The 72,089-nt window shown below is 39.8% G+C and overlaps 3 protein-coding genes across 3 annotated transcripts; 1 reads left to right on the top strand and 2 right to left on the bottom strand.

Annotated features, from left to right (window-relative positions):
- Window positions 1–23,885: 23,885 nt before the first annotated feature.
- Window positions 23,886–24,472, top strand: LOC138901560 (uncharacterized). The gene is made up of 2 exons (XM_070189331.1): window positions 23,886–24,196; window positions 24,292–24,472. Exons 1-2 carry the CDS (start codon window positions 23,886–23,888, stop codon window positions 24,470–24,472), a joined length of 492 nt encoding a protein of 163 aa, XP_070045432.1.
- A 10,847-nt stretch (window positions 24,473–35,319) lies between these two features.
- On the bottom strand, window positions 35,320–35,667 carry LOC138901558 (uncharacterized). The gene has a single exon (XM_070189330.1). It carries the CDS (start codon window positions 35,665–35,667, stop codon window positions 35,320–35,322), a length of 348 nt encoding a protein of 115 aa, XP_070045431.1.
- A 978-nt stretch (window positions 35,668–36,645) lies between these two features.
- Window positions 36,646–47,457, bottom strand: LOC138901557 (uncharacterized). Its single transcript, XM_070189329.1, has 2 exons — window positions 47,185–47,457; window positions 36,646–37,080 (listed from the first exon to the last, which is right to left on the bottom strand). The coding sequence occupies exons 1-2, from the start codon at window positions 47,455–47,457 to the stop codon at window positions 36,646–36,648; spliced, it is 708 nt and encodes a 235-aa protein (XP_070045430.1).
- Window positions 47,458–72,089: the final 24,632 nt, after the last annotated feature.

Below are 72,089 nucleotides of genomic sequence, written 5' to 3'. Positions count from 1 at the left end.
TGGGCAGAAGAGGACTGTATTTTCAAAAGGTTGGATTGATGTCTAGCTAATGTTGAATTCCAGGAAACTTATACAGGAATAGAAGTCACTCATTTGTCAAATATCGGTTCAGACCATAGTCCTATGCTACTAAAGTGTGATCTGGAGACTGTTCCAGTTAAAAAACCTTTTAGGTTTCTTAATTTTTGGATCAAACATGAGTCATTCAAATAGGTGATAAGAGAGAATTGGCAAGCTAATTTCAGTGCAAATCCATTTTCTATCTTCCACTACAAGCTGAAACAAGTGAAGAAAGCTTTGTCTAGTTGGAGTAAAGTCACTTATGAAGATATATTTCAAAAAATTGTAAGTTTGGAAGAAGTTGTAATGGTGCATGAATCCCAATTCGAGGCTAATCCTACACAGCAGAATCGGGAAAGATTACAAAAGGTACAGGTTGCTATTATTAGATATCTTGCACTGGAGGAAGAGTTTTGGCAACAAAAATCTAGTATGGCATGGTTTAAAGATGGCGATAGGAACACAAAATTTATTCACGCACAGTTCAATGGTCGAAGGAAGAAATTGCAACTCAACAAGATTCAAAAAAGTTATGGCAATTGGCTTGATGAGAATTCAAAAATAGCTGAAGAAGCTGTCCAATTTTTCAGAGAACAGTTGCGAGAAGATTTTATTCCTTCAACATTTGGCATCATAGACCATGTTCCTCACATGGTTAATATGGAACAGAATTCAAACTTAATAAGACAGACCACAAAGGAGGAGGTAAAGCAAGCAGTTCATGGACTAAATGGTACGAGTGCAGGAGGACCAGATGGATTCACGGGAAACTTTTATCATTCATGCTGGGATATCGTAGGTGATGATATTTTTGATATGGTAAAGGCTTTCTTTAGTGGTCATGAGTTACCAAAATATATCACACATACAAATTTGGTACTTTTACCTAAGAAAAATGAGGTGATAACATTTTCAGATATGTGGCCTATAAGCCTTAGTAAGTTCATAAATAATTTTTTTTCTAAAGTGATTCATGGAAGAATGGTGGAGTTACTGCCGAGCCTAATTTCGGATGAATAGGCTGGCTTTGTAAAAGGGAGAAATATTGTCGAAAATGTACTTCTAACTCAAGAGATCATCACAGACATTAGGCTAAGAACAAAGGCAGGACCTAATGTAGTCATTAAGCTTGATATGATAAAAGCTTATGATAGGCTATTGTGGTTATTCTTGACTAAGGTACTAAGGAAGATGGGGTTTTGTGAGCGGTTCATTGGTTTTGTGTTTGGAATTGTATCTAACAATTGGTACTCAGTGCTCGTCAATGGCCAACCTCAAGGTTTTTTCAAATCAACAAGAGGGGTTAAACAAGGAGATCCAGTGTCACCTACCCTCTTCATTCTTGCTAATGAGGTATTATCTAGAGGCTTGAATGCTTTGCATTTGAATCTACATGTCTGTGGGTTTGGACTGCCTAAGTGGAGTCCTAAAATAAATCATCTAGCCTACGCAGATGATACCATTATCTTCTCATCCTCAGATACAACCTCTTTACAACTGGTAATAGAGGTTCTAAATGCATATGAGGTAGCATCTGGGAAATTGGTGAACAAAGCAAAGTCTGCTGTGTACACATATCACACTACTAGCATGGAGGTGATTACTAAGGTTGAAAGAATTACTGGAATTTCCAAGTACGACTTCCCCTTCACGTATCTTGGGTGCCCAATATTTATCTCCAGAAGGAGGATTGATTTATATAATGGTTTGTTCAATAAGGTGCTGGACAAATTACAAGCTTGGAAAGGAAAATTGTTATCCGTTGGGGGTAGGGCAGTTTTGATATCACATGTACTAAAAAGTATGCCTATTCACTTATTGACAGTGATGAATCCTCCTGCCTCCGTTATAAATAAACTTCACAAGATCTTCGTGCAATTCTTTTAGAGCAGTTCAATTGGGGGAAAGAATCAGCATTGGGCATCTTGGAAGACTTTGCGTTTGCCGTTTGAAGAAGGTGGTGTGGGATTTAGATCACTACATGATGTCTCTAAATTATTATTTTGTAAATTGTGGTGGAACTTTAGAACAAAACCTAGCCTTTGAATCTTCTTTATGAGCCAGAAATATTGCAAGAAGTTCAATCCTATATTAGTTCCTTGGAAAGAAGGATCACACGTATGGAGAAAAATGTTAGAGTGTAGGGATATAATCTAACCTCAAATATTGTGGAGTCCAAAAATGGGATCATCATTATTCTGGTATGAAAACTGGACGAGGCTAGGAGCTTTATTCTTTGTCACACCTCTTGATTTTGTGATTGATGACACAATTCAAAATATTTATGATGTCGTTGAGGATGGTAGTTAGAATGAGGAAAAGCTACTGAAGATACTTCCTCAAGACTTGGCTATGCACATTATTGACAAAATTAAACCTCCAGTAATGCAACAGGTCATAGATGTGCCTTATTAGATGCTTGAAACTCAAGGAAATTTTAGTGAAAAATCTTCTTGGGAATATGTGAGACGGAGGAATGAAATGAGTTTGGCATACCAGATGATATGGGTAAAGGGTCTTCCTTTCAAAATTTCATTTTTCATGTGGAAGGTCTGGAAAGCTAAGCTGCCGCTAGATGATTTCATGAAAAGAATAGGTTATTGTATGCCATCGAAGTGTTGGTGTTGCACTCATCCACATGAAGAATCACTGAATCATCTGTTCTTCAACTCTATAACTGCTGCTTCTGTTTGGAAATCTTTCATTGGACATGCAGGAATAAGATTGGAGGGATTAACAATGCACCAAACTATTGTCAAATGCTGGAATGCACAAGTAATTCCAAGGCTAAATCCAATCATGCGAAGTGTGCCTTCTACGATACTATGGGAATTATGGAAGAGAAGGAATACCTACAGGTACGGGGAGGCAGTATCAATTAGCAGGGTCATAAACCAAGTCTCTTCAACAATTCAAGTAATTGTAAAGTTTAGGAAGCCAGGACTGCAATGTGTTCCTCAAAAATGACCAGACCTCTTAGGAATGATGGAGAGTTACACTCCTAGATTGTAGGTGGAAAAAGTCATATGGGAGCTACCAATGGAGGGATGGATCAAGGTAAATACAGATGGCGCATCAAGGGGAAATCCAGGGAGAAGCGCAATTGATTTTTGTCTTAGAAATGAGGATGGAGATGTGTTATACGATGTTGGTAAGGAGATCCATGAAACAACAAACAATGAAGTAGAGGCAGTGCAATCGTCGAGGCTCTGAAGTACTGTATGTTGAATCAATACACTCACAATTGGCTATAAACTAACTCAATGCTCCTCAAAAATATACTGGTTGGAATTTGGAAACCTCTGTGGATTATTGTTGACTACACAGACGAGATATTAAAATTACTAGGAGAATGTAATAACAAGGTGACTCATATTTATAGAGAAGGTAACAAGCTAGCCGACCATCTTGCTAATTATGCACTGGACTAATCTAATATTGAGTGTTATGGTTATTTGCATCTTGACACACAAGGGAAGAGATTTGTGAATGATAATAAGTTGCAATGTCCATACTTGAGGGTAAAGGTTGCGAGGAGATAGGAGGGGAGGAGGAAAATCGTATAATAAAATGGGAAGTGACTCAAGGAGACATAGCCCATCACCACTCTCAAATCCTTAGGGACGAGGAGATGGTGATTGTATTAACTAATCATTTTTTTGGTTTTGTAGGGAAACAAATTGTAAGAATGCCTTATCTTTTGGATCGACCTCAACAACGGATATCGATTAGAGAGGAAGAATCAGATATCAGCAAAAACATGAATGACAATGAGGAGAAAATATAATTTGCAGAGGAAAACTGGAAAGGAATTAGTGGTACGCACAGGCATGAAAGCGAGGATGGTATTGACCATTGCATTCTGGACCTTCATGTATTATCATCGCATAACAACACACACACTGGTGGTGAATACCAGTAGCTTTCACAAAAAAGGGACAAACAAGAATGGAAATACAAGATGAGGCTGCCCAAAAATTTCATGCGAGCATTATTCCTTAAACTATACTGCATCAACTACATGCGACGCTGCTGCTTAGTAGAAAATACAGAGGATGAGTGTGATATGGCTACTAAGTTGTCCAGTATAGGTGACTTACTGCACAATACATGATACAATGAAAGAATTCTGAAAAGGAAATGGATTGGTACATACGAGAGAGCATTTCACAGATTCTTGGGATAAGAAGCACAACAAATCGCAGGGCAAGGAAGCAAGAAAATCTATTACTACCTATGATAGGATATTTATTTATACAATGTTGACATACTGTATACGGTCGAAATAGATTTCGGCCCTCGTACGTTTGATCGGGTTCGAATGGTAAGCGACCGAAGTGAGACTTCGAGATGAGTTCCGAATATAGTACAAACAAGCTTCGAGCTCCAAGACCGATCGAGGAGTCGGCTCGATATCATTATCGAGCCCATGACCAAATCGAACTGCAAGGCAACGTGAAGGTAGTCGGAGACGTACAGACCAATTGACACTCACCCCGAATGTCGAACTCGAACCAAGGCCGAATGCTCGACCCAATAATGAGCTCGAGCCAATATCGAGTTCGCAGACAAGAGCCGTTGCAACCGTACTAGGGGAGAGAATCTTGGCGGGAATCGAGGAAGAGACAATTTATCATGGGTTTTTCACTTTATATTTTTTATTGTAAATAAAGTAAGATTCCTCTAATATAAAAGGGGGAATCCCTGTAAGCACAGGGCAAATTCACACATTGTAAGAAAAGACTACTACTATTTATTGAAGAATAAATCTCTTGAGCTTGTTTCACTAAGCATACTCATTCTCCTCATTCAATAATTCATATCCCATTTTTATAGCCAGGAATATAAACATTTCCACTTCTAGTATGATATATGTCAAGCTATATCACATATCCTTAGAACTACTAATAAATTCAACTATATCCGATTTTCAGGATAAACAGTTTGGCGCCCACCGTGGGGCTAAGTGTAACAGTGGTTGTTTGATACAAATCTACAATACACACCAGTTTACAACTTAAAATCAACAATGGCAAACCCTCGATTGATGGCTTTACCTATCGACCACGAAGTCGACCTTCAAGATGAAACCAACAACTTGGCATCCAGGGCCGGAAGGCGAATTAACGATGTTACCGAAGCTCGACTCGAAGTACCGCTAGATGTCAATTCACAAGTGGCTCTTGAGGTGAACCAACATTCCGAATCGAAAAAAAGCATTCAGGGCAGTACTCGATCCGTAGCTCGAGACACCCATAACGTGGAGGAGATCAGAGTCAGCTTATGGATGATCTTCGAGATGTTACAAGCCCAGCAAATAGCGATAGCTCAATTGCAGAGCCAAACTCAGGTACAAAGTAGGCCGAAGCCCAATCCGCTTCGAGAAATCACCCATAGGACGGAACTAGCCATAGTGAAGTCAAACGAGCAAGAATCGGGGACTACTCCCGAAATTACTAAATTGCTCTAGGAACTCACAAAACGAGTCGAAGCCAAGGATAAAAAAATAGAAACATATAATTCTAGGGTCGATCAAATCCCGGGAGCTCCACCAAGGTTAAAAGGGCTGGACTCGAAAAAATTCGTACAAAAGCCTTTTCCCTCAAGCGCAGCCCCAAAACCAATCCCCACATAATTTCGCATGCCCGAAATTCCCAAGTATAACGGCATGACCGATCCTAACGAACACATCACCTCTTACTCGTGTGCCATCAAGGGTAATGATTTGGAAGACGATGAGATCGAATCCGTGTTATTGAAAATGTTCGGAGAAACCCTCTCGAAGGGAGCGATGATTTGGTATCATAATTTGCCACCAAATTCCATCGATTCTTTTGCCATGTTAGCAGACTCGTTTGTAAAGGCACATACTGGTGCCATAAAGGTTGCAAGAAGGAAATTAGACCCCTTCACATTTGGATTTGATAAATATGCCGATCTTATAGAAGCACCTCGGCTATCGGAGTACAATTTTAGCGTCGACGCATCAGGCATTGTATCGGCGATCGGGAGAATCAAATACACTAGGTGGCCCAGACCCATGCAAACTGACCCTTCCCAAAGGAACCCGAATTCGATGTGCAAGTATCATGGTACGCATGGCTACAGGACCGAGGATTGCAGACAATTGAGAGAAGAGGTAGCCCGTCTATTCAATGAGGGCCACCTTTGAGAGTTCCTCAGTGACCGAGCCAAGAATCACTTCAGAGAAAGGGATGCCAGAAAAAAAGATAAACAAGAGGAATCTCTGCATATCATTCATATGATCATCGGTGGGGTCGATACTCCACAGGGACTCGTGCTCAAATACGACAAGATACCGGCCGCAGGGGAAAAACGAACTCGAGGCTATGTACCCGAGGGCACTTTATCATTCAGAATTGAAGAAGCCGAGGGCATCTCTCAACCTCACAACGACGCTCTGGTAATTTCTATCCTATTAAATAAAGTTCAAGTTAAGCGTGTCTTAGTGGATCCAGGTAGCTCTGCGAATATCATCCGATCTTGGGTAGTGGAGAAGCTCGGTTTATAGAATCAAGTCGTGCCCGCAGCTCGGGTCTTAAACAACTTCAATATGGCCAGTGAAACAACTAAAGGGGAAATTATTCTGCCCGTAAATGTAGCTGGAACCATCCAAAACACCAAGTTCCACGTAATCGAAGGCGATATGAGGCACAATGCCCTACTCGGAAGACCATGGATCCACAATATGAGGGCAGTGCCTTCGACTTTACACCAAGTGATGAAATTCCCTACGTCGGACGGCATGAAGAAAATGTAAGGGAGCAACAAGCTGCGAAGGAAATGTTTGCGGTCGATGAGATAACACCAATACTAACGTTATCGGCCTCAGAAAAGGCAAGCACAAAAGATAGGCGGGAAACCAAGTAGCTATCACATCAACCTGTCTCGAACGAATCGGTGAAGCAGGAAACAAAAGATGACGAGGAAGAGTTTCTGACACCTCGAGCTCTCATCGTCCTTGACGACTCCGACACCACCAAGTCAACGATCGAAGAACTGGAGAAGGTTATATTAATCGAACGTCTACCCGAGAGAAAGGTATACCTGGGAATGGGGCTAACCCCCGATCTCAAGCAAAAACTTGTTCAATTTCTTATTGATAACATAGATTGTTTTGCTTGGTCCCATTTAGACATGACAGGGATCCCACCATCGATAACAACGTACCAGCTAAGCTTGGACCCTAGGTTCAAACCGGTGAAGCAAAAAAGAAGACCTCGGTCCGAGGTAAAACATGCATTTGTAAAGGATGAGGTAACTAAACCTCTCAAAATAGGGTCAATTCGGGAAGTAAAATATCCCGAGTGGTTAGCCAACGTAGTTGTAGTCCCTAAAAAGGGGAACAAACTTAGAATGTGCATAGATTATAAAGCTTTAAACAAAGCATGCCCCAAAGATTCTTTTCCACTGCCTAGCATCGATCGCATGATCGATACCACAGCCGGCCACGAGATCCTTACTTTTCTGGACGCCTACTCCGGGTACAATCAAATTCGAATGAATCCGGAGGACCAGGAAAAGACTTCATTTATCACCAAGTATGGAACCTATTGCTATAATGTAATGCCATTCGGGCTAAAAAATGCAAGAGCTACTTACCAACTCCTAGTGAATAAAATGTTTGAAGAACAAATAGGTAAGTCGATAGAAGTTTATATTGATGACATGCTAGTAAAGTCCCTGCGCGCAGAGGACCATTTGACTCATTTGCAGGAAACGTTCAAGATCTTAAGGAAATACAACATGAAGCTCAACCCCGAGAAATGTGCTTTCGGGGTTGGATCGGGCAAGTTCCTTGGTTTCATGGTATCGAATCGGGGAATCGAGATCAACCCCGACAAAATAAAGGCCATCAAAGACATCACCGTCGGGGATAACATGAAAGCAGTGCAAAGGCTAACCGGGCGGATAGCTGCCTTAGGCCGATTCATTTCGAGGTCATCAGATCGAAGCCACAAATTCTTCTCTCTACTCAAAAGGAAGAAAGATTTTGCCTGGACCCCGAAATGCCAACATGCACTAGAACAATTGAAGCGGTACCTATCGAGCCCACCACTACTTCACACTCCGAGGACAGATGAGAAGCTTTACTTATACTTGGAGGTATCGAAAATCGCGCTAAGTGGTGTCCTAATTCGAGAACAGCAAGGTACACAGTTTCCTGTTTATTATGTAAGTCGGACCTTAGGAGAAGCAGAGACTAGATACCCTCACTTAGAGATATTAGCACTTGCACTAATAAGCGCCTTTAGAAAGTTAAGACCATACTTTCAATGTCACCCCATATGCGTTTTAACCACTTACCCACTTCGTAATATTTTGCAAAAGCCCAAATTATCGGGTCGATTGGACAAATGGGCCGTTGAACTCTGTGGGTACAATATTGAATATCAACCCCATACGACCATCAAGTCCCAAATTTTAGCGGACTTCGTGGCCGATTTCACGCCAACCCTCGTACCCGAAGTTAAAAAGGAACTCTTGTTAAAATTGGGTACGTCGTCGGGGGTTTGGACCCTCTACACAAATGGTTCTTCAAATGTGAAGGGGTCCGGGCTTGGCATCGTATTGAAACCTCCCACAGGTGGAATTATTAGGCAATCCATCAAAACCACTAGATTAACTAACAATGGGGACGAGTACGAGGCCATGATTGCAGGTCTCGAGCTTGCTAAAAGCCTGGGAGCAGAAGTCATCGAAGCCAAATGTGACTCTTTACTAGTGGTGAACCAAGTAAACAAAACTTTCGAGGTTCGAGAAGATAGGATGCAAAGGTATCTGGACAAATTACAGGTAACTCTACACCGTTTCAAAGAATGGACCCTACAACATGTGCCTCGAGAACAAAACTGTGAGGCTGACGCACTCGCAAATTTGGGGTCATCGGCCGAGGAAGATAAGATCAACTCGGGGACTATCATTCAACCCTCGAGATCTGTAATCGAGGAGGGAAATGCCAAAATAAATTCCACGAGCTTAACCTAGGATTGGAGGAATAAGTATATTGAATACTTAAAGAACGTAAAACTCCCATCGAACCCTAAAGAATCGAGGGTTCTACGAACCAAGGCTGCTCGATTCACAATGGTTGAAGATGGAACATTACACAGAAGGACGTTCGACGGACCACTGGCAGTATGTTTGGGATCAGGAGACACCGATTATGTTTTAAGAAAGGTCCATGAAGGCACTTGTGGAAACCACTCCGGCGCCGAACCATTAATTCGCAAAATCATCAGAGCAGGGTACTACTGGGATAGTATGGAGAAGGACACTAAGGAGTTCATTCGAAAAGGTGATAAATGTCAAAGGTTTGCACCGATGATCCATCAACCTGGAGAGCAGCTTCATTCGGTCATTTCTCCATGGCTATTCATGAAATGGGGAATGGATATCGTCGGCCCTCTACCATTGGCCCAAGATAAAGCTAATTTCATTTTGTTTATGACTGACTATTTCTTTAAATGGGTTGACGCACAGGCGTTCGAAAAAGTGAGAGAAAAAGAGTTTATAGATTTCATCTGGGACCACATCGTGGGTCGATTTGGGATACCCGCAGAAATAACATGCGACAATGGTAGATAGTTTATCGGCGGTAAAGTGACAAAATTCCTTGAAGACCATAAAATAAAAAGAATACTATCTACACCATATCATCCTAGCGGGAACGAGCAGGCCAAATCAACAAACAAGATTATCATCCAAAACATAAAGAAAAGATTGAACGAAGCTAAAGGAAAGTGGAGAGAAATTTGCCTGAAGTCCTTTGGGCATATCGGACATCATCTAAATCCAGTACAGGAGCGACCCCATTTTCCTTAGTGTATGGCTCCGAAGCTTTAATTTCGGTCCAAGTCGGGGAACCAATCGCAAGGTTCCGACATACATCGGAAGAATCAAACTTCGAGGCAATGAATACTAGCCTCGAATTATTAGATGAAAAACGAGAAGTGGCACTGGTTCGAATGGCTGCATAAAAACAATGAATCGAAAGGTACTACAACAAAAGAACCAACCTCTTCCATTTCAAGACCGGGGACTTGGTCCTAAGGAACGTCACCATCAACACTCGAGATCCTAATGAAGGGAAGATCGGCCCAAATTGGGAAGGACCCTATCAAGTCCTCGACATAGTCGGGAAAAGGGTCTTATAAACTTGGAGCAATGGATGGAAAACCATTACCAAACAATTGGAACATATCGCTTCTCAAACGATATTACTGTTAAGGTATGATTTTCTCTTCTCTATCATCTATATACGTATATTCGACACTAACTCATTGCAAGAATTCGACGAACAACATCAAGACCTCTGGTTTCAAAGCACGCGTGGTACTCTTTTTCCCTTAAGTTCGGCTTTTATCCCAAATGGGTTTTTCGGCAAGAATGTTAATGAGACAACAACTATGTGCTACCCGAGGACAAATCAATAGTATTCGAGGCTCCTTCATAATCATCTTCGAATACTGGGGGGCTACCAATCGGAATAAATCAAGTTCGGCACAAGAAAGTTATTTCATATCAAATTCATGTCGAATAGGGTCTCGATAGAGAAAAGTGTAAGGGCCAAATGGTCAAGACGAACCATGCCCACGTAGTTTGGCTCGAACTCTGGCACAAGATACAAACACATGTGCAATGACTTATAAAGGAGAACTTTTATTTTTCTCGGATATCTCACACTTTGAAAAGATCTTCCTGCTTCATGATTCAAACAGGAGCCTACGGTCTAAGATACTTTCAGTTTGACTTCGAAAACAATCACTCACTCAATTATTAAAGCCTAAGGGCTATCTTACTTCGAGTTCGAAACAATTACTCACTCAATTATTAAAGCCTAAGGGCTATCTTACTTCGAGTTCGAGCAATCGCTCACTCGGTCATAAAAGGCCTACGGGCTAAGATACTTTGAGTTCGAGTTCGAAAACAATCACTCACTCAATTATTAAAGCCTAAGGGCTATCTTACTTCGAGTTCGAGCAATCGCTCACTTGGTCATAAAAAGCCTACGGGCTAAGATATTTTGAGTTCGAGTTCGAAACAATCACCCACTCAATTATTAAAGCCTAAGGTCTATCTTACTTTGAGTTCGAGCAATCACTCACTCGATCATAAAAAGCCTACGGGCTAAGAAACTTTGAGTTCGAGTTCGAAACAATCACTCACTCAATTATTAAAGCCTAAGGGCTATCTTACTTCGAGTTTGATCAATCACTCACTCGATCATAAAAGTCTACGGGCTAATATACTTTGAGTTCAAGTTCGAAACAATTACATACTCAATTGTCAAAGCCTAACGGCTATCTTACTTCGAGCTCGAAATGTTCACTCAACTACTAAGCATGTGGGCTACTTTTATTTTTTGAGTTCGGGCAAGCACCCACTCAACCGCTAAGCCTGTGGGCTACTTTTATTTTGAGCTCGAGCAACTGCTCAATCGGCCATAAAGGCTACGAAGGCCGAATTCAATGAAATGACCTAAATTCTCATGAAAACATCCGCAAGGCATGAATGAAATCTCCACGAAACAAGTCAGTAAAAGAAAAAGATATTTGTATAGATATACAAATATGGTTTACATAAATAAAAGCAACATAGAAGAAGCTAAGGGCTAAGCTTTTGGGTTATCATCGAGAGCGGTCTCTTCTCCACTGGGCTCCCCCCTATTTTTGGACCCGCTCTTGCTACCGCCGTTATAATCATCATCATCGCCATCAGAAGCCAAGGCTTCAGCACCAACTTCGAGTTCTGTTGCCCTTTTTATCTCCTCAGCAAGGTCGAAACCTCGAGCGTGTATCTCCTCGAGGGCCTCCCTCCGAGACCGACACTTAACAAGTTCGGCAACCCAATGTGCTCGAGTGTCGGCAATATTCGCTGCCTCTCTTGCCTCTATTTGAGCAGCCTTAGCATCGGTCCGATACACGGCAATGGTCTTGTCCGCCATGACTTTCGATGACTCGATCTATGCCTTGGCCTCAGCAAGCCTTGTTTCAAGCTCCTCGATCCTCTTGGCCTGAGCCGAACATTTTTGCTTGATGCTTCGAAGCTGAACATTGGCCGATGATAATTTGGCCAAGATGGTTTTTTTTTTGCAGCTAGGCGGTCGATAGTCTCCTTTCACCGGTCACATTCGGCCTTGATTTGATCGACTTCTTCCCGAAGCAACCCGATCTTTTCAACCTTTTGCTGTAGCCGAGATAACTAAGGGTTAGCTTCCACAGTTGGGTCAAACCCATACTCTAACAGAACGAGGCTCACCTGATTATCTAGTTCGGCCTCTTCTTTGCGAGCCTTAGCTAAATCTGCTTAGAGGTCCATTATAACCTCGTCCTTTTGGCTGCAAAGAAGCCGTAGAGCATCTCTCTCCCCCGAGACCTTCTGAAGCTTGACCTCACACTGGCTGAGGTCGACTAGAAACTTGCTAATGGCCAACACAGTATGGAAAAAACACAAGTCAGGTTTAGAAAAGAACGAAGAAACCAAGCTTAGTAAAATCATTACCCGAGAAATGAAACGTTGGGCCTCTTCTAAGCGTCACTAATATCGGAGGCATCATTGACTCCAGTAAAGCAATCTCGAAAAGGGTCCCCTACACTAGAGCCTCCGCCCATATCGGGGGTCTTCAGTTCTCAAGCTTCCTTTAACGCCTCCTTAGAGAAGGTCGGAAGAGAAGGCAAATGACCCACTATCATGGTCCCGAGCGAATCGCTCGGGATGCTATGATCGAGACTTGGGGTATAGAAACCGACCCCGACCGGTATAGCCGTCATCGGCTCAGAAGGTCTGGCGACCTCGATAGCTTTCACAGTTCGGATCACCAGAGCCGAAGCATCATCATCATCTTCTTCTCCCAGTTGTTGGACCAAGTCCGTCGAAAAAGCGATTGCCTTCCTCCTCACCCTTTGAGTTTTGGGCTTGGGGTCCTCTGACCGAGAGACAACTTTTCGCTTTTTATATTTCCCCGGTTCCGGGACCGGGGACTTGGTTCCTTCCTCACCACTCAAAGGCCTTAAAATGGCATCCTTGGTTACACCTGCATGAAAGGAAGTCGGTAACGAATGGAGCATAAAAAACATTTCGAAAAACATGAGAAGTGACCCATACCGTGATTCTTGGCCTCCCATCTACCTTTTGCTAAGTCACGCCAAGCGCATTCGGCATAAGAGGAAGTCGAGGCTAACTTCCAAACCCAATCCTCGAGGTCGGGTACCGCTTGTGGCATCCAAGGGGCAGCTGTATATCGGAGAAAGATATCAGATAGAATCAGAGAAAGATACAAAAAGCAACGCCTTATGAAAATCACTTAAGGTCGAAATTCCATTCCTCGGGAAACGTCATCTTCTCTTCCGGGATGAGGTCACGGGTCCTCACCCGATTATAATGGCCCATCCAACCCCGATCCTTATCTTCGTCGATGCTCGACATTAAAGCTTTCGATGCTCGACGATTGAGCCTGATTAGTCCTCGAAAGATTTGAGGCCGATACAATCGTATAAGGTGATTTAGGGTGAAATCCAGCCCCCCAGCCTTGTTGGAGAAGAAGCGAAGTAAGATTACTATGCTCCATAGAGAAGGATGAATTTGACCGAGGGAGACCTGATATCTTTTGCAAAAATCAATGATCACTGGATCGACAGGACCCAACGTGAAGGGGTAAGTATAAATACTTAAAAACCCCTCCACATGAGTGGTGATGCTCTCTTCGGAAGAGGGAATTTGCAATACAACATCGGGACCCCAGTTGCAGTCTTTCCTCATAGCCTCGAGATGGCCCTCTGTTATCGAGCACTTGTACATCGACACGTGCTCACATCGACCCGGAACTGACGAAGGATTTTCAACCTTAAAATCAATTTTCAGAGTACATGGGCCAGGAACATACTCATGGGGAGGCGGCTCCACCGACGCCTTGTCGCCGGTCGGCCGTGAAAAGGAAGCTTTCTCCTTCTGAGGTACGGTTTTTGAAGTTTTTGCCATTGACTTAAGAAAAAGAAAAGTTAAAGAAGATGAAAGGCTGATGGTGCCAAATGCTGGTGGAGGTGGCTCTACGAGCTGCGAAATAGAGGTAGAAATAGTAAAGATGGTAAATGATAAATGCAGGGGTTATTTATAAGTTTATACCATGGCGGTTCAGTATCAGCGGTGGCCGACCACCATCTAACATGTATTAAATACCTTGAAAAACTAAATTGACGGGACATATATCACGTACGTCATGATCGAACCCAGTGAAAATGTCAGCTTATAACCCGATCGAGCCGTTGAAAATCATATCGCTTCTCACCACAATATTCTTGAGAAATGAGGGGACTATCTGTATATGGTCGAAATAGATTTCGGCCCTCGTACGTTTGATCGGGTTCGAATGGTAAGCGACCTAAGTGAGACTTTGAGATGAGTTCCGAAGATAGTATAAACAAGCTTCGAGCTCCAAGACCGATTGAGGAGTCGGCTCGGTATCATTATCGAGCCCATGACCAAATCGAATCGCAAGGCAACATGAAGGTAGTTGGAGACGCATAGACCAATTGACACTCACCCCGAATGTCGAACTCAAACCAAGGCCGAGGGCTCGACCTAATAATGAGCTCGAGCCAATATCGAGTTCGCATACAAAAGCTATTGCAACCGCACTAGGGGAAAGAATCTTGGCGGAAATCGAGGAAGAGACAATTCATCGTGGGTTCTCCACTATATATTTTTTATTGTAAATAAAGTAAGATCCCTCAACTATAAAAGATCCCTCATCGTGAGCTTGTTTCACTCAGCATACTCACTCTCCTCATTCAATAATTCATATCCCGTTTTTATACCCAGGAATCTAAACATTTCCACTTCTAGTATGATTTATGTCAAGATATATCACATATCCTTAGAACTACTAATAAATTCAACTATATCCGATTTTCGGGGTAAACACATACATCTACACGAAAGCAGCTACAACTTTGAGAGGAAGGGCAGTGAATCAATCATGTCTATCAGATCAAATTTCACAAGAAGAAAAGGGCCAGATTCATATGGGCTTCAGTTGTGATCATCTACCATGGATAGTTTTAATACCATATTTATAGATTTCTTTTAGAATACCTTATGTAATATCACTGTTGAGCTCGTTGCACAACATTGATAATAGGATCTATGTACTTGGCAAATTCCATATTGTAAGGCAACCTGACATTGTTCAATTTTATTTTATTTATAAAATAGCTTCTAGGCATGCCTAGTAGTATAATTTGCCAAAACAAAAAAGTGGAGGTTCATGCGTTGGCTTGCCTAGCAGCATAGTTGTGTGCCATCATGACTATTATGGGATTTGGATTGTGACAGCTTGGTATCGGAGCGCTAGGTTCACTTAGGTCTCACGAGTCATGCGCATGTCCAGTAAAGTCTTACGGATCGGTACAGAGACGTCTGTACTTATCTTCGAGAGGCTACATGGCTGTTAGGAGAACTTCCCTTCTTTATTCCTCGTCGTGCGGTTTGATTTCATTGAAGCTTATGTCTCCATTTCCTTCCTACGCATTCTTATACGATGTTGAGCGCCTCATACCAATTGGGCATCAAGGAGTTGTAGTGGTGCTGCAGATGTGGTACATGACATTTTTCCCTGCATATTCGGGCGGACTATTATCATCGCCTTGTGAAGGGGTGTTCTATCATTTTAGCTCAGTGTGAGAGTTGCCTATGATTTTGAGGCTATGCATAATGTATTTTGATGTTCATGCATTGTTATTGCGCAGTGCGAATGTGAATGGTAGGGTGCATATTTATGTGTTATTAATGAATGTCCCAGGAGAAGGATTTCTCGGTTCATGGTTTAGAAATTCGAGATTTAATTCCAGCGGAGGAGAGGTAATCAAACTATGGATGTTTAGGCTTTGGTTGATGGAGTATCCATATTGGATATTTTCAAAATTGGTGGAATTCTTGTTTGTGATGTGGTGTCGTCGTCTTTGTTTGAACGCATTTAGGCTCGTCTATGTGATGGTCTTCATTGGTTTGCCTTCGGGGTGGAGTGTTGTGAAATGGTACCTAAGAAGAGGGTAGTAGAGATGGCGGTATGTGGTAGCTTCAGGGTCGAATCGGTGTTTCTAATGTTGATGGATCGAGAAAGATGATCTTTATGGAGGCTTAGAATTGGTGGCAATTCATTATTTTGGTTGCTACAGAGATGGATTATGATTTGATGCAGTATTTTAGTAGCGAAGGATAAGGAAGGGAATGAAGGGTTATGTCTCGCGGTAAATGAGTTGTTAGTAGGCCAAGTACGAGCAACAGAGATCGAGTAGTTTGCTCAGGAAGTTTGAATGTGACGAGAAGAGTTTGCTTGGAACGTAGAGGGATGTGTAAGCTTGATTATCGTTTTGGGATGCAACATGACTTTGAGTTTTGGAACGTATTGTTGAACCTTCAATTGATGCTAATGGGATGAACAAACTCTTATAGCTAGCAGATGAGTGTGGACCTCAGAGAATCATCTGATTTCATAATGGACATGGTTATGGCTATGTCGTTAAAGGATGTTAGTATGAGGTGACACGGGTGGGCTATCTCCTGTGAGAAGGTTAGGGGTTGCATGACTCCTAATGAAGTTCTTATAAAGAGTTCTGCCTTCTATCCAATGGGATGCATGTACTGTGATGTGAGCTTGGATCGCTTAAAGAATATGGTATGACTGTCAGGAGGTCGAGTGTGTGATTGTGGCTGATAATTCGAGATGTGTTATGATTAGTGCAACAAGAACTTATGAGATATTTGATTGAGAAATGGTGCAAGATCATGGTAACTGAGGAGGAGGAGTCATTGTAGGTTCCAGATTTATGTGATTGTAGCTTAAATCTAAGTGGGGGAGCCTAACGTCTATGATTGGGTCACATGGTGACGTGCCTGTGCAGTTTCGGGTTATCAGTACATTGATGGATTAGCTATTGCTAATGGAAGAAAATATCAGGGTTAATTTGAGCAGGGGATTTGATGGATGTGATGTACAAGGGAAAGTATTCATCCGGTTGCTTCATTGGAGTACATATGTGCTAACAGAGCACTAGTGGTTTGGTTAAATAATTGGGATTGGACTAGAGTAGGCGACTCGCAATAATAGTTCTAGTGGATTCAATATTTTAGGTGTGGTGCTTAAGGATTTTCAGGTTCGTTATGTGGTTAAGGATTAGGTTTTGCAGTAGAGTGTGAAGGGTACTTGGAGCAGTTCTATGTTATCAAAAGGTCTGCGATGCAGTGTTAAAAAAAGGGAGAAATAACTTCGAATTCGTAGAAGATCTAATCAGCACATGTGTATTAGTTGGAGTTACTATAGACTGCATGAGGAGGGTATGAAATGGATTATGGGTATTGAAATGACGTGGTTTCATGATTTGGGTCACTCGGGATGAGTGTTGATTGGGATCCGTTATGTGATTGAATATAGATATTGATTCTGAAGGCAAGTCAAGAAGAAATCAGAAAAAGCTATGTAGTAGTGGTTTGGATCGGCATGGTTAAGGAAATGATCAGTTCCTTCGGTGTGGTAAGGAAATACAGGTATTTCGTGGCTGTACGTGCGGGCTTGACAACCTCCGTAATTTGATTGATTTGGAGGTATTTGATTCTGATGGTTTTGATTATGTATAAATGGGTCCCGAAAGAGTTATGGCGGTTTAGAATATGACTTGAGTTCTATGTCTTTTGCGTCTATGGGAAGATGGTTTTGTGTTGCGATTATTCTTCTAAAATGATTTAAGTGAAAGGTTTTAGCCGATAAAGTATGTATTCTACTGGTGGTTCTAGAGTTATGATGAAATTCTTGTACTCTCGCGTAGCAGCATGATTGGTACAGTGAGCGGTATGAAATTGGAATTTGAGGATCAATGTTGCGATCCAGTTGTGACAGGACTGTCACGAGCTTGGAAGAGTTGGGGAGATATTTCATATGTTCAGAGTATGTTAGTGTTATTTTTGTGTTGCCGAGAATGGTGTTCCGTGGAAGAGGCATTGTGTATTGATTTATGAATTCTTGATTTGCATTACAGTAATAGTATGGTTGGTAGCCATGGATGTGCAGATTTTGCTACCTGGTGCGGAAGGCCGTGGGAGTATCTCTTGAGGGATGATTGTATATGTGTGATGTGTCAGCCATTTATGTGGTAGAGATTGAAATCATATATGCAGATTCTAGCATTGTCATGGATGTGAGAGTTTAGGTCTGAGATGTGCTCTATTTATTTGGTTGCGGACTATGGGAGTTTGTTCTAGATTGGACGATATATCGTATGTGCCATGAATAGGGTCATTGTGGATCTTTGGAAGGTTATTGACCCATTTTGGGATGATTAGAATCGGCTTGAGGTCCGTTGGTAGGCCTAATATGAATATATATTTTATACCAGTTCAAATATGCTTATTCGGCATAACATCGCTTATGGATGGGTCTTCGGGCATGGTGGATGATATTCCTGCCTTCGTCTATTTCAGGTGCTACTCTTTTATGCCATATGGGTTGTGAGACGACTTGATTATTCACATGTGTGTTATGATCCTGTGTAGCTTGTGGTGTTATGTGAGCGAGATGGCTCTCAAGATGCAATTCGTTTATTGCACCTTAGTCGTGCCTGGTATTTGGTAGGGCATGGCACTACTTGTCTCCCTAGGGTTGTGTTTATGCACTTAGCATGTTTGTGGTCGATATTCAAGCATTTCGTGGGTATGAGAATTTTCGCTCGATAAGTATTTCCTTATTGATTGTTATATGCGGATCAGGTGGTACGCCGCCACGAGTATGATATTTAGATTGGAATGCATACCGCAATAGTGACATGCTGAGTACTAGTCCTTATACTTAGTTTGTGTGTTTTGTTTTTCATCTCTGAGAAAGGTTCATAGCATTGGTTTGTTATTTTTGTTCGTTGCGTAGGCCAGATAGTCTGGTATTCGGGTTCGTTATTCCTTATTGGTCATATTCGAATTGTGTCTTGTTGGTACATTGATAATGTCATATGAGATTCTAGATGGTGTTTGAGGCGGCTTATTGCCCGAGAAGCTTGTACTGGGTGATACAAGGTTGTTGGACCTAGAATTAGTGCAATCAAATTTATATAATGTATATTAGAGGAAAAATGTCACTAGTCAGTTCAGAATGAGGCAATGGTTCTCGCCAAGCGGAGAGATTCCATGGTACAATACGGGCATCAGCTTCCAAAATTTGCAGCAATTGTGGTTCGAGGATGTTATTATGAGTGTACGAATTATGCGGCGCATTGCGTGAATTCAGAAATGGTGCATGATCATGTTTTGGTACATCATGTTAAGATTGATACGGCGTGCATATGTTAGAATCAGACCAGGTAGAGAATTTTGGATGTTGGAATTTGGTTCTAAGGCTTGTAGGCTAATGCAGCACGAAGGATCTTAAGTCTGGCTTGAGCTAATGTGCTCATATGGGATGTGATGGCACATGTAGGTGCACGAGGTGTTAAACAGTGATTTTGGGCAACTATGGACCAGTTCTTGGCACGTTCAAGGATAAATGTATGTTTAAGTGGGGGAGAATGTAACAACCCGACCAGTCGCTTTGAGTTCTAGCATGTCGTTCGGCAGTTTGAGACCTTGAGTAGCTACACTTCACGTATTCACGTGTAGTCGGATTAGATTTTCGGGAAGATTAGAGTTAGTTTGGAAGAATAATACTCAATTCGGAAGCTTTAAGTTGGAAGAGTTGACCAAGTATTGACTTTTGAGTAAACAACCTCGGATCGGAGTTTTGATGGTTCCGTTAGGTCCGGATGATGATTTTGGACTTGGGCGTATATCCGGATTTGTATTTGGAGGTCCGTAGGTTGATTCGATGCTTTTTGGCAAACGTTGGAAGATTGAACGTTTAGAAGGTTGATTGGTTTGACCGAGAGTTGACTTTGTTGATATCAGATGTAGATTGTGGTTCCATGAGTTGGTATAGGTCTGTTGTGTCATTTGGGACTTGCATGAAAAATTTGAGGTCATTCCAGGTTGATTTGATATGGTTCAGCATGAGTTTTAGAAATTTTAAAGTTCATTAGTCTTGAATTGATGTGCGATTCATGATTTTGATGTGGTTTTGGTGTGATTTGAGGCCTCGCGTAGGTTCGTGTTATGTTTTGGGACTGGTTTGTGTGATCTGAGGGGGTTCGGGGGCCTTGGGTGTGTTTCAGATGTGTTTGGATTGTGTCGCGCTCTTATTTGATGTTTCTGCGTTGTTTCTTTAGGTATAAAGGGTACCCTATTGAGAAAAAAACCCTTTAATTTGTGATAAAACTGAACCATTAGATCCTTATCGTAATTATGGAACCATAACAATAAGAATCGTCGAATTCCGATGTCGTATGAGAGAGTTATGCCTATTTCCGTGTCAGAAAATATTGCTGGTTTCTGGTGTGAACTCTTGTTCTTCGCCAACGCGAGACAGGTTTTCCAAATGCGAAGAAGGAATTCTGGTTTGACCGGTCAATGCGAAAAATTGGTCTTCATGAATGCGAAGGTGTCCCGCGAAGGAGAAGAACTAAAATCACCTGGGCAGTGTTTTAAATGGGAAGACCGAGCATTTTAGTATGTTGAGTATATCTTGAGTTCTAGAGCTCCGTTTGAAGTGATTTTTGCGGAGTTGTTCTCGTCTCAACAAGGGGGTAAATATCTAACCTTCATTGTAATGTTTTTCCATGATTATTTCCCTTGGTTATTATTTTTATCCGTGTTTGAATTGTAGAAATTGGGATTTTGAGTCCCAAAGTTGAGAAATGGTAAATCCTTGATCTGAGGGTCAATTCATGGATGAAATTGGATGATTTTATGGATATAGACTATATAATTTATGGGTAATATTTATTTTTGATAATTTTCGAAATCTGACACGTCGGCTCGGGGGTTGACTATGTTGTTTTTTCGAGCAGAGTTGGGAATTGTTATAAATTGCTAAATTACGAGTATTGGAGTATATTTTGATTGGTTTGCACACTGTATGTTTAGTTTCGGATCGTTTGGCATCAGTTTGAGGAGTTAGAGAGGCGTTGGAGCCGGTTATCGGATTTCGGAGCGAGGTAAGTCTCCCATCTAACCTTGTGAGGGGGAATTTACCCCGTAGGTGTTATATTTATTATGTGCTACATGTTGTGGGAGCTACACACATATGTAGTGATGAGTGTCCGTGCGTATGCTAGAATTCCTGATTATGTCCAGGTAGACTTAGACTCACGCCATGCTTTAATTGTACTATTTGAGTTATTCTTTCCTGTTGAAATACTTTAATTTATATTAAACTTGAGACTAGACTAGCATAGAGTATCGTACTTACTATTTTAGATACTTGACGAGCTACTTGATTAGCCGTGGAAATTGTACTTTCCTTTAAGGATTTCTTCTGTGTTGTGCGTATTCGTCCGATAGTTTTTCTTGAATTTTATAACTCACACGTATATTTGTGAGTGGGTTGAGTGACCCGTCAAGGTTTCATATTCTAATGGGATCGGACTGAACGCCTCAGCAATACTCTTATGAGATCGGGCCGTTCGCCTTAGCGGTATCGTGTAACATACTCATATGGGATCGGGCCGTTCGCCTTAGCGGTATCGTGTAACACACTCATATAGGATTGGGTCGTTTGTCTCGGCAAAGTAACATATTCTTATGGTATTGGTCCGTTCGCCTGGGCGGAATAACATATTCTTATGGGATCAGGTTGTTCGCCTCGGCAGTATCATGTATCATATTCTTATGGGATCAATCCATTCGCCTCGGCAGTATCATGTAACACACTCTTATGGGATCAGTCTATTCGCCTTGGTAGAGTACCATATTCTTATGGGATCAGGTCGTTCGCCTCGGCAATATCATGTATCATATTCTTATGGGATCGGGCCATTCACCTCGACATGATTATTTATCACACTCTTATGGGATCAGGCCTTTCGCCTTGGCAGTTCTATGAAGCACTCTTATGGGATTGGGCCGCTCACCTTGGCAGAATGGTACGAAATAATTTATAAAGAGTCTGCGTACTCATGTGTTTCCTGACTTGAGATGTGACTATTGATTTGCTATTGACCATTACGTATTCCATTTGAGGAGGTATCCGTTTATTGAGGACACTGTGTTCACTGTTCAGTTGTAGACCGTATTATTTGCCTATATATGTTCTCATTGTTTCATACTTGTCTACCTTATTATATTTGATTTATTGGACCACTAGTAAGTGTGAATGTCGACCTCTCGTCACTACCTCTTCGGGGTCAGGCTAGACACTTATTGGTACGCGCTGATTTACGTACTCATGCTACACTTCTGCACTGAATGTACAGGTACTGAGGCATGTACATTAGGTGGTCATCTTGGTGCATTGGCGCAGCTGTTGAGGGGACTTTATGGTGAGCTGCATTCTACGCTACGATTCGCAGTACACAGTCTCCATCTTATTTAGTTATTATATCTTGTCTATTTTATATTCCAGACTGATGTTGTGGTAGTGTTGTATTGTTCTAGTAGATGCTCATGCTCTTGTGACACCGGGTTTTAGGGGTTCCTAGTGGATGTTCGTTATTTTATTTTACGTTATTATATCACTTCACTTTATGATTTATTTATATTCGGAAATTTAGTAAAGAAAAGCATAGGTTTATATGAGTGCTAGATTTTATTCTATTTATTTAATTAAATTCATGATTTAAAAAAAATTAAAATGGATAGTTAAGTGGAGGTTCATGCATTGGCTTGCCTATTAGCATAGTTGGGCGCCATCACGACCTATTATGGTATTTGGGTCGTAACAGTAAGGGTCCCCAATTATCCCACATGGTTGGCAAATATTGTCCCGGTTCCGAAGAAGGATGGGAAGATCAGGATATATGTGGATTATTGAGATCTTAACAAGGCCAGCCCGACAAACGATTTTCCTTTACCAAATATTTATATGCTCATTGACAGTTGTGCGAAGCACGAACTGCCGTCATTTGTGGATTGTTTCGCCGGATACCACCAGATCTTGATGCACGAAGAAGATGCAGAAAAGACAGCGTTCACTACACCTTGTGGAGTTTACTGGTATAGAGTCATGCCATTCAGCCTCAAAAATGTTGGCGCTACTTACATTAGGGCCATGACAACCCTTTTTCTTGACATGATTCACAAAGAGATCGAGGTATATGTGGATAACGTCATTATCAAGTCTCGAAAGGGTTCAGAACATTTGAAGCTGAATCCCGCAAAATGCGCATTCGGAGTCCCTGCTGGAAAATTGCAAGGTTTCATCGTAAGCAAGAAAGGGATAGAGCTAGACCCTTCAAAGATCAAATCCATTCAAGAGTTGCCACCACCCTAGAGCAAGACGGATGTGATGAGTTTCCTGGTAGGATGAATTACATCAGTCGTTTCATAGCCCAGTCTACAGTAATTTGTGAACCCATCTTCAAGCTACTAAAGAAGGATGTGGCTACGAAATGGACAGAAGAGTGTCAAAAAGCCTTCAACAGAATTACGGAGTATTTGTCAAATCCACCAGTGTTGGTTCCTCCCGAGTTTGGGAAGCCACTGTTATTATACAGCTCGGTCTTAGATAATGCATTTGGATGCGTGTTGGGACAACACGATGAAACCTGAAGAAAAGAGCAGGCCATCTATTACTTAAGCATGAAATTCACACCATGCAGGGACAAATAAACTCTGATAGAGCGCACCTACTGTGCTTTGACTGGATCGCCTAGAAGTCAAGGCATTACATGTCAGCATACACCACACATTTAATATCCCGGCTCGACCCGCTCAAGTATATCTTTCAGAAGCCGATGCCTGCAAGAAAACTAGCTAAATGGAAGATTCTTCTTAGCGAATTTGACATTGTGTACATAAACAAGAAGACCATCAAAGGACAAGCTTTAGACGACCACCTCGTAGAGAATCTAGTGGATAAGGATTATGAACCGCTCACTACATACTTTCCAAATGAGGAGGTGTTGTTCACCGGAGAAGATATCACAAAGTCATACCCAGGGTGGAGAATGTTCTTCGACGGAGCAACAAATTTCGAAGGAGTAGGAATTGGGGCAGTCCTAATTTCGGAGTCAGGACAACATTACCCAGCATCAGCAAAGATAAGGTTTCCTTGCACAGATAATATGGCTGAGTACGTAGCATGTATCCTCGGGACTAGAATGGCAGTTGCTATGAACATCAATGAGCTTTTGGTCATAGTGGACTCTTATCTATTAATACATCAAGTTCAAGGAGAATGGACTACCAAGAACGTCAAGATCCTTCCATACCTACACAGTGTAAAAGAGCTAGTAAGAAGTTCAAAAAGATCGAATTCAGGCATATTCCTAGAGTCCAGAACAAGTTTGTCGATGCTCTTGACCTTATCATCCATGTTTAGCATCCAAATAAGAAATATATCGACCCTATCGAGATAGAGATCAGGGATCAACATGCGTATTATTTTCATATAGACGGAGAGCCAGATGGTAAACCATGGTACTACGACATCAAAGGGTTCCTTGAATCAAGAGAATATCCAAAGAATGCTACTAATTGTTAGAAGCGAGCACTCAGAAGACTGGAAAATCACTTTTTCCTCAATGGGGAAGTCCTATATAGGAGGACCCCAGACTTGGATCTATTAAGATGTGTAGACACCTGTCACGCCCCAAAACTGAGGAGCGCGACCGGTGCTCAACCAAGTGAACCCGACCGAGCAAGCCTGTTAGATTCCTTCTACCTAAACTCATTAATGAATAAAGAGAATATATGTTTTCCTTAATTAAACAATAAAGTGGTCATGTATGCAATTACCAATTTCTTACCATAAGTTTCACCATTTTTAAAGTCTTAAATGGACAAGTAATACAACCACAACATAGCATAGTTTGTCTTTCGCAGCACTAATACACAACCCACACTATGTCTACGGAGCCTCTATATATAAAGAAAGTACAATGATAATGCCGACAACAAGGCTCCGGCTATACCTAAAACAGAATACACAAAGTACAAAAGATTCATGACCTCGGGATGAAGTGAGGCTCACCAAGTCAGCTGGGAAGAAGGTGTATTGCTATTACTGATCAATATCTCCTGCTGTGGAACCACCTGAATCCCTTGAAAGATGCAACGCCCCCAGCAAAAGGGACGTTAGTACTGTCGAATAACACTAGTACGTATAACTAAACACCCTTTCAATAGAATGACAAATAATACAAATAAGATTATCATAATATCAATGGAAGCTTTAATCAACATCAAACCTCAATTTAGGATCATGACACTATTCAAATTAATTTCCATATCTCACATTGGGAGATTTTTAGTATCGATATACCATTGTTCACAATACCATTATTCACCATACCAGTACCACCGTATTCTCAGCACGAAGTCCGATCTCGACCCGATCATCTAGGCTATCTCATTAGAGACATCAACCACAATTACTCTCGATATCAATACCACCGTCTTTAACACGGAGTCCAGTCACGACCCAATCGGCTAGGCAATCCTATAGGGACATCAACCACAATTACCATTTCAATTACAATTTCCAGCACAATTACAACCGTGTGTGCGGCATGGTGTCCGATCACGACCCGATAAAGATTCGAAAGTGAAGGTTAGGGTGTAGAATCTTACCTCTCAATTATTGAAGAACACCTTTTCACTCTAGGGCACTCTCTCTCACTCTAAAATATCAGATTATAGCTCAAAAATGGCCCAAAGAGTGTATTTAACGAAATAGGGTCGGGTTTTAAAAATCCAAAAATGGAGCTCCGGAACGGTTCTGCGGTCGCATATTAGAACGCATAATGGATATGCGGACCGCATAATGATCGCATACTTGCTGACAAAATTGATCAAAAATCTGTCCGTGTAGGCGGTCATTATGCGGTCCGCATAACTGTTATGAGGTCGCATAATGCACCGCATAATAGTTATGCGGTCGCATAGTCGACCGCATAGCTGCGGCCAGATTTGGCCCTCTCCGCCGCAGAATTACATTTTTCCGCCAAATTTTTTTTTTCCAATATTTTCCCGTGCATTGTTCAACTCAAGAATTTCTATAATCCTCAACACGTAAAACCAATTTGGCACCACAAAACATTATTTATTTTGCAAAATTTTACGCGGCCTTACATTCTTTCCCACTTAAGATCACTCGTCCTCGAATGAGGGTCAAAACCTGTTATTAGCAGCTTATGCAACTCAATTTTCATACCACACACCAGCAACCCCAAATTTGACTAACTCCCTAAATTTCCAAAAATTTCGCCAGAGTTTCCCTTATAACTAGGGCCTATCCACCTGTCAGAGGTCCCCAGAAACACATCCAAATAGCATATACATAATCCAACGATGTAACATAATACAAAATAACACCAACTGTAGTCTCACAAGCAATATATTTCCAGAAAGGAACACCCGTAACGCCAATTGTACAAATGATACAAAATTCATAGAGAGAGAGCCTTACAATTTTTCCTAGATCACAACTTTATAAATACATGGTCATTTAAACAAATAAGGATACTTTTTCTTCATTTCATACTCGGCCTCCCAAATAGCCTCTTCAACATGTTGGTTTCGCCATAGTACTTTTACGGATGCAATTTCTTTATTTCTCAACTTTCCGACTTGCCGATCAATAATAGAAACTGGAATCTCATCATAAGTCAATTCTTCATTAACCTCAATAGTCTCAATCGAAACAATGACTGTCGGGTCTCCAACTACTTTCTTTAACATAGACACATGAAACACCAGGTGTTTTAATGATATCGTAGGTGGTAGTTCAACCTTGTACGCCACCTCACCGATCCTCTGAATGATTTTGTACAGTCCGACATACCTGGGACTCAATTTCCCTTTCTTACCAAATCGCATTACACCCTTCATGGGGGAAACTTTCAAGAATACCCAATCATCTTCTTGGAACTCCAAATCCCTACGACGAATATCCGAATAGGATTTCTGACGACTCTGAGCAGTCTTCAACTGCATCTTAATGATTTTAACTTTTTCTATAGCCTGATGCACGAGGTCTGGCCCTATCAAACATGCTTTCCCAATTTTGAACCACCCAATGGGAGATCTACATCTCCTACCATATAAAGCCTGGAACGGTGCCATTTGAATGCTAGCATGATAGATTTAGTTATATGCAAATTCTATGAGTGGTAAATGATCATACCAGCTACCTTTAAAGTTTAGAACACAAGCGAACAACATATCCTCAAGCGTCTGAATAGTCCGCTCTACTTGCCCGTCAGTTTGCGGGTGAAAGACTGTACTAAGATTCACCTGAGTATCCAAACCTAGCTGAAATATCTTCCAAAATTTAGCAATGAATTGTGCTCCCCGATCAGAAATGATGGAAAATGCAACCTGACTATTTCTTTGATATACAACTAAGCATACTGCTCCGCCGTGTCTGTAGACTTAACCGGCAAAAAGTGTGCTAACTTCGTGAGTCGATCCACAATCACCCAAATTGAGTCAAACTTACGCGGAGTGCACGGTAATCCTACAACAAAGTCCATATTAATCATTTCCCACTTCCACATTGGAGTTTCTATATTTTGTGCCAACCCACCGGGACTTTGGTGTTCGGTCTTCACTTGCTGATAATTCGGACATGTTGCCACAAAGTCTGCCACATTCCTCTTCATATCATTCCACCAATAGACTTTCTTAATATCATGATACATTTTTGTAGAACCTGGGTGCACGGAATACCTAGATGTGTGAGCTTCAGTCATAATCCTTTCCCGGAGACCATCCACATTTGGAACACATAGTCGCCCTTGGTACCTTAGTGTACCATCATCCATGCCAAGAGAAAAGGCCATAGTCTTATGTTTATGAATCCCCTCTTTCAACTGTACCGACAACGGATCGTTGTATTGTTTTTCTTTGACTTTCATAACAAGTGATGATTCAGCCCTATTTTGCACAATTACCCCTCCTTCACTAGAGTCCACAAGACGAATTCCCAAACTAGCCAATCAGTGAACTTCCTTGGCCAATGGCCTTTGATATGCCTCCAAGTGAGCCAAACTACCCATGAATTTCCGGCTAAGAGCATCTTCCATAACATTGGCCTTTCCCGGATGATATAGAATATCAATGTCATAGTCTTTGAGTAACTCAAGCCATATTCTCCGCCTCAGATTCAATTCCTTCTGCTTGAAAATATATTGAAGGCTTTTATGGTCCGTGAATATATCCACATGGACCCCATATAAATAATGACACCAAATTTTTAATGCAAATACCACTGCCGCAAGTTCTAAATCAGGTGTTGGATAGTTCTTTTCATGATTCTTGAGTTGCCTAGAAACATAAGCTATAACCTTTCCATGTTGCATTAATACACATCCAAGCTCGATTCTTGAAGTGTCACAATATACCACAAATCCATCTATACCCTCTGGTAGAGTCAACACTGGTGCCGTAGTCAATCTTGCTTTCAATTCTTGGAAACTCTTTTCACAAGCATCTGACCATTGGAACTTAGTTGCCTTCTACGTCAATTTAGTAAATGGAGAGGCAAGATTAGAAAACCCCTCCACAAACTTTCTATAATATCCAGCTAAGCCTAAGAAACTGCGAATCTCTGTTGGAGTTGTAGGCCTCGTCCAATTCTTCATTACTGCAATTTTCTGAGGATCAACCTTAATTCCTTCATTAGAGACAACATGACCCAAGAATATGGCCGACTCGAGCCAAAATTCACATTTAAAAACTTTTCATATAATTTGTGCTGATGCAGGGTTTGCAGAACCACCCTGAGATGGTCAACATGGTCCTCCTGACTTCGTGAAAATACAAGAATATCGTCAATGAACACTATCACAAAGGAGTCAAGAAAAGGATTGAAGATTCGATTCATAAGATCCATGAAGGCTGCTTGGGCATTTGTTAGCCCAAAAGACATCACTAGAAACTCAAAATGCCCATACCGGGTCCTAAAAGCTATTTTCGGAATATCCCGCTCCCTGATCTTCAATTGGTGATACCCGGATCTTCAAGAAGTTGTAAGGGTGCATGAATCCCAATTTGAGGCTAATCCTACACAGCAGAATCGGGAAAGATTACAAAAGGTACAGGTTGCTATTATTAGATATCTTGCACTGGAGGACGAGTTTTGGCAACAAAAATCTGGTATGGCATGGTTTAAAGATGGCGATAGGAACACAAAATTTATTCACGCACAGTTCAATGGTCGAAGGAAGAAATTGCAACTCAACAGGATTCAAAACAGTTATGGCAATTGGCTTGATGAGAATTCAAAAATAGCTGAAGAAGCTGTCCAATTTTTCAGAGAACAGTTGCGAGAAGATTTTATTCCTTCAACATTTGGCATCATAGACCATGTTCCTCACATGGTTAATATGGAACAGAATTCAAACTTAATAAGACAGACCACAAAGGAGGAGGTAAAGCAAGCAGTTCATGGACTAAATGGTACGAGTGTAGGCGGACCAGATGGATTCACGGGAAACTTTTATCATTCATGCTGGGATATCGTAGGTGATGATATTTTTTGATATGGTAAAGGCTTTCTTTAATGGTCATGAGTTACCAAAATATATCACACATACAAATTTGGTACTTTTACCTAAGAAAAATGAGGTGATAACATTTTCAGATATGCGGCCTATAAGCCTTAGTAAGTTCATAAACAAATTTTTTTCTAAAGTGATTCATGGAAGAATGGTGGAGTTACTGCCGAGTCTAATTTCGGATGAACAGGCTGGCTTTGTAAAAGGGAGAAATATTATCAAAAATGTGCTTCTAACTCAAGAGATCATCACAGACATTAGGCTAAGAATAAAGGCAGGACCTAATGTAGTCATTAAGCTTGATATGACAAAAGCTTATGATAGGCTATTGTGGTTATTCTTGACTAAGGTACTAAGGAAGATGGGGTTTTGTGAGCGGTTCATTGGTTTTGTGTTTGGAATTGTATCTAACAATTGGTACTCAGTGCTCGTCAATGGCCAACCTCAAGGTTTTTTCAAATCAACAAGAAGGGTTAAACAAGGAGATCCAGTGTCACCTACCCTCTTCATTCTTGCTAATGAGGCATTATCTAGAGGCTTGAATGCTTTGCATTTGAATCTACATGTCTGTGGGTTTGGACTGCCTAAGTGGAGTCCTAAAATAAATCATCTAGCCTATGCAGATGATACCATTATCTTCTCATCCTCAGATACTACCTCTTTACAACTGGTAATAGAGGTTCTAAATGCATATGAGGTAGCATCTGGGAAATTGGTGAACAAAGCAAAGTCTGCTGTGTACACATATCACACTACCAGCATGGAGGTGATTACTAAGGTTGAAAGAATTACTGAAATTTCCAAGTACGACTTCCCCTTCACGTATCTTGGGTGCCCAATATTTATCTCCAGAAGGAGGATGGATTTATATAATGGTTTGTTCAATAAGGTGCTGGACAAATTACAAGCTTGGAAAGGAAAATTGTTATCCGTTGGGGGTAGGGCAGTTTTGATATCACATGTACTAGAAAGTATTCCTATTCACTTATTGACAGCGATGAATCCTCCTGCCTCCGTTATAAATAAACTTCACAAGATCTTCGTGCAATTCTTTTAGAGCAGTTCAATTGGGGGAAAGAATCGGCATTGGGCATCTTGGAATACTTTGTGTTTGCCGTTTGAAGAAGGTGGTGTGGGATTTAGATCACTACATGATGTCTCTAAATTATTGTTTTGTAAATTGTGGTGGAACTTTAGAACAAAACCTAGCCTTTGAATCTCCTTTATGAGCTAGAAATATTGCAAGAAGTTCAATCCTATATTAGTTCCTTGGAAAGAAGGATCACACGTATGGGGGAAAATGTTGGAGTATAGGGATATAATCTAACCTCAAATATTGTGGAGTCCAAAAATGGGATCATCATTATTCTGGTACGAAAACTGGACGAGGCTAGGAGCTTTATTCTTTGTCACACCTCCTGATTTTGTGATTGACGACACAATTCAAAATATTTATGATGTCGTTGAGGATGGTAGTTGGAATGAGGAAAAGCTACTGAAGATACTTCCTGAAGACTTGGCTATGCACATTATTGACATATCCGATCGGCTAATTATCCATTTCTACACAAAATTCGAAAGTGAAGGTTAGGGTGTAGAATCTTACCTCTAGGATGAAGACCTAGTGAGTTTCCCTTCTTAATCTTCCCAAACTTGGGCAAGAATTGAAGACCAATTATTGAAGAACACCTTTTCACTCTAGGGCACTCTCTCTCACTCTAAAATATCAGATTATAGCTCAAAAATGGCCCAAAGAGTGTATTTAACGAAATAGGGTCGGGTTTTAAAAATCCAAAAATGGAGCTCCGGAACAGTTCTGTGGTCGCATATTAGAACGCATAATGGATATGCGGACCGCATAATGATAGCATACTTGCTGACAAAATTGATCAAAAATCTGTCCGTGTATGCGGTCATTATGCGGTCCGCATAACTGTTATGAGGTCGCATAATGCACCGCATAATAGTTATGCGGTCGCATAGTCGACCGCATAGCTGCGGCCAGATTTGGCCCTCTCCTGCTCACTTCTGTGGCCATTATGCGGACCGCAGAGTGATTCTGCGGTCGCATAATGGACCGCAAAATTATATGTTTCCGCCAAATTTTTTTTTTCCAATATTTTCCCGTGCATTGTTCAACCCAAGAATTTCTATAATTCTCAACACGTAAAACCAATTTGGTGCCACAAAATATTATTTTCTTTTGCAAAATTTTATGCGGCCTTACATTCTTCCCCACTTAAGATCACTTGTCCTCGAATGAGGGTCAAAACCTGTTATTAGCAGCTTATGCAACTCAATTTTCATACCACACACCAGTAACCCCAAATTGACTAACTCCCTAAATTTCCAAAAATTTCGCTAGAGTTTCCCTTATAACTAGGCCTATCCACCTGTCGGAGGTCCCCAGAAACACATCCTAACAGCATATACATAATCCAACGATGTAACATAATACAAAATAACACCAACTGTATTCTCACAAGCAATATATTTCCAGAAAGGAATACTCGTAACGCCAATTGTACAAATGATATTTGAGAGAGAGCCTTACAATTTTTCCTAGATCACAACTTTATAAATACATGGTCATTTAAACAAATAAGGATACTTTTTCTTCATTTCATACTCGGCCTCCCAAATAGCCTCTTCAACATGTTGGTTTCGCCATAGCACTTTTACGGATGTAATTTCTTTGTTTCTCAACTTTCGGACTTGCCGATAAATAATAGAAACTGGAATCTCTTCATAAGTCAATTCTTCATTAACCTCAATAGTCTCAATCGGAACAATGACTGTCGGGTCTCCAACTACTTTCTTTAACATAGACACATGAAACACCAGGTGTACTAATGACATCGTAGGTGGTAGTTCAACCTTGTACGCCACCTCACCGATCCTCTGAATGATTTTGTACAGTCCGACATACCTGGGACTCAATTTCCCTTTCTTACCAAATCGCATTACACCCTTCATGGGGAAAACTTTCAAGAATACCCAATCATCTTCTTGGAACTCCAAATCCCTACGACGAACATCCGAATAGGATTTCTGACGACTCTGAGCAGTCTCCAACCGCAACTTAATGATTTTAACTTTTTCTATAGCCTGATGCAAGAGGTCTGGCCCTATCAAACATGCTTCCCCAATTTTGAACCACCCAATGGGAGATCTACATCTCCTACCATATAAAGCCTGGAACGGTGCCATTTGAATGCTAGCATGATAGATTTAGTTATATGCAAATTCTATGAGTGGTAAATGATCATACCAGCTACCTTTAAAGTCTAGAACACAAGCGAACAACATATCCTCAAGCGTCTGAATAGTCCGCTTTGCTTGCCCGTCAGCCTGCGGGTGAAAGGCTGTACTAAGATTCACCTGAGTATCCAAACCTAGCTGAAATTTCTTCCAAAATTTAGCAATGAATTGTGCTCCCCGATCAGAAATGATGGAAAATGCAACCTGACTATTTCTTTGATATACAACTGAGCATACTGCTCCGCCGTGTCGGTAAACTTAATCGGCAAAAAGTGTGCTGACTTCGTGAGTCGATCCACAATCACCCAAATTGAGTCAAACTTACGCGGAGTGCACGGTAATCCTACAACAAAGTCCATATTAATCATTTCCCACTTCCACATTGGAGTTTCTATATTTTGTGCCAACCCACCGGGACTTTGGTGTTCGGTCTTCACTTGCTGACGATTCGGACATGTTGCCACAAAGTCTGCCACATTCCTTTTCATATCATTCCACCAATAGACTTTCTTAATATCATGATACATTTTTGTAGAACCTGGGTGCACGGAATACCTAGATGTGTGAGCTTCAGTCATAATCCTTTTCCAGAGACCATCCATATTTGGAACACATAGTCGCCCTTGGTACCTTAGTGTACCATCATCCATGCCAAGAGAAAAGGCCATAGTCTTATGTTTATGAATCCCCTCTTTCAACTGTACCGACAACGGATCGTTGTATTGTTTTTTTTGACTTTCACAACAAGTGATGATTCAGCCCTATTTTGCACAATTACCCCTCCTTCACTAGAGTCCACAAGACGAATTCCAAAACTAGCCAATCAGTGAACTTCCTTGGCCAATGGCCTTTGATATGCCTCCAAGTGAGCCAAACTACCCATGAATTTCCGGCTAAGAGCATCTTCCATAACATTGGCCTTTCCCGGATGATTTAGAATATCAATGTCATAGTCTTTGAGTAACTCAAGCCATCTTCTCCGCCTCAAATTCAATTCCTTCTGCTTGAAAATATATTGAAGGCTTTTATGGTCCGTGAATATATCCACATGGACCCCATATAAATAATGACACCAAATTTTCAATGCAAATACCACTGCCGCAAGTTCTAAATCTGGTGTTGGATAGTTCTTTTCATGATTCTTGAGTTGCCTAGAAACATAAGCTATAACCTTTCCATGTTGCATTAATACATATCCAAGCTCGATTCTTGAAGTGTCACAAATAGCACAAATCCATCTATACACTCTGGTAGAGTCAACACTGGTGCCGTAGTCAATCTTGCTTTCAATTCTTTGGAAACTCTTTTCACAAGCATCTGACCATTGGAACTTAGTTGCCTTCTACGTCAATTTAGTAAATGGAGAGGCAAGATTAGAAAACCCCTCCACACACTTTCTGTAATATCCAGCTAAGCCTAAGAAACTGCAAATCTCTATTGGAGTTGTAGGCCTCGTCCAATTCTTCATTACTGTAATTTTCTGAGGATCAACCTTAATTCCTTCATTAGAGACAACATGAACCAAGAATATGGCCGACTCGAGCCAAAATTCACATTTTGAAAACTTTTCATTTAATTTGTGCTGATGCAGGGTTTGCAGAACCACCCTGAGATGGTCAGCATGGTCCTCCTTACTTCGTGAAAATACAAGAATATCGTCAATGAACACTATCACAAAGGAGTCAAGAAAAGGCTTGAAGATTCGATTCATAAGATCCATGAAGGTTGCTGGGGCATTTGTTAGCCCTAAAGACATCACTAGAAACTCAAAATGCCCATACCGGGTCCTAAAAGCTATTTTCCGAATATCCCGCTCCCTGATCTTCAATTGGTGATACCCGGATCTTAAATCAATTTTGGTGAACTACCTGGCACCTTGCAATTGATCAAACAAGTCATCTATCCTTGGCAGTGGGTACTTATTCTTGATTGTGACATTATTAAGATGCCGATAGTCAATACACATACGTAGTGACCCATCTTTCTTTCTTACAAAGAGAACAGGTGTGCCCCAAGGCGATATACTGGGTCGGATGAAACCCTTTTCTAACAAATCTTTCAATTGTTCCTTAAGCTCCTTCAATTCTGCCGGTGCCATTCTATAGGGTGGAATAGATATAGGATGCGTGTCTGGCATCACATCAATCCCAAAATCAATCTCTCTGTCTGGTGGGATCCCAGGGAGATCATCCGGAAAGACTCTCGGAAATTCATTCACAACAGGCATGGACTTAAGTGTAGGTGCCTCAGCATCGGTGTCCGTAACCCAGACCAAATGGTAAATACATCCCTTGTTGATCATCTTTGTGGCCTTAAGGTAGGAAATAAACCTACCCTTTGGCACCACATCATCACCCTTCCACTCAATAATTGGCTCATTTGGAAATTCTAACCTAACAATTCTGGTTCAGCAATCGAGCTTGGAAAAACATGAATAAAGCACATCCATCCCCATTATCACATCAAAATCGACCATTCTCAATTCAATAAGATCGGCCACGGTGTCCCGACCACGCAACGTGATGTCACAATCCCTATAGACTCGCGTAGCCAAAATAGACTCACCAACCGGAGTAGATACAGAGAACGGCTCATAAAGCTGTTCTGGTTCTATCCCAAATTCCATAGCAACATAAGGTGTGACATATGACAAAGTGGAACCGGGATCAATAAGAGAATATACATCATTAGATTGGACAGTCAATATACCTGTGACAATATCTGGAGAAGCCTCTGAATTCTGGCAACCCCTCATAGCATAGAAACGGCCAGATCCTCCCGAACTCTTTGCTCCACCCCTAACTGTACCACGCCCTGCGGGTGTTGGAGTGCTTCGAGCTGGAGGAGGTGTTGCGGATGTAGTAGCTGCAGAATTGGCTGGTTGTGTTGGGCCCCTGCCCGCACCCTGGTGGGACGAACGTCAATCCCTCTGAATGTGACCCCTCAATCTGTATCTGTAGCATATGGGTAAGTCCATGTAGCATATTCCTAGGTGAATCTTTCCACAATGAGGGCATGGGGCCCTCCTCTGCCGCTGGAATCTGCCTCCATGAAGACCCTGCTGATATGAGCCACTGTTGCCCTGATTAGGCCTGAAATGGCTCCGCTGCTGGTGCTGACTGGGCCCTCATGGTGGTGCACTAGCCGAAGACTAAGCAAAGGACTGGGATGGCCGTGACGACCCTCCCCTGAATGTTGACTTTCAACCACCAGAAGAACCACCAAAGTTTCCCGCAGATCGGGCCTTATTACTACCCTTTCGCTCCATTCTGTTCCTTAATTTGCGGGTCTCTTTGGCTTGAGCGAATGCCACCATCTTTCCATAGTTCAAATTAGAATTCAAGGCTGCTGTAGCGGACTCATTAATTAACAAGGGACTAAGGCCCTGTACAAATCGGCGAACTCTAGCCTCCATAGTGGGCAGCATGTAAATAACATATTTAGACAGGTACGCGAATCTCATATGGTAATCCCACACACTCAGGCTACCTTGCCTCAAGTTCTCAAACTCAGTAGCATGGGCTGCCTTAGTCTCGGCAGGCAAGAAATGATCAATGAAGGCATCGGCAAACTCACCCCACCTTGCCGAATAGCTCCCTTCTCCACGGGACTTCTCCCATAGTTCAAACCAAGAATATGCCACCTCTTTCAGGAGGTAGGAAGCCAATTCCACTGCCTCTGTCTCAGTAACACGCATAACTCGGAGAGTCTTGTGCATCTCATCAATGAAATCCTAGGGATCCTCCTTTGTGTTAGTACCTGTGAACACTGGAGGATCCAACTGGAGAAACCTGTTCACCCTGAAACTAGTAGAATCTCCTGGCTGACCGGAAGAAGTAGGTGCAATATTTGACCTCTGGGCCTGGGAAGCCACTATTTCAGCCAACATCTGTATGGCTTCTCTAATATCAACATCAGAAACACCAGAATCAGAAGCTGGAACTGGAGGTGGAACTGGTATATCAGTTGGAGGAACCGTTGCACCCTCAATAGGTGCAGGGATAGGTACGGTTTGATCAGTTGTAGTAGAGTCAGACAGTGTAGTAACTGGAGGAATATTCTCACTCCTCGGGTGCTCACCCGCATCATCAATTATAGGATCAACTGTCACTCCTGGGGTGACATTGACTCTTCGGCCAGTTCGTGCCTTCTTCTTAGGTGCCATGTACTGAATATTAGAGCAACGTAGGAGTTAAAGGAGGAACAATCTTACAACCAGCTTTATCGCACGATCAAGAACATGAAAGAAGGGTATTATTCCTAAATTTCCTTGTAGCATCCTAATTATAGATGTGGTCGACAACACACTGATAATAAGGACTCTACTAGACACGACTCCGAGACATCCTAGTACACTTTAAAACCTTAGGCTCTGATACCAAGTTTGGCACGCCCCAAAACCGAGGAGCGCAACCGGCGCTCAACCGAGTAAACCCGATCGAGCAAGCCTGTTAGATTCCTTCTACCCAAACTCATTCATGAATAAAGAGAATATATGTTTTCCTTAATTAAACAATAAAGTTGTCATGTCTGCAATTACCAATTTCTTACCATAAGTTTCACCATTTTTAAAGTCTCAAATGGACAAGTAATACAACCACAACATAGCATAGTTTGTCTTTCCCAGCACTAATACACAACCCACACTATGTCTACGGAGCCTCTATAGATAAAGAAAGTACAATAATAATGCCGGCAACAAGGCCCCGGCTATACCTCAAACAGAATACACAAAGTACAAAAGATTCATGACCCCGGGATGAAGTGGGGCTCACCAAGTCATCTGGGAAGAAGGTGTACTGCTATCACTGATCAATATCTCCTGCTGTGGAACCACCTGCATCCATTGAAAGATGCAGCGCCCCCGGCAAAAAGGACTTTCGTACTGTCGAATAGCACTAGTATGTATAATTAAACACCCTTTCAATAGAATGACAAATAATACAAACAAGATTATCATAATATTAATGGAATCTTTAATCAACATCAAACCTCAATTTAGGATCAAGACACTGTTCAAATTAATTTCTATATCTCACATTGGGAGATTTTTAGTATCGATATACCATTGTTCACAATACCGTTATTCACCATACCAATACCATTGTACTCTCAGCGTGGAGTCTGATCACGACCCGATCGGCTAGGCTATCTCATTAGAGATATCAACCACAATTATTCTCAATATCAATACCACCGTCTTTAACACGGAGTCCGATCATGACCCGATCGACTAGGCTATCCATTAGGGACATCAACCACAATTACCATTTCAATTATAATTTCCAGCACAATTACCACCATGTGTGCGGCATGGTGTCCGGTCACGACCCGATCGGCTAGGCTGTCTTAATCACGACATCAACCTTTTTATATAAATCATCACATTTCATACTCCTTTCCCATCTTTTCATTTCATTAGCACTGATGGCCATAATTATAAAATCATTCTTGGCATGTTAGCCGTATTTAGTATTTCATGCTCACATTTTTACTTTCAAACATCAACATCATCATCACCAACAACAACAATTCAAATCAAGGTGTGTAGTACACATGTGAGCAATTAAAAGTCTAAGGCACATAGAGACATTTCACAAAATCTAGCATAATAGCCTTCGTTTGAACTCGACTTGAAGTCGCCACATTATTAATGCACAACCCATACTTGAACATATCCTCAATTGGCAACATAACATGAATAAAGCATTTAGGATAATTATTGAACATATATCTTTCAGCACAAACTTACTCGGAACGTATATCTTTCAACACAAACCCCTCGGGTCGTACATAAATTACATGAATATCGTGGGATTCAATTATAAGAGAAGAGTTTAGCCAACATACCTTACTTGAACTTCCTTACACTCTAAATGTTCCAAAAATTCTTAGCAACTTCAATCTATTTTAGAAATATGATAAATTGAACCAAAATTAGGAAGATGATCATGGTTCTAGCTCATTTGAGCATTTTATCAAACACTAAGTGTGTAGTAAGGTTCCAAGGTCCTTTTATGGGGAATTCCATCATCCCACAACCCAATCTTTACCATTTTTAGCTCAACAATCTTTCTACACCCTTTTATAACACATGTATGTAAATAAACAACCCTCCTGCCCAGAAATTATCTTGCTAATTATCCATTTCTACCCAAAATTCGAAAGTGAGGGTTAGGGTGTAGAATCTTACCTCTAGGATGAAGACCTAGTGAGTTTCCCTTCTTAATCTTCCCACACTTGGGCAAGAATTGAAGACCAATTATTGAAGAACACCTTCTCACTCTAGGGCACTCTCTCTCACTCTAAAATATTAGAATATAGCTCAAAAATGGCCCAAAGAGTGTATTTAACGAAATAGAGTCGGGTTTTAAAAACCCAAAAATGGAGCTCCGGAACGGTTCTGCGGTCGCATATGCGATCGCATAATGGATATGCGGACCGAATAATGGTCGCATACTAGCTGACAAAATTGATCAAAAATCTGTCCGTGTATGCGGTCATTATGCGGTCCGCATAACTGTTATGCGGTCGCATAATGCACCTCATAACAGTTATGCGGTCGCATAGTCGACTACATAGCTGCTGCCAGATTTGGCCCTCTCCTACTCACTTCTGCGGCCATTATGCGGCCTGCAGAATGATTCTGCGGTCGCATAATGGACCGCAGAATTACATTTTTCCGCCAAAAGAATTTTTTCCTTTTTTTCCCATACATTGTTCAACCAAAGAATTTCTATAATCCTCAACACGTAAAACCAATTCGGTGCCACGAAATATTATTTTCTTTTGCAAAATTTTACGGGGCCTTACAACACCGCTGAAGCAACCAGATTGCTAGAAGAAGTACATGCAGGAACATGCGGACCCCATATGAATGTCTTCACCTTAGCCAAGAAGATTTTAAGAGCTGGATACTTTTGGATAACTATCGAAAGAGATAGTATCCGCTATGTGCAAAAGTGTCACCAGTGCCAGATCCATGGGGATTTCATCCGGGTTCCACCTAATGAGTTGAATGTAATGGGTTCGCCTTGGCCGGTTGCCGCTTGGGGCATGGACGTGATTGGACCTATAGAGCCTGCTTCATCAAATGGGCACTGATTCATCCTAGTAGCCATTGATTACTTCACCAAATGGGCCGAAGCTTCACATACAAGGCCGTCACAAAGAAAGTAGCGGTGTCCGTAACAATATAGTCTAGCGATTTGGGATACTCGAGTCAATCATCACTGACAATGCAGCCAATCTCAATAGTGATCTCATAAGGGAAATTTGCGAGAAGTTTAGAATTGTCCACCGTAACTCTACAGCCTATAGACCGAAAATGAATGGAGCAGTTGAGGCAGCCAACAAAAACATCAAAAGGATTTTGCGAAAGATAGTGGACAATCATAGGCCTTGGCACGAGAAATTTTCCCTCGCCTTAAGGGTTATCGGACCATCGTGAGGGCATCCACGGGGGAAACACCCTACATGTTGGTATATGGCACCAAAGCTGTGATACCCGCGGAGGTCAAGATACCATCCTTGAGAGTCATTCATGAAGCTAAACTGGACGATCATAATGGATATTGGTCAGGACGGAGAAACTCATGCTCATTGACGAGAATATAATGTACGCAATATTTCATGGTCAACTGTATCAAAATAGGATGGCCAGTGCATTTAACAAAAGGGTAAAGCCTCACCAGTTCATATTGAAGCAGTTGGTTTTGAAGAAAATATTCCCTCATCAAGAAGAAGCCAAAGGAAAGATCGCACTGAATTGGCAATGTCCTTATGTGGTCCACCGAGTGTTGTTGGGAGGAGCTCTGATCTTGGCAGAGATGGTCGAAAGAGTCAGTACGAAGCCTATCAACTCAGATGAAATCAAGAGATACTATGTTTGAAGACAATAGAGTTAGGTTTTGGCTGTAACATAACTATGCTCAACAGGACTTCCCACGGAGGGATATGTAGGCAACTCACGTAGGGTTTGGTTTTTTCTCTCTCCCTTTTCTTTTGTAATAGAAAATCCAAATATCATTTTGTATTTACTCAGAACTGCGCCACGACTTGATTTCCTTTCGAAGGAATACGTAGGCAATCCTCATCGGATTCAGTCATCTTTTGTAATTGAACTACGTTCTGGCCTGATTCCATTTGGATACATAGGTAGTCTGAGTCAGACTCGATCATCTTCATCATATCTTTGTCATTACCCACGAACTACGTTTCAGATACGTAGGCAAATTGAAAGAGGTCGGTCATAACCATAGGAAAACCTTTGTAATGCATTAGTTCAGATTAGGATGCAATTGCAGCGGCAAGAAGCCACATTGTCAGAAGCATCATGGAAGATCGACATCCACAGGATAGATTCTTCAATAAACAATGCTCGTGTTTTAAGAACTTCCAAAAATATGCCATAATCCGGAACGACTACATATGCCATAAAACAAAGATTTTTCAAAATGTTTTCTAAAGATATCATAACACGTTCCACCTACCGGACTTTATGACGTAACCTCATCAAGATTGGGCAAAGCCAGGACTATAGTTAACACAAATGAACACCCCCCCCTCCCGCTAAGAATTGTTTCTTTGAATGCAGTACCGACATGACATAAAGAAGCGCTGGAACACATTGGGACTATGACGGATCCACTACTCCCTCATAACTATCATATCTCTTTCATTAATTTCCTCATATAGCTGAAAACTAACTCTCAAATCCTTTGCAGGTATTTTTGAACCAGATAGGATCAGGGCATATTATAAATAGCAAACCATCTGCTCAACCAAGTGGAGAATGTTGTATATAGTGAGCCGCTGGCCCCACCGACTGGAGCCATGTAAATAACAAACCGTCAGCTCAGTCAATTGAAGCACCTTGTACAAAATTGAGCCACCAGATTCGCTAATTGAAACATTATATATAGAAAACCACCAGCTCAATCAATCGGATCGCCCTGTACAAATCGAGCGTCGACTTCGCCAATCGCATCCCTATATATAACAAACCAATCACTTTGCCAATAGGGGCAATCTGCACCGCCACTCCACCACATCGGAGATTACAAGTAGATAGTCACAAACCTCGTCGCCAACGTTCTGCTAATCGACGACCACAATTTAGTTTCGCAGTCAAGAGTACCTCTTGGGAATTCTCCTTATTTCTCATTTGTTTTGAATGTTTTGACATTTTGCTCGTGCAGCTTAAAGGCATGATTATGCTTTTTCAAGTCAACAACTCCCATTGTGCGGAAATACTTTACATTCCAGTACAATCGCTCCCATCAAGTAGATATACTTTACTTTATAATGCAACCTCTCCCAGCAAGAGGAGACGTTTTCTACATTACAACTCAACTACTCCCATCATACAGAGATACTCCAACACTATCTCGACCCAAAATTCAACTAGTCATGATGGCACCTAAACCCAACCCGCTAGGTAAGCCAATTAACAATAATCCATAATATAATGATAATGATAAAAGTCAAAAATGAAATAACTGAATTTTATACAATTTTCCAAGAACTGGTAGTACAAATCGTGAGCTTCTAAGACTTAGAGTTTACAATGTTGGTAGGAAATAAATACATCATCTGTTTGAAACATGCATAAACAGATTTATAAATCTAAAGCTACCAAGAAAAAAAGGCAGCTATAAGCGGAACATGGTACATCTTCAATGGCAGCCCCCGCCACTCGCAACAACATCAGCTCTAAAATCTGTACGCAAGGTGCAAAACTGTAGTTTGAGTACAACCGACCCCATGTACTCAATAAGTAACAAATCTAACCTTAGGTTGAAAGCAGTGATGAGCTTGGACAACATTCAGAGTCCAACACCAATAGCCAAGAACAACTCGTAACAATATAATAAAAGCAACACAAGTAATAACTCAATGATATGATGCTCAGTTCGTTCACAGTTACGAAAAATAGGCATGCTTTCCAGGTATAACAGTAAAACCCAAATCTTTCACCGAAATTATCAAAATATGAGTAAATCAGAAAACTGTGAGTTTTACCAAACACTTTCAACAATAGATAAGATATTTTATTCTCAGATAGCATTAGGAAAGTATATCTCCATGCCTATATGTCAATGTGCATGTGAAATCATGAATGTCACCAAATCCTGTAGCATGAGGAAATGCATCACTATGCTTGTATATCAAGTATGCATGTCAAATGCAATGAATCACAATGATGAACTCATGTACTCATACTCTCAGAGTACTCAATCTCAAGGTCTCACACTCCCACTCGTCACGCTCAATCACTCAGCACACTCAGCCACCCAGCACTGTACGATACCTGCGGTCACTGCTGATATGCTAGACTCCGGAGAGGCGGATCCTACCCAAGTGCTAATATAATGTAACACCCCATACTTTCATGATACAATGCATCTTAAGTGAATCAGAGTAAGCTGGAGAGCTTAAGGACCTTTACAAAGATAATGATGGGTTAAAATAAGTGTTAAGGAAGTATCGTGAGGATTGGAGGTTAAACGAATCAAAGATGTTATAACCCGTACTTTCAGGGTAAACTAGGAGTGCATAATTCCTAAGGAGATCATCTTATAAGGTAGTGAAATCATATAATATTTTTATGTTAAGGTTTTAAGTCAAAAAAGTTGTAAAACAAAACATGGCAAAAGTTGTCGCAAGTTATATTTATAATTTGACCTAAATTTGGGTCTAATGTCACTGATCTTTTCTCTAAATATACTTTGAGTTACGGGGTGATACACCCATAATATTGAAGATCTACGAGTCTACTTTCCAAAACATTAAACTGTTCGTCGATACGACGTCAGAATAGAGAGATATTCGTATTTTCGAGACTGCGCAAGCAACTTCCTTGGGACCCACAAAGTCGGGGGAAACTTACCTTGTTATATAAAGTGATAAATTTCGTATCTAAATATCATTTTAGACCAAATTAGACCTCCAAGCAGCTCTAAACGCTCTCTAAGCATATCCTAAAGATTCATACACAAATCCAAGAGAAAACCACCTAAGTTCTTCATCAAAAGTGTTGTAGAAGTGGGGGAGATCACTAATATGATGTTGTTGATGTGTTGTGAGTTCTCTCAAGTTTAAGGAGAGTTGTACTGGGAGTTTTTCTTACCGTTTAAAGGTAATATCTTCTTCTCCTACATTACTTTTATCATATCTAAGCCCTAGCTAAGTTTTTTGAATCTAGAAGTTATGAATTGACGGTCAAAAGACGTATAGAAGTTGTGATACCATGTTGGACTGGTTTGAGGTGTTTTTATGATGTTGTTGTGGCTGGAGTTTAGGGAGATGATATATATATATATATATATATATATATATATATATGTGTGTGTGTGTGTGTGTGTGTGTGTTGTTAATATGTAACTTGAAGAGAAGAATAAGTGTAGATCAGTGTTTTGTTGCTAGTTAAGGATCGAGCTTGTCGCTCGATGTATCGTAAGCTAGCTATTCCTAAGCTTAACGTTGGCCCTATTGTTGTTGTTATATTATATTGTTGGGCAGTTCTCGTATTGTTAAGGTACTAGATATATGGATTAAGGGTGGCATGTTATTGTTGATGTTGTGATCTTGAAGGAGGTGAAAGAAACGGAGGAGATGCTATCCGATTTGCCATAGAACAAGCTTGTCGCGTGGTAGCTAGTTGATGTGTTACTATTGTTGATAGTAGTGTTATTTTTATTGGTGTAGATTATATTGAAGAGGAGACTTTCCCACCATCTTCATCGATGGATCGACTTAAAGGTATGTAAGGCTTTCCCTTTCTTCTTCCAGCATGATTTTGTAGTGACGTCACCCTTATGAGACGTTCAAGGGGACGAGTCCTCACATATGTTCTATGTTGACGGGTTAAGAGCCTCTAATAGTTCGAAAGTGATTATAGATAAGAAATGAGTTACTCGTAGTTGTAATCCACGGATAATTCGTAGAAATAAGTAGAGACCTCAGGGAACTTATGTTGAGTCTACGGCGAGAAGTATAGCTTTCGTTTAACGGTAAATTATAAATGGCTCACGAGTAGAAATTACGTATAGAGCCTATGATCTTATGAAATGGCCGAAGTAGTTTTCATTGGTTAGTGAAGGTAGCTACGGAAGATCCCTAATGCTAATAAGACAGAGAGAGATGTAAATTAAGAGATGTGATAAGTTTCTTAAGAAGAACCTCCCCATAAATATAAAGGTTGTGAATGAGCAAACTAACGAATGAAGAATAGATCGTATGTAGAAGAACGTAAGGTCACATAAGTTATGAAATGCATTGTACTACCTAACTAGAATAATCGTGCACATGCAGAAATAGTAATGATATTCCATACATTAAAGGAAGTAGAGATTAAGTTAACGAATGCGATGAGTCGCTTGAAGCAATATGAAATACGAGCCCTACGATGTACCAAATGAATTTGTAAAGTTAAGATTATACGAATCTTGAAAGCCTTTTACTAGTATGTCACGACGGATGTGTAAATCTGAGAGTTGTTATGAGTTTCTTTAAAGCTAATGAGTACGGATTATGAGTTGCCAAATACGAACTGAGAGTTACTGAAAGTACTAGAATAAGTTATACGTTATAGACACGAGTACCAATCCTGTAAGATATTGATTACTGCATGTTATTGTAATGTTGTTTATGCATAAGTATGTTCCCTATGGACAGTCTATGAACGCGTATGGGGATAATGAAGGTTAACCTATGCAGGTCTATGAAACGCATAGGTAATATAAAGATTGGCTATAAACGGTCCCATGTGTACGCATAGTCCGACCCTAATATTTTGAGCCGTACGGACGGTCTGCTTTGCTATGCGTACGTGCCACCAGATAGTAATGTTGTAGTGTGCCTTACAGACGGTCTACCTTGCTACGCATAAGAGCCACATTGTGTTCTCATAATAAGTAACTATGACGATGCAAAAAGAAATCACTGAGCAACGGTTACTAGAAATAGTTCAGAATCTTATGATAAGTTGAGTTGTTCAATCTGATTGAAGGACCAAGTGGTCCAAGTGATAACGATCTAGTAAGTCGATCTACAGCACGTGGTAAGCTCACTCTTATTATTATTATTATCATTCAGCAGACTATTTTTGTATTCATTCATGCTTTCAGTTTTCAGAATTTATTTATATGTATTGCTTTCTACCTTACATGCTTCGTACATCGCATTGTACTAACATCCCATTGATAGGGCACTGCACTTCATGCCTACAGGCGCAAGTAATCAGTTTGACGAACCCTCAAAGTAGACAGGATTGATATTCATTAGAAAATCGGTAAAACTCCATCTCTTTTAAAGTATAGCCGAGTCTAGAGGTCATGATATCAGATTTTGTTATAGACTTACAGGTTGGCCGAGGCCCTGTCCCAATGATATTTTGATGTCAGATATTCTTAGAGGCTTTGTAGACACAGGTTCAGTATGTATAGTATGTTAGTATCCTTGTCGGCCCTCATTTATATTTTCTTTCTGGTTCGTCGGGTATTGATACTCATAGTGGCCTCCTCGGCCTGAACTGTCATGCCCCAAACTCGGGGAGCGTGGCCGGCGCTCAACCGAGTAAACCCGTCCGAGCAAGCCTATTAAATTTCCTTATACCCGAACTCATCCATGAATAAAGAGGAGATGCACTCCATTAACCAAATACTGAAAATATTTTATTAACAACTCCCTTTCATTCCATTAGCAACTTCGTTCATAATTTCCAAAGTATTACAAGTTTATAGGTATAATGAAAAACATGTTTGCCAAATAGCAACATTTTTAGTTCAATTCCCAACATCATACACCACCCACAACCTGTCTACGGAGCCTCTAAATATGACAGAAGAATAGTATGGAAGTGCCGGCAACAAGGCCCCGGCTATACCTCAAGACACAAAGTGTAACATCAAGTGACATCGAGCCCGGAATAGAATAGGGCTCACCAAAACCTGCTGAATAGGGAGTAACTGCTAACGAGGACCCAAGTTGCACCGCTGATGAATCACCTGCATCCATTAAAGATGCAGCGCCCCCGACAAAAGAGACGTTAGTACATAGTGAATAGTACTAGTATGTAAAGCTAACTATCCTCTTTCAAAATAGAATACCAATGTAAGAAAAGGGAAATCCATAGAAACATCAAGTCACAATCAATGATATTCAAATGCCAAGTTAAAACATAATAATTTCCAAAATATGAAGATAACACTAGTAAGTGATAATCAAATTATGATGATAATATTATTTTTGGTTGGGAGGTCTTTAGCACCGATATACCACTGTTCACAATACCAATATTCACAATACCAATATTCACAATACCAATGTTCACAATACCAAGGTTCACTATACCAATGTTCAAAATACCGGTGTTCAAAATACCAATGTTCACAATATCAATGTTCACAATACCAATATTCACAATACCAAGGTTCACAATACCAATGTTCACAATACCAGTGTTCAAAATACCAATATTTACAATATCAATGTTTACAATACCGATGTTCACAATACCAAGGTTCACAATACCAATGTTCATAATACTAATGCCACTGTACTTTTAGCACGAAGTCCGATCACGACCCGATCAACTAGGCTATCTCATTAGAGAATCAACCACAATTACTATCAATACCATTACCACTATAATTTTAGCACGGAGTCTGATCATGATCCGATCGGCTAGGCTATCTCATTAGAGAATTAACCACAATTACTATCAATACCAATGCCACCGTACTTTTAGCACGGAGTCTGATCACGACCTAATCAGCTAGGCTGTCTTATTCGAAGAAATCAACCAAAATCTCAATTTCAATTATAATTTCCAGCACAATCACCACCATGTGTGCGGCATGGTGTCCGATCACGACCCGATCGACTAAGCTATCTTATTTGAGACATCAACCCTTTTTATCAATCAATCTCATCCCAATTAAGAGGAATAATTTTATCACATCAATCTCATCCCAAATAAGGGGAATAATTCACAAAAATAACATAGGTGCAAATGTATTTACCTCATCATCTTTCACATTGTATAAATCTCAACTAGTATTTTCAACCAATAACAACAACAATATTTCCTTGGCTCTTTTGGCCATTCACAAGATTCTTTATTCAAGGCACGATGGCCATATTTGATATTCCACAGGCTCTCATGCATCATCATCATAAATATCAACATACATATAATCTTTCGGAAATCACAACTCTAAGTTCATTAGAAATGAACAATTTAAGCACAATAGATTTCTTTCCGAGAAATGGAGTAAAATGATTGGCAATTAATCCGCAAGTTAAAATCATCACTAAATAAAACACCATTTATTCTTGACATATTTTTCCCACAAAGGGCAATACACAATTTCCATTTACGAATATGTAAGACCGCAAAGCACATTGAAAATACTCACAAATCACAACGTCTGTTAAAACAGCGACATCTGAGAATGACTTGAGTTTATAAGCTTTTAGGCAATTCTATTTTCGAAGTCAATTCGGAATAGTTGAATCAAGGCTCATTTCATAAATTTTCTCACATCATTTCATTAGCTCTGTTGGCCACAAGTATAACTTTAACTTATATCAATCATCGCATTTCATACTTCTTTCACATCTTTTAGTTCTATTGGCACCATTGGCCACAAGTATAACTTTTACTTATATCAATCATCGCATTTCATACTTCTTGCACATCTTTATAGGTTATCAACAGTAAGACATTTCCAATCAAGACTTTAGGTACACATATGAGCAATTAAGAGTCTTAAGCATATTGAGTTTTCTCACACAATTTGGAATCATAACCTTCATTTGATACACAACTCTAGCATTTTAATACACATATCATTCTTGAACATATTCCCAAAGGATAACATAATGTGTTAGGATCATTCGGAACACATTTTGAATACTTAATTCTCGACACTCTGCTTATTCGGGATAATCAAATTTATTGGGAACAACTCGGAACATAGAATAAGGAACTTGAGAAGATCATTGAATTCAATTCTAAGAGAGTAGTTTAGCTAACATACCTTACTTTGAGCTTTCCTTAAATTACTACAACATTCCGGAAATTCTAGCAATCCCAATCTATTTTGAGACATAACAAAATTGAACCATTATTAGGAAGATATTCATGATCTCAACTCATTTGAGCATTTTATCAAACACTAGGTGTACAAATTTAACTACAAGGTTCTTCTACAAGATTTTCTTCATTCCACAACTCAATCTTTACTTATTTAAGCTCAACAATCTCCCCACGGACCTTATTGGTACATATATATATATATATATATATATATATATATATATATATATATATATATATATAAAATACTCTCACACCCAAGAATCATACTTCTCACGACCTACTTTTAATCAAAATCCCGAAATTTAGGGCTAGGGAGTAGAATCTTACCTATTAGATGAAGATCTTGTGAAATATTCAAGCCTTGAGGAAGAATTGATGAACAAAATAGCCAGGTCTTCTCTTTCTCTCTCTAAGATAGCTCTTTCCTCTCTCTACAAAATCACATTTTACCTTGTAAAATGACCCCCTAAAGCCTTATATCAAAATTGGATCGGATATGAAAATTTCCAAAAATGAGTCCCGAAGTCAATTATATGGTGCAGTTATGCTATAGCTTAATCGTTTTGTGGGCAGCAGAATTGCAGCATAATCAATTATGCGACAACATAATTGCAGCATAATAATTATGTGACAGCATAATTGGAGCTTAATAGTTTGTCCATCTCTGCTCCACTTTGTGATGCTTATGCGGTCTGAGGAACCGTTTTGCGGTCGCGAAATTGATCGCAGATCCAGCCTACAGTAATTAGGTCATAACTTCTTGTAGGAGTGTCCCAATGACAAATGTTTTGAAGCGTTGGAAAATACACACATAGACCTTTTGTCACGACCCAAACTAACCTCTATCGTGATGGCGCCTATCGTGGAACTAGGCAAGCCGACTCATTTCCAAAACAAATTGATATTTTTATTTCAAAGATAATTTCAAGGATATTTAACATAAAACCTCCATTTAAAGAGTTCAAATCAAAGAAAAATAGAAGTGCGGAAAAGAAAAGCCCGACATCGGGGTGTCACTAGTCATGAGCATCTACTATAATCTGTCTAACAATATCAAGGCTAACTCAGCCTGGAAAATAGCTTAATACAACTAGAGGAAGATAAGAGGGAGAAGAGCAGGGGATGTGATCGCCAAACAACTACCTTGCTATCTCCAAGAAAAATCTGCAACCAGAACACTCAATAACTGCTACCGTGTCCAGCTACACCTGAATCTGCATACAAGGTGCAGGGAGTAACGTGAGTACGCCAACTCAGTAAGTAACAACAATAAATAAAGACTGAGCAGTAGTGACGAGCAATAAAGCATATAACGTTCATATCATGAAATCTCAGTAAAGTACAACAAGCTTTAAAAATCAGTGTTTGAATCGAATCATCTTGTTTAAACCCCGTTCCAGTAAAAATCATTTAAAGATATTTTTCCAACAGTTTTTCAAACAAAGGCTCAATGCAAAGGTGAGCAAATATGATGAAATCATAAACAGCCCCTCGGGCATAACATCACTCATATATAGCCACTCGGGCAAACCTCATAGTCACTCTTGCCACTCGGGGCATACCTAACAATCACTCTTGCCACTCGGGCATACCTCACAATTACTCTTGCCACTCGGGCATACCTCACAATCGCTCATGCCTCCTAGTCACTCAGCACTCGGCACTCGCACTTAGTAGGTACCTGCACTCACTGGGGGTGTGTACAGACTCCGGAGGGGCTCTTTCAGCCCAAGCGCTATAATCTGCACGGACAACTCACGTGCTGCACGGACAACTCACGTGCTGCACGGACAACTCACGTGCCAAAATAATAAAGTATGTTGTAGGTGGGAAGCCCCAATCCACACTCATCCTCACAAATCAGGCCCTCGGCCTCACTCAGTCATAAACCTCTCAAGCTACTCGGGCATCTCAGTAAAACAGGGCATTCGGCCCAAAACATTTATATTCATTTAAATAGAGTCATAAAACTGAGTTATGCGGTAAACAAGTATAAACATGACTGAGTATAGATTTTCAATCGAAAAAAATGAGAGGATGGTAATAAACAGCCCCTAAGGGTCCAAACAGCATTGGCGCAATGCCCAAACATGGCATTTAGCCCAATTTACAGAAATTCTTTCTAAAACATGTAAGTATCAAATGGTTTCAACAAAGTATGCAACTTTACAGTTGCTACGGGACGGACCAAGTCACAAATCCCCAACAGTGCACGCCCACACGCCCGTCACCTAGCATGTGCGTCACTTCAAAATAGTAAAATAATATGAAATCCGGTGTTTCATACCCTCAGGACTAGATTTACAATTGTTACTTACCACAAACCGCAAAATTCTTATTCTGCAATGTCCTTTCCTCGTGAATTGGTCTCCAAACAACTCGAATCTGGTCATAAATAATTCGTTTCAGTTAATAAAATTCATTGAAATTAATTCCACAAGATAATACTGATTTTTCATAAAAATCCAAAAATTAGCTCAAAAATCGCCTGGGGGCCCACGTCTCGAAACTTGACAAAAGTTACAAAATCCGAAAACCTATTAAACCACGAGTCTAACCATACCAGTTTTACAAAAATCCGACCCCAACACGACCCTCAAATCTTCAATTTAAACCAAGAGGGTTTTCAAATTTATCCCAACTCAATTCACCAATTAAATGATAAAAATAACTATGGATTTGGGTAATTTAACCAATATTGAGTTAAGAACACTTACCACGTTGTTTCCTCTGAATATCACCCAAAATCGCCTCAATTCCGAGCTCCAAATCACCAAAAATTGAAAATGGGACGAAGTCCCATTTTCAGAACTTAAACTCACTGCCCAGACTTTTCTTCTTCGCGAACGTGGTCAGTGCCTCGCGTTCGCGAAGTACAAAATAACTCCTGTCCAAATTCCTCCTTCACGAACGCGACATCACCCTCGCGTTCACGGAGCACAAAATGCCTCTGCCTCAATGCCTTTTACACGAACGCGTTCAACCCATCGCGAACGTGATGCTTCGTTTCCCCCTCACTACGCGAACGCAACCCCCCCCCCCCCTACGCGAACGCGTAGATCAATTGCCTGGGGGGGTTCTTCGGCTGCTTCCTCTCTTCTTCACGAACACGTAATACCTCTCGCGTAACGATGCACACCCATCCCACCCTTTGCGAACGCGTGCTTCTCTTCGCGAACGCGAAGACCAAATATTGCGAGTCTCCAATTTCCTCTTCGCGAACGCGAGGCTCCACTCACGAACGCGATGAAGGAAACCAGATGGTGCATCAGAAAAATTCCAGCAGAGTTCCAAGTCCAAAATCCAACCTCACCCGAGCCCCTCGGGACCTCAACCAAATATACCAACAAGTTCTAAAATATCATTCGGACTTAGTCGAACCCTCAAATCACCTCAAACAACGCTAAAACCATGAATTACACCCCAATTCAAGCCTAATGAACTTTGAAATTTCTAATTTCTACAAACGACTCCGGAACCTATCAAATCACGTTCGATTGACCTCAAATTTTGCACACAAGTCATAAATGACATAACAGAGGTATTCCAATTTTCAGAATCAGATTCCGACCCCGATATCAAAAAGTCAACGACCCGGTCAAACTTCTCAAAAATTAAACTTTCGGCATTTCAAGCTTAATTCCTCTACGGACTTTCAAATAATATTTCGGACACACTCCTAAACCCAAAATCACCATACGGAGCTATTGGAATCATCAAAATTTAAATCCGAGGTCGTTTACACATAGGTCCATATCCGGTCCACTTTTCTAACTTAAAATTTTTAATTATGAGACTAACTGTCTCATTTCACTCCGAGTTCCTTCCGGACCCGAACCAACTAACCCGATATAACATAATATAGTTCAATAACACAAAAAGAAGTAGAAATGGAGAAAATGGGGCTATAACTCTCGAAACGACCGGCCGGGTCGTTACACCTTTCTTTTGATAGGTAATATACCATATAACTCTCCATATCAAGAGAGGTATGCTCGTTTGAAGTTAGGTCTTGTGCGAAATCACTTGAAACTTTATCCCATCATAAATTTTTTAACTTGACTTAGCCTTGGGGCTCTTTTTAGACCATAAACCATTCTTAATGCACCTCATTATCATGATCAATTGATATAATTTTTATAATAGCCCTTGTCTGCATATAAAATAATATAATAAGCGCTTAAATACTTCGAAATTTTTTGGGGTGTTACAAGAACATGTATTGATGTTTTGAGTATGATGGCTAGTTGATATGACTCTTGGCCGCCTATAATATATTACGAGTTGCAGCCATGTTTGGCTATGTATGTTCTGGGTTACGTCCAGCATTCAAGAGTTGCAGAGTGGTTCGCTCGGGACAGTACGGCACCGGGTGCCAGCCACGCCTCACCTAGGTTGAGGTGTGACAAATTGGTATTAGAGCCGGTTTATCCTAGGGATTCTACAAAGCCGTGTCTAGTAGAGTCTTGTTTATAGTTGTGTTGAGCACCACATTTATAAATAGGAAGCTACAAGGCATTCAGAATTGATTACCCATCTTTCTAGTCCAGTCGTGCGGTATAGAGCTGAGTCATAAGGTGTCAATGTCTAACTCATATTCGATATATTATACCGAGATGCCTGATACAAGAATGGCTACAACTAGTCATAAAGGTAAAGATGTGGGGGGGGGGGGCATTCATAGACCACCACTGGTTTTTGTAGATTTGTCAGAGGTTCGAGTTGAGTCACCTTCCGGAGTATCCCATACTCCACTAGCACCAGAGGAGCTTCATGGAGCATCAATACCGCCACCAGTCCCTACTGATCAGGATCTTAGGAGTGTTGTGCATCTTTTGACCCAGTTAGTAGCTACACAGTGACAGACTAGAGTTTCAGCTAGTGCGTGACCTTCTGAGGGGCTCGAAAGTTCGAGGGGTCTGCGAGTTTATTGATTTGAGACCTCTAGAGTTCACAAGGATAGATCAGTATGAGGATCCTCAAGATTTTATTGACCAGCTTTACAGGATATTTTGAGTTATGCATGCTTCCGAGACAGAGGCAGTGAAGTTAGCAACTTTCAGGCTGCGAGATATAGATGTGTATTGGTATGATTCATGGGAATTATTCAGAGGGCATAATGCACAACCAGCAAAGTAGGGAGAATTCTCCAGAGACTTCTTGGACCATTACTTACCATTGGAGATTCAGGAAACCAAGGTTGATCAGTTTTTAGCCCTACAGCAGGGTGACATGAGTGTTCGCCACTACAACCTTAGGTTTGATTCGTTGGCCAGATATGCTCCATCGTTGGTTGATATGATGTGAGCCAGGATACATCAATTTGTAGCAGGGCTAGCACCAGAGTTAGTTGAAGCTTGTACCACAGCCTCGCTGAATGACAATATGGACATATCTCGGATTCAGGCTTTCGCCCATAATCTAGAGGAGCATAAACAATGACAGCAACTAGATCAAGCTCAAGAAAGGCAGCAAGGTATGTAAGGGCAACGAGTAGTAATAGGTCTCAGAAGAGACGAGGTCAGGCAGGGGGCAATTTATCTAGGCCTGAGGAGACCCAATATTCTCAAAGTCCTCAGTGGAGAACAAGTCATGGATCAAAGGCACAAGGAGTGTAAGATCAAGAGAGTGTTGGACAAATAAAACAACCTAGATCTGAGCAGTGTAGAAGGAGACATGAGGGACTATACTTACGGGGTACAGATGCATGTTTCAGATGTGGCACCCCAGGTCATATGGCACAGAACTATCCGATGTTGAGTTATGAGGGTAACAATCGTTCAGGGCATCCTAGGTGATCAATACCAGCATTTCAGCTGGGCGGAGGCAGAGACAAAAGGAGAGCGTCAGCCTTAAAAGGGACCCAGAATTAAATGTATGCATTAGGAGATCAGTAGGATTTTGAGCCCCCATCTTAGAGGCAATTAGGTATGTTACCTATTTTAGAATGAGAGTATGTGTAATTATGATACTAGGTCTATATATATCTAGAGTATTATTTGATGATGTAGTAACTTGATTGTTAATAGAGTTAGCATGTCATACCTAAGGTAAATTGTTGCAAAGTAGAATTAAAAGATAGAAATACTAGATAATGTAATGAACACGAGCATGGCTTAGACATCATTGAACTACCGAAGTGGGATATAAGTCATAGTAAGAACTAGGTTACGTAAATGCAGTAAGATTACTAAATAATGACCATTGTAGGTTTAATAATAAGGATGATAACCTTTCTTAAGAAGGTGCAAGATAGAAAGCTCAATAAGTAAGGCAATAAGGATCCTGAGTTAGAGGGCCAAGAGGGAGCCGGATTTATAGATATTGAATGGTATTAGAACGTATTGAATATGATTAAATCAGCGGAGCATGAGTATAAGGTAGAATCAATATCCATAAGTTGGTAATGTCCCTATATGAAGGCTCTAGTATAAGGAAAACAACAATCACACGGAAGATGATAATATTATGGTATAGGATGCCGACCTTTTTCCATAGTTAGATATTATTTACAACCCTTCCAGCATAAACGGTGAATATTGAAATGAACTTGTATTTATATCTTGATCTATTCATGATAAATGGCAGTGTGAGGCAAAGTGTTGCCATTAATAGATATTGGCCCTATGTGGCATGTATAGTGTATTTTCTGGTTGCGTGCAAGTTGGTTTTAGTCAAGTGTTCAAAGGAGACTTTGGCAAACTTTTCATAGGTCTCTAAGAGTTAATATTCGAGGACGAATATTCCTAGGGTGTAGGGGGGATTTAACACCCCATAACTTCATGCTACAATGCATCTTAAGTGAATAAAAGTAAGCTGGAGAGCTTAGGGACCTTTACAAAGATAATGATGGGTTAAAACAAGTGTTAAGGAAGTATCGTGAGGATTGGAGGTTAAACAAATCAAAGATGTTATAAACCATATTTTCAGGTTAAGCTATGAGTGATTAATATCTTAATAAGGTCATGTTTTAAGGTAATTAAATAATATAATATTTGTTTGTTAATTGTTTAAGTCAAATAAGTTGTAAAACAACACATGGCAAAAGTTGTCGCAAGTTTCATTTATACTAAATTTGGGTCTAATGTCACTGACCTTTTCTCTAAATAAACTTTGAGTTACGGGGTGATACACCCATAAAATTGAAGATCTACGAGTCTACTTTCTAACGCATGAAACTATTTGTTGATACGTCATCGGAATAGAGAGATATTCGCGTTTGCGAGACTACGCAAGCAACTTCCTTGGGACCCACAAAGTCGGTGAAAACTTACCTTGTTATATAAAGTGATAAATTTTGTCTCTAAATATAAATTTCGACCAAATCAGACCTCCAAGCATCTCTAAACTCTCTCTAAGCATATCCTAAAGACTCATACACAAATCCAAGGCAAAACCACCTAAGTTCTTCATCAAAAGTGTTGTAGAAGTGGTGGATATCACTTATATGATGTTGTTGATGTGTTGTGAGTACTTTCAAGTTTAACTAGAGTCGGTCTTCGAGTTTTTCTTGCTGTTTAAAGGTTAGCTCTTCTTTTCCTACATGAGTTTGATCATATCTAAGCCCTAGCTAAATTGTTTGAAGCTAGAAGTTAAGAGTAGACGGTCAACGGACGTATAGAAGTTGTGATACCACGTTCGACTGTTTTGAGGTGTTTTTATGATGTTGTTGTGGCTGGAGTTTTGGGAGATAATATATATATATATATATATATATATATATATATATATATATATATATATATATGTGTGTGTGTGTGTGTGTGTGTGTGCGTGTGTGTGTGTGTATGTGTGTTGTTCTTAATATGTAACTTGAAGAGAAGAATAATTGTAGATCAGTGTTTTGTTGCTAGTTAAGGACCGAGCTTGTCACTCGATGTATCGTAAGCTAGCTATTCCTAAGCTTAACGTTGGCCCTATTGTTGTTGTTATATTGTATTGTTGGGCAGTTCTCGTATTGTTAAGGTGCTGTATATATGGATTAAGGGTGGCCTGTTATTGTTGATGTTGTGATCTTGAGGGAGGTGAAAGAAACGGAGGAGATGCTATCCGATTTGCCGTAGAACAAGCTTGTCGCGTGGTAGCTAGTTGTCGTAGAACAAGCTTTGCCAATCGCATCCCTGTATATAACAAATCAGTCGCTTTGCCAACGGGAGCAATCTGCACCGCCATTCCACCACATCATAGATTATAACTAGATAGTCGCAAACCTCGTCGCCAACGTTCTGCTAATCGACGGCCACAATTTAGTTTCGCAGTCAAGAGTACCTCTTGGGCATGCTCCTTATTTCTCATTTGTTTTGAATGTTTTGACATTTTGCTCATGCAGCTTAAAGGCATGATTATGATTTTTCAAGTCAGAAACTCCCATCATACGGAGATACTTTATATTCTAGTACAATCGCTCCCATCAAGTGGAGATACTTTACATTTCAATACAACCTCTCCCAGCAAGAGGAGATGCATTCTACATTACAAGTTAACTACTCCCATCATGCAGAGATACTCCCACACTGTCTCGACCCAAAATTCAACTAGTCATGATGGTACCTAAATCCAACTCGCTAGGTAAGCCAATTAAAAATAAATTATAATTTAATGATAATGATAAAAGTCAAAAATGAAATAACTGAATTTTATACAATTCCCCAAGAACTGGTAGTACAAATCGTGAGCTTCTAAGACTTAGAGTTTACAAAGTTGGTAAGAAATAAATACATCATCTGTTTGAAACGTACATAAACAGATTTATAAATCTAAAGCTACCAAGAATAAGAGGCAGCTATAAGCGGAACACAGGTACATCTTCAATGGCAGCCCCTGCCACTCATAGAAACATCAACTCCAAAATCTGCACGCAAGGTACAAAAGTGTAGATTGAGTACAATCGACCCCATGTACTCAATAACTAACAAACCTAACCTTAGGTTGAAAGCAGTGACGAGCTTAGACAACAGTCAGAGTCCAACACCAATAGCCAAGAACAACTCGTAACAATATAATAAAAGCAGCACAAATAATAACTCAATGATATGATGCTCAACTCGTTCACAGTTACGAAAAAATAGGCATGCTTTCCAGGTATAACAGTAAAACCCAAATCTTTCACCGAAATTACCTAAATATGAGTAAATCAGAACACTGTAATTTTTACCAAACACTTTAAACAACAGATAAGATATTTCATTCTCAGATAGCATAAGGAAAGTATATCTCTATGCCTATATGTCAATGTGCATGTGAAATCATGAATGTGACAAAATCTTGTAGCATGAGGAAATGCATCACTATGCTTGTATGTCAAGTATGCATATCAAATGCAATGCATCACAATGATGAACTCATGTACTCACACTCTCAGAGTACTCAATCTCACTATCTCACACTCCCACTCATCACGCTCAATCACTCAGCACACTCAGCCACCCAACACTGTACGGTACTTGCGGTCACTACTCATATGCCAGACTCCGGAGGGGCGGATCCTGCCCAAGTGCTAATATAATGTAACACCCCATACTTTCATGATACAATGCATCTTAAGTGAATCAGAGTAAGCTAGAGATCTTAAGGACCTTTACAAAGATAATGATGGGTTAAAACAAGTGTTAAGGAAGTATCGTGAGGATTGGAGGTTAAATGAATCAAAGATGTTATAACCCGTACTTTCAGAGTAAACTAGGAGTGCTTAATATCCTAAGGAGGTCATGTTCTAAGGTAGTTGAATCATATAATATTTGTATGTTAAGGTTTTAAGTCAAAAAAGTTGTAAAACAAAACACGGCAAAAGTTGTCGCAAGTTATATTTATAATTTGACCTAAATTTGGGTCTAATATCACTGAGATTTTCTATAAATATACTTTGAGTTACGGGGTGATACACCCATAACATTGAAGATCTACGAGTCTACTTTCCAACGCATTAAACTGTTTGTCGATACGACAACCGAATAGAGAGATATTTGCGTTTGCGAGACTGCACAAGCAACTTCCTTGGGACCCCCAAAGTCGGTGGAAACTTACCTTGTTATATAAAGTGATAAATTTTGTCTCTAAATATCATTTTTGACCAAATCAGACCTCCAAGCAGCTCTAAACTATCTCTAAGCATATCCTAAAGATTCATACACAAATCCAAGGGAACACCGCCTAAGTTCTTCATCAAAAGTGTTATATAAGTGGTGGAGATCACTTATATGATGTTGTTAATGTGTTGTGTGTTCTCTCAAGTTTAAGGAGAGTTCTACTTGGAGTTTTTCTTTCTATTTAAACGTAACATATTCTTCTCCTACATTAATTTTATCATATCTAAGCCCTAGCTAAGTTGTTTGAGGTGTTTTTATGATGTTGTTGTGGCTGGAGTTTTGGGAGATAATATATAAATGTGTGTGTGTGTGTGTGTGTTGTTCTTAATATGTAACTTGAAGAGAAGAATAATTGTAGATCAGTGTTTTGTTGCTAGTTAAGGACCGAGCTTGTCGCTCGATGTATCGTAAGCTAGCTATTCCTAATACGTTCAAGGGGACGAGTCCTAGCATATGTTCTATGTTGACGGGTTAAGAGCCTCTAATAGTTAAAAAGTGATTTTAGATAAGAAATGATTTACTCGTAGTTGTAATCCATGGATGATTCCTAGAAATAAGTAGAGACCTCAGGGAACTTATGTTGAGTCTACGGTGAGAAGTATAGCCTTCGTTTAACGGTAAATTATAAATGGCTCACGAGTAGAAATTACGTATAGAGCCTATGATCTTATGAAATGGCCGAAGTAGTTTTCATTGGTTAGTGAAGGTAGCTACGGAAGATCCCTAATGCTAATAAGACAGAGAGAGATGTAAATTAAGAGATGTGATAAGTTGCTTAAGAAGCACCTCCCCGTAAATATAAAGGTTGTGAATGAGCAAACTAACGAATGAAGAATAGATCGTATGTAGAAGAACGTAAGGTCACATAAGTTATGAAATGCATTGTACTACCTAACTAGAATAATCGTGCGCATGCGGAAATAGTAATGATATTCCATACATTAAAGGAAGTAAAGATTAAGTTAACGAATGCGATGAGTTGCTTGAAACAATATGAAATACGAGCCCTACGATGTACCAAAAATGAATTTGTAAAGTTAAGATTATACGAATCTTGAAATCCTTTTACTAGTATGTCATGACGGATGTGTAAATCTGAGAGTAGTTATGAGTTTTTTTAAAGCTACTGAGTACGAATTATGAGTTGCCGAATACGAACTAAGAGTTACTGAAAGTACTAGAACAAGTTATACGTTATAGACACGAGTACCTAGCCTATAAGATATTGATTGTTGCATGATGTTGTAATGTTGTTTATGCATAAGTATGTTCCCTATGGATAGTCTATGAAAACGTAGGGGGATAATGAAGGTTAACCAACGCAGGTCTATGAAACACATAGGTAATATAAAGGTTGGCTATGGACGGTCCCATGTGTACGCATAGTCCGACCTGAATATTTTTAGTCGTACGGACGGTCTGCTTTGCTACGCGTACGTGCCACCAGATAGTAATGTTGTAGTGTGCCTTACGGATGGTCTACCTTGCTGCACATAAGAGATACATTGTGTTCTTATAATAAGTAACAATGACGATGCAACAAGACGTCACTGAGCAACGGTTAATAAAAATAGATAAGAATCTTATGATAAGTTAAGTTATTCAATATGATTGAAGGACCAAGTGGTCCAAGTGATAATGATCTAGTAAGTCGATCTACAACATGTGGTAAGCTCACTCTTATTCTTATCATTCAACAGACCATTTTTGTATCCATTCATGCTTTTCAGTTTTCATAATTTATTTATATGTATTGCTTTCTGCCTTACACACTTTGTACATCTCTTTCGGAGTATAGCCGAGTCTAGAGGTCATGATATCAGGTTTTGTTATAGACCTACGGGTAGGTCGGGGCCATGTCTCGATGATATTTTGATGTTAGATATTCTTAGAGGCTTTGTACATGTTTAGTATGTACAGTATGTTAGTGGCCTTGTCGGCCCTCATTTATGTTGTCTTTCTCGGTTATCCAGTATTGATACTCATAGTAGCCTCCACGGCCCAAACATGCATCAATGTTTTGAGTATGATGGCTAGCTGATATGACGCTTGCCCGCCTACGATATATTACGAGTTGCAACTATGTTGGCCTATGTATGTTCTTGGTTACGTCCAGCATTCAAGAGTTACAGAGTGGTTCGCTCGGGATAGTACGACACCGAGTGCCAGCCACGCCTAATCTAGGTTGGGGTCTGACATATAAGCCAACATGGCCTGCATCGGCGTACAACCCGATCCCATCATAAACCAATAAAACCTGTTGCGGCGTGCAGCCTGATACCATAAATAATAATAATAATAAAGCCTATTAGGATTGTTGCGGTATGCAACCTGATTCATATAATAATAATATATGTAAAGCCAATATGACTAGCTGCGGCGTGCAGCCCGATCCAAAATATCTCTCACAACACGGCTCTCAGGCCCCAACTCAAGCATCAATCTCTCCAGCCTCTCGGGCACGCAAATCTCATGCCAATCATCCCAAATAATGATAACATGATGTGAGCCCAAAGGATAACAGAGACTGAGATATGATATACGAATGGATGAATATGACTGAGTATGTAAATGCAATTTAATACAATAACTCAACATCAGAGATGACCTCAGTGAGTCCCAACAGAATATGCATATAGCCTAAAATTGCTTTATAACATGATTAACAACTCAATTTCTCTAACACGTAGAAATTTCATGGATAGAAACAAGATTAGGTAACTTCACACTATCACAGAATAAATAGAATCATAATTCACACGGTGCACGCCCACACGCCCGTCACCTAGCATGTGCGTCACCTCAACACTAAATACATAACACGTATGTTTAGGGATTCATACCCCCAGCACCACGTTTAGAAGTGTTATTGACCTCGAACAAGCTGAATCCAATACCGAGCAAGCCAAACAATACTCTAGAAATGCCATCCCGCATGTACCGGCCTCCGAACGGCTAGAAACTAGCCAAAGGCAACTCAAGAACATCAAATAATGCCAAAGAAAATAAACCCAATCGATAAAAGTGGAATCTTTAATCAAAAGCCCAAAGTCAACCGAAAAGTCAACAAAACTCAACATCGGGCATGCCTTGGATTCCAAATCCAAGCTTACCCGAGCGAAGGCCGAACCAGTACAAGCTCACAAGAATGAAAACTGAGTCAATCGGAGTCCTATAACTCAACCAATTTGCCAAAAAATCACTCTTGGGTGTTCATAACCCAAGAGTCCAAGGCCACACTAGTTGGGTCCTATATCTCACGAAATCCTACTTCAAAACTCGCCAAATTTGAGTATGTTGTTCTCTTAATATAGGAAAACAAATCCTAAAGAAATTGAGAAATAAACGCCTCTATCTCATTTTTAATTTTTAAAATTTAGGACATAACCATGGGTATTGATATAAAGAATTAAATGGGAATTTCAATAAAAATCATGGATTAAGGCGTAAATCAAGGGAATGAATCAAAAGAAAATACTTAGTTTATGGTTTAAACCTTACCCCATGGAAGAAACCTGAAGAACATCCTTGAATTCTCCCAATCCCAAACTTTCAAGATGAGAAAAACTCCAACAACATTAATAGCCAAAAATGCCCAGCTGTTCTGCCTTGTTTTTTGTGTAAACTATCCCAAAACTTGCTTTTGATGCCTCCAATGGATTCCTCATAAAATTCTAGTCAAGTTAGGCTTTTGAATCACTCTATTTGACCTTATAATGAAGGAGGTATGTTTGTTTTAATATTTGAAAATAGTGAAGATTTTTAAATACGAATTCTTTGGCAATATCGTAATTAATATGAAAAATCTAGCAACCCAATTCTTTAGTAAAATGATCATAAATTCCTCATACGATGTCTAACTTGATGATTTCAGTTGCTATGGTTCCAAAATTACGATACGGATATAATGGTTTAGTCGAAACACGAATCAAAGACCGTTTGCTGAATATGATAACTTTTATGCTCAAATCGACGTCGAAACAAAAAACAATCACCATACAACCCAAACATATCCAAAACTCATCGGAATTTAACCAAACTTTGTGGACATGTCAAAAATCATCTTACAAACTTATTGGAATATTAAAACCAGATACCGAGTCTATTTACTCAAAAGTAAAATCTTGATCAACTCTTCCAACTTAAAGCTTCTAAAACGAGAATCATTCTTCCAAATCAATCATGAACCGCTCGAAAATCAAAACCAACCATACACGCAAGTAATAACACATAATATGAAGCTACTCAAAGTCTCAAACCACCGAATGGAACGCTAAAGCAAAAAATGACCGTCCGGGTCATTACACACACGAGGAGACTTAATGCTCTGATTGCTGCAGAACGATACCCATCCTCGCTAAAAATCGAGTCAGATTCAAGTATCCCATCATCCCAACCCGGAATAACGTCTAGCCGGCAGCCAGGCATCATCATTTCTGCATCATTTACATCATCTTAACATATTGTACATTGAAATACATGTGTATGTGTGTATTTGTTTTTTTGCAGGAACAAACATCGCAACGTGAAACTCCTTCTAAGCAACAAACCAAGCTACAATGCTATGAGGAACAACAAACTCATTAGCGGGCCAAGGATCCAAGCTGAAACTCAAACGATTGGTAAAACTCTAATTCTTCATATCTTTCAAATTGAGCCGCAACTCAAAGCTCTCATGAGTACTGAATCTTCCGTCTCGCAGTATTGTCATAATATGATACTAGGATTATTCCTGCAAGCATCGCTTCCTCCAAATCTTTACTCCAGAACTACATGAGGCATGATCCTCGTTAAGCCCGAGGTATGTAAGCAATTCAAAGCCAGAATTCGACCCCAACTCCCCAAATATCCTCCCGTAATCTTTTTTAACTCCTAATTCTACAAGTCATAATTATCATGCCATTCCTGCAATTTATGCCTAAAGTCGGAACAAAATTGGCCTTGGTTCAATTTCTTTACCCGAAAATACTTTTATCGTCTCCGGTAAAAAAGGGACAGCTGTAAACGGCCAATTTTGACCCTCCCTTTTTAAATTAACTTACTTATACTTAATAATTAGAAATAAATTTTTTGAAAATATTTTCAATCAATAATACCTATTTTTATAAAACTAATTAAGTACTAGTAGTCTTGAAACTAATAAGTTTGTATTAGTGTTATAGGAATTATAATTAAATACATCATGCTTACTACTTTAAGATTATTAAAATAATTTCTATATACATAGGCTTTATAATTAACTTAACAAATTACTCCTTAATTTCTAATTAATTAGATTACTATGCTAATAATTCGAAATTATTGCTACAATTTAGAAACAACAAAGTATTTTATAAATATTAATTAGTAGTACATTTGATAATTATAATTTTACTATATTTTAATTAAAATATTTAAGTTTTTTTAATTTAATTTCAAAAGGGGTTAAAATGCTAAAGGGCTATGATTGCAATTCTTCAATTAAATTCGTGCAAGGTCATGAATCTATCAAGAAATCATCCCTCCTATCACCTATGTCCGCGATTCTCGTTTAACCTTTCCTATTTCACCGATAAAATTCAAAATCCCCCAAATCCGAACCCTAGACCAAAGAATGAAACTTTAAATCTCTTGATTTATCTTATGCTCCATCAAATCGGAGCATGCATGAGGATTTTTCAGAAGATTCATCATGTTATTCGATGTCCAGAGGTCAAACGAAGTGATCTATAGATATTGGAGGTCTTAGCAGACGGATTTTGTTCATCAACGGTCATTCCAGATCTTCACACGCCCAAGTAAAAATATCTTCAACGATTCTCCCTCTGTTCTTTCTGATTTTACCCGACTATGCTCACATCATCGATTCATCATCACCTTTCACTCACAATTTGAATCTGCTGAAACTCTAAGTGACTGAGTGACACTATAAATACCAGCCTTAAATGCTCTCACCAAGAACACACCAACCACACCTAATAGCTGAGAAATTAGTACACAATATAGTATTGTTTAGGAATTTTGGATTGAAATTCGAATTCTTACTCAATCTCTACCTTTCTCTCTTTCTCGTTCTGAGTTTGTTTACGAATTGAAAGCTTGATCTTTTGGCTTCCTAAATGGCTAATTTGAGTATTCATTTGGTTTGTTTCCCTAAAGGAGGTCAGTAAAACCTCAATCCTACCCTTCCTTTGTTAGTTTGAATTACTGAACATGAACTATTCTGTTACCTTTTACTGAATGATGTTGTTAATAATGTGCTCATGTATGACTATTTTATGTTTTCATTAATGCTTGTTAAATAGATACTAGAGTCATGAACTCCCTTAAGTTATTGAAGTTAGGATTATATGAACATCTGATAACTTATCTGTACTGTTAAGTCATTGAAAACAACTAAAGAATTCTAGAACAATCCTGATAGCAAGTTTCAGATCTCTTTTATGTTTTATTATGATTATCATAACTGTTATACAAGTCTTCCTTGGCTACTATTTGCATTCTATATCGATTTCCTTGATAACCCAACCTTAAATGAAAATGTGCACTTGCTAGTGATAAAATAAGACTATCATCTTAGTTTTGGAACACTAGCCCATGACATTGAACCTATCCCTTCTTTATGGCATGCCTCTGTAACTTTGTTAACATTTAGAAGGTTATTTTATTAATCTCATGGCTATCTGATCACATCATGTAAGCATGTTTTGAGCAGACTAGATTCCCGTATCATCTTTGTGTGTATTTTGAAGGTTACCATATACTTGACTTAAGTCATGAATTTTGTGCATGTTCTGATATTCTATTTGTTGAGCTAAAGTTCTGAAACTAAGTTTCACTATACCTGAAATCCCATACTTGACAGATTTTTCCAATGTGATGATACCCCTACCCCTTTCCTGAAGCTCATATAGTGACATTGTTAGCTTGATGATGATAACACTTTCATTTTGAAATAATATGACCCCTACTGAATGTCCCATGTGTGTGTTCTTGTGGTCCTGCACTCATCTTGATTCTTCAATACTTCTGCTTGCCTTCCATAACCATGTACATGTCTATGTTGTCCTTAGTATTTCACCAAACTTACATAAATGAACCAGGCTTAGTTTATGAACTTTAAGTGAACCTCCTGTTGCTACTATTTTAGTATAACAACATGCTTTGTTCTCCAAAGAGATTAGTGTGAAGTTAAAGGCTCTTAGAAAAAAAGTAATTATACCATTGGCTTTAGAGTAAAACAGGACTTCTAGTTTGAGATTCTGTTAATAATCTTAGTAGTTCTGATTGAACTTGTGAATCTGTGACTCTGTCAATAACTTTTAGAAGTTCTAATAGTAGTTGTTAATTTTTGTCTCTGTTAATAACCTTTAGAAGTTCTAGTTGTAGTTATTAATCTGTATATTTGTTAATATCTTTTAGAAGTTCTAATTGTAGTTGCTTATTTGTATCTATGTTGATACTCCTCAGAAGTTCTGATTGTAGTGGTCAATCTGCACTCTCCTAATACTCCTTAAGAGGTTTACTGAAATTGTTTGTCTATATCTTTGTTATTACTCTTTAGGAGTTTCAATTGGAATTGCTAACATGTATGCTAGAAGTTAAGACTTAGTCATAACAAATCCTTGATTAATTTTATTGAAGGATATTAAGAAGATGCAGTCATGAGCCTGTTATGAGTTTGGACTATGTACTCCCTCTATCCTTAAGACATATTATCCAAGTGTTTGGTTTTCTAACAGTAATCTGACACTTCCTTTGTCTCTATGTGTGTTTGAGGTTAATTTCTTTTGAGCATGCCTAACATATCATTCACCGTGAATCATGTACTTTTGTTAGATTATGATTAAACTAGGATGATTGGTTGTCTTATGATCCTATAGTATTTTGTATCAAGTGTTATGAGAACTGTATATACTCCTATGGTGTGGTATCACTGTGGTTTGGGGATTTACATTGAAGCACCTCATTGGCACCTAAACCTGTAGGGAAGAGTAGGTGTAAGTAGTTAGGGGTATTTGTGAGTAGAGTTTAGTTCTTGGTTGAGCTACTCTCCTTGATACAAGCACTGCCCTGGGCCTTGAGACCCTTGGAAACTTTAAAGTGTCAGGGATCCAAAGAGAATTTGGGCTATGAATGGAACTCTACCCTTAGCTTCTAATCTATTGATACTTATAATGATTTTTAGGTTTCGTGTGTAGTGACAACAAAAGGTTTTTAATGTGAATCACTTTGTCGTATGTGACCCTACACTAGTTTAATTTTCATATTCTGGATTATTGTCAATTGTTATAATTCGTTTAGGCCCATTGTTAGTTTATTGCATGCATAATTATATACATTGAATAATATGTCTAATGACATTCTTTCTGTTTTTTGAACATGTATTAGCATTGGGCCTGCCGAGTTCTCAAAAAGAACTCAGGCCTAAGTCCTGTACATGTGCATTTGGAAGTTTGGAGTTTGCTGCTGTTTGTTCCTGCTATTTGTTGGGCCTACCTCTTTTTAGGCCCAAACCAGAGTCATTACTTTCTCTCTACTGCTTTATTTATGTTCTTTATTGTTTTACACATGTATATAGCACTTACCATATTTTATTGAATATTTTATTATATATCTTTCAATCATGTAGATAATCTAGGCAAGCCTTAAGAATATTGGATTAAAGAAAATATTAGACCTAGTAGTAGATAATCCTAATTCGTTAGTCATTTATGTTATTAACCTCTTATGCTTTTACTAACATTTTTTGTGAAGACTTTGAAACCAAAACACCTTAGCAAAGGACGACATTCTCTCTTTTCAAAAAGACCATGGAAACCAAATCAGTCTTCAGTAGAGCTTTTCTACAAAATAAAATCAAAAAACTGCCTCGACCCAGTTAAATGGGCTTCCAGCGATTTCTTTAAAGTAAAAATGAGATTCAAAAGCCAAGGTATATCTCAGACTCATTTCCTTACAGCACCCTTATTTCACTAGAGTTACATAAGTAGCCCCATTATTTTAATGCAAAATGTTTTATAGCTTAGACCCATCTTACAAGTTTTATAGACATAAACACTATATACCATACTTTAAACTCTTTCAACCATTATCTTCAAGACTTGTTTATAAACTTATATCCTTTTAAAAATTGCACATCCTCTTATCAAATATCAAGTTTTAAATTATGATATATATATATATATATATATATATATATATATATATATATATATATATATATATATATATATAGTATGCCATACTCCCTAACAATAGTTAAGCAAACTATAGTCAACTAATCTTTTAGACCTGGTCTGAGTCCTATGGAACTATCTTAGGTAGATTTTAAGCGGTGCCTAACACCTTCCCCTTAGAAGAACAAGAACCCTTACCCAAAATCTCACCAGTTAACAGACTAATAAAAAGTGACTTTAGTAATTAAATAGGTACCCTAGTATACCTTTAAATATTAGGTGGCGACTCTATTTCATCATCAATAGGGAAACCAAAAGTTGAATCGTGTTTTGACTCGTGCAAAATAGGGTGCAACACTTGGGATCAGTTTTTACCGCTTGTAGAATTTTCTTGCACAGAGAAGGTATTGCTCAGAGTATCACCCATGAAGGGTGTGATAAGGTTCGATAAGAAGGTCAAGTTGAGCCCTCAGTATATTGGCCCTTTTAAGGTGCTTGAGATAATTAAAGATGCAGCCTACAAGCTTGCATTACTGCCTAGTCAATTGGGTGTTCACCAAGTATTTCATGTTTCTATGCTCCAGAAGTATTATGGTGATCCGTCTTATGCTTTGGACTTTAGTACAGTTCATTTAGATGGATATTTGACTTATGATGTGAAGCCAATGGCCATTTTGGATTAGCATGTTCGAAAGTTGAGATCAAAGAATATAGCTTCAATGAAAATTCAATGGAAAGGTTAGCCCGTTAAGGAGTCTACTTGGGAGACTGAGCGGGAGATGCAGAGCATCTATCCACACCTATTTGAGACTCAAGGTATCATTCAAGACCCGTTCGAGGATAAATATTTGTTTAAGAAGGGGATGGTCTAACAACCCAACCAGTCATTTTGAGTATTGTATCTCCGTTCCACCATTTATTGCTTATTCTATGTTCAATTGTGGTTATGTGACTTTCTGGGGGTGGTTGGTTTGGTTTTGAGGATGATTCGGAATGAATTGGAACACTTAGTCCTAAGGTTGAAAGCTTAAGTTGGAAGAGTTGACCGGATGTTGACTTATGAGTAAACGACTCAGAAATAGAGTTTTAATGGTTCTTATAGCTTCGTATGGTGATTTTGGACTTAGGAGTATGTCCGGATATTGATTTGGAGGTCCATAGATAGTTTTGGTTTGCATTGGCGAAAGTTAAAAGGTTGAAGGTTTGGAGAGTTGAGAAGTTTGACTGGGAGTTGAATTTGATGATACTGGGCTCGTATTTTGGTTCCAAAAGTTGGAGTAGGTCAGTTGTGTCATTTATGACTTGTGTGCAAAATTTTAGGTCAATCGAAATTGGTTTGATAGGTTTCGGCATTGGGTTTCGAAGTTTGAAATATATTAGTTTCAATAGGCTTGAATTGGGGTGTGATTCATATTTTCGATGTTGTTTGATGTGATTTGAGGTTTCAACTAAGTTCGTATGCTGTTTTAGGATGTGTTGGTATGATTGGATGGGGCCCCTAGGTCTCGAGAGTGATTCAGATTAAAATAGAATTGATGTTTGGACTTAAGAAAAGGCTGAAGATTTGCAAGTATGGTGTAATCACACCTGCGAGGATTTGGTCGCGGGTGTGAGACCGAATAAGCAGTCAGGCTATCGCAGGTGCGGAAAATGCTGGTGGCTGGGCGATGCACAGGTGCGAAGGTTAGTATAAATCTGCGAGTTCGCATATGCTGGAAGTGGAGTGCAGTATGGTCATGGGTTTCCCCAGAAGCAGACATTGTGGTGCATGTGCACGTGCACAGAAGCACATATTTGACCGCATAAGCGAAAGTGGAAGTCACGACCCAAATTTCCCCTCCGTATGACGTCGCGATAGCACCTAGTCTCTACGACTAGGTAGGTCTAACATTTGCGGATTAATGAAATAAAAACATAAACTTAACAACTAACTATTCAAAAATACACAGCAATCCCAAAACCCGGAACATCGTAAATCACAAACTACAGAAGAAAAATCTAGTGTCTCTATACATCAGAGTCTAACAAAGGAAAAATACAGAAGATAATGGATATGAGAAAGAGTAGAAGGGGACTTCGAGGTCTGTGGACACGGCAGATATACCTTGAAGTCTCCAAAGCTCTCCTGGCTCACTGATAGTGCGGCTGATAAGGAGCACCTGAATCTGCACATGAAAAACATGTGCCTAAGAGTAGTATGAGTACACCACAACGGTACCAAATAAGTGCCAAGCCTAACCTCGGTCGAGTAGTGACGAGATCAGGTCAGGGCCCTACTGGTATATATATAATAAACTAAGACAGAATGAAATATTACAGTAAAATAAGTACTGAAATTTAACAAATTGTGAAATCGTAGCAAGTCAATAGCTCAGTACACTGAAATAACAACAAAGGATCTACCCGTATACCATTCCGTAGTCCCAAAGTAAATATGCAGCACAAGGGGGGGATCTACCGAAATACCATTCCGTAGTCCCAAAGTAAATATGCAATACAGGGGAGATCTACCAGAATACCGTTCCGTAGTCCCAAAGTAAATATGCAGTATAGGGGAGATCTACCGGAATATCGTTCTGTAGTCCCAAAGTAAATATGCAGTACAGGGGGGATCTACCGGAATATCATTTCGTAGTCCCAAAATAAATATGCAATACAAACAATAGAACTCGACAATTACAACACGAAATCTTACAAATTAAACTAAGTACAAGTTAAGGAAAAATAGGAAAATCAACTAGGCATGCTTCACAGAGTTCAATTAGGCAGCTAAAGCACGTAGACATGCGATATTAGACTAAACAGGATAGCTACACGTAATGAAGACATGCTAATACTCATTTAAACGGTATAACTCAATTTAAAAGAAGAATAAATTACAACTCAGTAAAATAAGTCGGGGTTTTAACAACAATTAGCTCGTGTACGTACTCATCACTTCACGTACACGGCGCTCACATATCAAACAATACCAAATTCTAAGGGGATTTCCCCCACACAAGGTTAGGCAAGTCACTTACCTCGAACCAAGCTCAAATCAAATCTGAAATCACGCTCTTGCCACGAGTATCCAACTCCCAGTGGACCAAATCTAATAAAATCAATTACATAATGTAAATATAGTTACAAGTAACTAATCTAGCTAATGAAATCAAAGCTAAGGCAAGAAAATAGAAAAACGCCCAAAAAGCCTCCCCGGGCCCACGTCTCGGAATCGGGTAAAACTCACAAATTATGAACACCCATTCACTCACAAGTCTAACCATACCAAATTCACTCAAATCTGATACCAAAATCTCGATCAAAATCCCAAAATTCGGCCAAAGAACGTTTTTCAATTTTTCCCCTATTTCCACCCCAAATCCGAAATTAATTGATGAAATCAAGCATGGATTAGTGGGATTTAATCATAAAGGAGTTAGGAATCATTACCCAATAACTTCCTCCAAAATCTATCCAAATTTTACCTTCTACCGAGCTCTCAATCAAATTTTGTGATGTGAAATTAAACCCTCGTTTTTGAACTTTAAATTTTGCCCAGTGGTTCCTTAATCGCGATCGCGGAAAAGGCCTCATGATCGCGAAGAACAACTTCGCTCCCTCAAAAATTTACTCTACGCGAACGCGTAACAACTCACGCGATGCACTAGCAGCTCACACCTACGCGATCATAATTGTCCGCACACGACCGCGAAGAGTAACACTCAAACTCCACTGCTGCCTCACTTCTTCTTCATGAACGAGGCCTAGCCCACGCGTTCGCGGTGCACTGCCTGATAACCTTACGCTATCGCGTCTTCATCTTCGCGAATGCGAAGAGCAATTT

The sequence above is a fragment of the Nicotiana tomentosiformis genome, chromosome 11 (genome assembly GCF_000390325.3).
Source record: "Nicotiana tomentosiformis chromosome 11, ASM39032v3, whole genome shotgun sequence".
Taxonomy (NCBI): Eukaryota; Viridiplantae; Streptophyta; class Magnoliopsida; order Solanales; family Solanaceae; genus Nicotiana; species Nicotiana tomentosiformis.
This window is presented reverse-complemented; position numbering and strand designations above follow the sequence as displayed.

Bases quoted from the DNA above. Each gene is read 5' to 3' on its own strand.
- LOC138901560 (XM_070189331.1), top strand. From the start codon at position 23,886: ATGCCTGCAAGAAAACTAGCTAAATGGAAGATTCTTCTTAGCGAATTT. The intron at 24,197-24,291 runs GTTTCCTTGCAC...TTTTGGTCATAG, and splicing joins CCAGCATCAGCAAAGATAAG to TGGACTCTTATCTATTAATA.
- LOC138901558 (XM_070189330.1), bottom strand. From the start codon at position 35,667: ATGAGGGGTTGCCAGAATTCAGAGGCTTCTCCAGATATTGTCACAGGT.
- LOC138901557 (XM_070189329.1), bottom strand. From the start codon at position 47,457: ATGAACATTGGTATTGTGAACCTTGGTATTGTGAACATCGGTATTGTA. The intron at 37,081-47,184 runs GTGCTAAAGACC...TCTAATATTCAG, and splicing joins TTGTGAACAGTGGTATATCG to TACATGGCACCTAAGAAGAA.